General features: G+C 39.2%; 1 pseudogene across 1 annotated transcript; it reads right to left on the minus strand.

Moving 5' to 3' along the window:
- Positions 1 to 2010: 2010 nt before the first annotated feature.
- Positions 2011 to 22611, minus strand: LOC148871642 (microtubule-associated protein 70-1-like; annotated as a pseudogene). The gene is made up of 11 exons (XR_016106721.1): positions 22260 to 22611; positions 16707 to 16792; positions 11513 to 11578; positions 11225 to 11395; positions 10825 to 10995; positions 10539 to 10694; positions 10322 to 10468; positions 9741 to 9812; positions 9119 to 9655; positions 8842 to 9023; positions 2011 to 2411 (listed from the first exon to the last, which is right to left on the minus strand). The product of XR_016106721.1 is annotated as a microtubule-associated protein 70-1-like (transcript).
- Positions 22612 to 72089: the final 49478 nt, after the last annotated feature.

The following is a 72089-nucleotide window of genomic DNA, read 5'->3' on the forward strand; positions in this document are numbered from 1 at the left end:
GATTTGAATTCAATCCATCTATACTTGATCTAATATATATGAATCCCTATCAGATGCAATTTGAATATATATGATCACATATACTTAAAATTTAGTTCATCTTTCTAATAATATATAATATTTTGATCATTTATACTTAATTTATTAATACCATTCAATATCTGATGCAATCTTATTCAATAAGAGAATCATATATAGATACAATAGATAACATTCGATTTCAATTCCAATATAAACGAAGCAAATTTACTCTAATGGTTGAACCGACAAACCGGCAACCCGGATAGCAGGTGACAGTTTGGATATCAAATGAGTTTTTGCATTACCAATTTTTGGTTTAATATTTTAAAAACGGCCATCATGTCCCGAGCTCCCCCCTTAAGCCTGACCCCTTTTTCTTTTAAAATTTTTGTTTCATTTAGGGTTTCAAGTTTTCAAAAGAAAAACCGAACGAGGAACAAGAGTAAAATGCTTAATGCGCTTGAGATTTATTTTGAAAATGACCATCCAGTGATTAATGCTGACAACTATAATTTTTCACATCCATCAGCAGCTCTGAGCAGTATTGGGTGATTCAAACACTCCGTATTTTTTCATTTTACTTCTTGAGTTTTCTTTTTAATCTATAACTGTATATAAATCAAAATATCAAACGATGTAGACATCTGAAAACTCTAATTATAAAACATCCATTTTTCTTTCGATTTTTTGGGTAAGTTTTTCTAGAACAATCATTCAGGAATTCATTCTAAATTTCTAATATAATTTCTAATTTTTTAAATGGCTACAAGTTGTCAACCCTTTTGAAAAGGTAATCTTTTATTCTTATTTTAATCTAATTCTCTTATTCCTGTTATGAACATTATGATTATTGATCATTTTTATTTTTATAATGATATTTTTTGTTTTCATTAAACCTGAATCTCTTAAATCATAACATATGAAATATATTTCTGTTTTGATTAGTTGATGTTATGATTTTTCTTTGCACTTTTATGTATTTTTGGCTACTTATACAGGTGTTTATATATGTCATTTTATTTCTAATTATTTCAATTATGATGTCATGGGTTGACCCATTCGACCAAGATGATTGAACCGGTGACCCATGACCCAGGGGCAAAAATGGTTCAACCTTTGGGTTGGTTCTTAAAACATTGGGTGTGCCAATAAGTAGAAGTGTCAATTGAACGAATTTGGTCCAACCCGATCCAGTCCAACATGAATCCACTTATAAATGGATTGGACCTAATCCAGTCCAAATCCAATCCAATCCATTAAAATGTAAATGGATTGGATTGGATCCAATCCAAACCGAATGAAATATCAAAAATTATATAAAATCACTTTTAGCATTGAAAAAACAATTTTGTGAAAGTACTTTAATAAAAATATTTTCATAAAAGTGCTTTTACAAAAGCACTTTATTGAAAGTACTTCAGAAAAGAATTTTTATAAAAAGCACTTTTTAAAAAGTACTTCCAGACTTTTATAAAAGTACTTTTGTAGAAGTGCTTTTACAAAAATACTTTCATAGAATTTTTATAAAAGAGATTTCATAAAAGTACTTTTGTAAAAGTCCTCTTGTAAAAGTTTTTTCGTAAAAGTTCATAAAAGTGATTTTCTAAAAGTGTTTCCATAAAAGTGCTTTCATAAAAATACTTTCATAAAAGTGATTCTGTTGTTTTCAGTTTTGATTGATTTCAAATTGAACAAGGGTTTGGCCTCATGATCGGTTTATTGGAATGGTTTAGGTCTAATTCAAACCAATAAGAATACAGACCAAATTATTTTGGTTTGGCCCAATCTAATGACTATAATGGACCGCCCAAATCCGATTTGATAAAGTTTGAATCGGATTGGATCCAAACCAAAACAGATCAATTGACACCCCTACCATAGGCATAGGTTTGACAAAGATTTGCCTCAACCCAGTCCGAATTTGAACTGGTCATCAGCTAACGCATTCAATCACTTAATCCTGTTTGTTAGACAACATCCTATTTGTAATACTATGCACAAATTGGGATGATTCAATCTTATTCCTACAAAAATATACAACAGGGCAATGCCACCCTGAAACCCAAAGACGGTTCTTTACAGACTGGCTTAGCCGAGGCACGGGGAAAACGAGAAAAAAAAAAGAAGGGAAAAGGGAAAAAAACAACCATTCATCTCTGACACAGCCACATCAACCTCAGAAAGCACCCAATGATACCGAATAGCCTCTAATCACTCCCTTTTGAAATGTAGGAGCAACAGCAGGCCAGATAAATATATAAAATTAGAGGGGGAAAAAGGCAAAACATAATAAAACAATACAAACCTATGACCGGAGAACTGAATGCAAAAATCATCCCGTTCCAGTCATTGCCTTGCAGCCGAATATGCATTATGAGTGCCGTAAGTTCCTGTAGAACAAAAATAATCTACACTCCATAAGCTTCAGTACTTGAGCTGTATTATAACAAAATACTAAGCAATTAGAGAAGCTAATAGGTACCAAGTGCAACACAATACCAAATCAAAAGTACAACAAAATCTTAAGTATGATATTTACAGCCAAACCCACCTAAAGCCAAAATTGTAGTGAGAACTGTAATTGATGGTTTAGTTTCTTGCATTAAATTAAATGGTAATTTGCACCATAATCAAGGTTCAAAGTATCACAACATATCGGCTTATTACACATATTGGTTTTCAGGATCACCAATACATTCAATACTTTAAATTGGTTCTAATTAATAATGTTAAAATGAATGTAATTATGTTATGAACAAGACTGAATTGTTGGACCCAAAAAAAATGCAACTGTCGATACTTTGAACCTTGATCATAATCCAGAAAGCTTTTTGTAATCTGAAATGTTCTCTTGGGAGGGTTAAGAGTTTTTACCCCTCCCTTTGTATTTTTCTATATTAATATCTCTTAATAAAAATATTTGTTACTTATCCAAAAAAAAAAAAAAAGGAAAATGTAACTTGGAATCATGAGCCTATCTCAATCCTCTCATGCTCAAGGGCATTTATACTGCTACCCCTCCTCTTTTGACAATCTTTCATTTAGCTTCCTATATAAATTGTGTGGTCGCATTGGTGCATATACAACCACTCCCTTGGGCTTGTCTTTTCTAGCTAGTAACACCATTTCTTATTTGAGAAGGTAAAATTCTAAATCCACTACGGCTGCCAAGCAGGTCTGGCCAAGATATTTTCAACTTCAAGATTAAGAATATCAGATGGAGAAGATTGATATAATTCGGTTCTGCCTTAGAGTTCTGTCTGTCTGAGATCAGTTATGTAGAAGGAGAAAGGTGGAAGAAAGAGAGAAAGAGAGAAAGAGAGAAAGAGAGGAGAGAAATTCTGGTTCGAATTGGAAGACTCAACTTACCATCTCCCAGTCGGCCAGGCAGTATTTATATTATTAAAAATAACTGAAAATACCTATGTGCCCTTACTTAAGTTAGGAGCACTGGTTCCAACACAACATTACAGATCAGCAACATTAATCTAGGTATAAGGACAGAAATACCCCTACGCTAACACTCCCCATCAAGCTGGTGAGTATATATCATATACTCCCAGCTTGTTACATATGTAGTCCACACTTCCCCGACTCAAGCCTTTTGTAAATAAGTCTGCCCACCGATTTCCTGTATTAACATGTATAGTGTCTAGCTCTCTATTCAGCATCTTCTCCCTCACAAAATGACAGTCAACCTCAATGTGCTTGGTTCTTTCATGAAACATTGGATTAGAGGAGATATGAACTGCAATCTGATTATCACAATAGAGCTTCATTGGAGTGTTAATGTTGTACCCTACTTCCTGTGAAAGGTTCCTTAGCCACACTAATTCACAAGCGGTGTGCGCCATAGCCCTATATCCTGCTTCTGCACTGCTTCTTGCCACAACCATCTGCTTCTTACTTTTCCATGTCACCAGGTTACTTCTCAGAAACGTGCAATAGCCTGTAGTAAACCGCCTATCAGACATAGAACCGGCCCAGTCAGCATCAGAATACCCTTCTATTTCAAGTTTTCCGCCACTCTTGTATATCAGACCACGACCCGGAGCCCCTTTTAGATACTTCACAATTCTCAGAACTGCATTCCAATGAGGAATCAGAGGTTTTTGCATGAACTGGCTTACCACACTAACCGCAAATGAGATGCCTGGTCTAGTAATGGTTAGGTAGTTCAGTTTGCCACAAGTCATCGGTATCTGCCAGGGTCTTCAAACACTTCACCCATATCACTGCTTAGCTTGGTATTTGTGTCCATAGGTGTTTCAGCTGGTTTGGCACCCAACAAGCATGTTTCTTCCAGCAAATCAAGCACATACTTTCTCTGGCACAGGTTAATACCATACTTGGATCTTGCTACCTCTATCCCCAAGAAGTATTTCAACTTACCCAGATCCTTTGTCTGAAAGTGATCCTGCAGATAAGTCTTCAACCTGTCAATGCCAATGTTATCATTCCCAATAATAACAATATCATCTACATACACCACCAACAGTATTTTTCCTCCCAGAGAGTCATGACTAAATACAGAATGGTCAACTTTGCACTGTTTCATACCAAACTTCTTTACCACCTCACTGAACCTACCAAACCATGCTCGAGGAGACTGTTTAAGCCCATATATAGCATTCCTTAGTCTGCACACTTTACCATCCTCCCCCTGAGCAACAAACCCTGGAGGTTGCTCCAATATAGACCTCCTCGAGTAAGTCACCATGCAAAAAGGCATTCTTGATATCAAGCTGATATAGTAGCCACTCATACATGGCTGCAAGAGAGATCACAACACGAACTGACCCTATCTTAGCAACCATTGAGAAGGTCTCTGTGTAGTCAATACCATAGGTTTGGGAGTACCCTTTTGCAACCAATCGCGCTTTTAGGCGTTCAACACTACCATCAGGCAGATACTTAACCGTATAAACCCATTTACAACCAACAGCTTGCTTCCTAGGAGGAAGAGCAGTGAGGTCCCAAGTATGACTATGATGAAGGGCTGAGAGTTCTTGTTCCATGGCTCGGCACCACCCTGGAGAGGCAAGGGCTTCCTGGACATTTTTAGGGACAACAACTGATGATAACAGGGTGACAAACTGGCGATGGGAAGCGAAAAGGCGAGTAAGAGAAACATAATTAGAAATGGGATGAAGGGTGCAAGTACGTTTACCTTTCCGCAAAGCAATGGGTAGATCAAGCTTAGATGCTAAGTGCGGGTTTGGTGCTAGATTCATCGACGGAGATGTAGCCGGAGGAGTAGTAGCTGGTGCGCGTGGGCGATGTGTATACACATGACGAATAGGTGGGCGTTCAACAGGTGGTGGCACCGGAGGCAAGGGTTTGGTCACGGCTAGAACAAAGGAAGGAGGGTCAACAACGGGAAGTGGAAGAGGAGGAGGAGGAAGAAGAATCACCGGACCCCAAAAAGAACGGAGTAAACTCAAAGAAGCTGACATCAGTACACACAAAGGACCGTCAAGAACCCGGATGGTAACATCTATACCCTTTCTGGGTCCGAGAATAGCCAAGGAAGATGCACTTGAGAGAACGGGCATTGAACTTGTCATTCCCGGGACCCAGATTATGGACGAAGCAGACACACCCAAAAACTCTCGGCGTAAGAGGAAACAGAGACAAAGTGGGAAACAAGACCTGAAACGAAGAATGACCATCAAGGATGAACATGGGCATCTGATTAATCAGAAAGCAAGAGGTAAGCACTGCATCACTCCAAAAAGGTTTGGGAACATGCATGAGGGATCTTGTTGTTTCAAGGAGATGGTGATTCTTTCTCTCAGCCACCCCGTTTTGTTGTGGGGTGTAGGTACACGAGGTCTGATGTATAATGCCGTGTTGGTCCAGGTATTCCTAAAATGATGAGGATAGATATTCGCGACCATTATCAGAACGAAAAACTTTGATATGGGTACCAAATTGGTTACGAATCTTAGCATAAAATTTCTGAAAAATGGTAAACAATTCACTTCTTTCTTTCATTAAATAGAGCCACATCATCCTTGAAAAATCATCCACAAAAATGACAAAATATATGTATCCATTATATGACATCACTTTATAAGAACCCCAAACATCTGAATGAACTAAAGAAAAATGACTCGACACATGGTTATCAACCCTAGAACTAAAGGGAACACGATGGTGTTTCTCAAACTGACACGACTCACAATCCAAAACAGAAAGCTGACTCAAGGACGGAACCAAGGACTTCAAGACTTTTAGCGACGGATGACCAAATCGGCAGTGCCACTAAAAAGGAGAAAGAGATGACTAGAGAGCTGTTGAAGTTCTACCGCCACCACCGTCAAGATAATACAGTCCACCTGCTTCATGCCCTCCACCAATCTTCATCCCCGTCTTGAGATCATGAAAAACACACATAGAATGATAGAAGGTAATGGAGCAATTAAGAGATTTGGTCAGCTTACTAACAGACATAAGGTTAAAAGGCAATTTATGAACATACAGAACTGAAGAGAGGGATATAGGATCTAGGTCAACATTACCAACACCACAAATTGAGGATGTGGAACCATTAGCAAGGGTGACAGATTGTGATGTTAAGCAACGAGATAAGGAGGAAAACACACCTGGATTCCAGTCATGTGATCAGAGGCTCCAGAGTCAATGATCCAGGGAAGACAAGCCATACCTGAGTGAGCGAAAGTCGTCGTGTTCTGCTGTGATTGGATAAACCTCTCATATTCATCAAGGGGAACACTCACCATCTCCTTCACGGGACCATCTGTGGATGTAGGAGGCATCTGATCAAATGAATGATTCTCCTAACTAAAGTTGGAACTTGAGTCACCGGTCACGGCATGATTGGCCCAGGTTGAGGGAGGACCATGTAGATCATAACAATAGTTGATGGTATGTCCATCCATACCACAATGAGTGCACTTCCTCGGGCCTGAGCCACGTCTTCTACCACCGGATCCCCCTGAATCTCTACCCCCAGTACGACCACCACCACGATTATGAGTAGACCCACCATTGCCACTTCGGCCATACGCAGAACCACTACCACCACCACAGCCAGACTAAGCTCCCCTAGCTCCACCTCTAACACCACAGCCTCTCGTTACAGCAAAGGCAGATCTATCTGAGATATTAGAATTCTCAATAGATCCGATAGAAATCCTCCGGAGTCGAGCAAATACCTCTTCTAAGGAGGGAAGAGCTGATCCTCCTAATATCTGAGCCCATACTGGTTCATATTCAGACTTTAGTCCCACCAAAAATCTGGTCACATCAAGCTGCTCTCTCTGTTGTTGCTGAATCTTGACATCAGAAGTGAGAGGATGATAGACATTCAACCCATTACGTATGTTTCTCATGTTGGCATAGTACTCCTCAAGACTCTGATTGCCCTGTTGCAGGTTAAAGTACTCTTGATATAGCTGATAAACTTTGGTTGTATTGTCCTACCCCGAATACAATTTCTTCGCATGGTCCCACACATCTTTGGTAGTATCAAGAAACATGAAGTTCACACTAATCCTAGGTTTCATACTGTTCCACAACCATGTGATGATCTGAGCATCCTCTTGCTCCCAGTCTTCATACTCGTGAAAGTCAGAGAAAGGTTTCTCCTCTCTGATGTGTTTTACCTTCTTCTTTGCCTTCAGAAAGACTTCGACGGATTTAGCCCAAGGCACATAATTCTCCCCATTTAATTTAATGGATGTCATCTGAACATTCAGGTAGTCTGTAGGCACCATCACACTAGGTTTATAATCGCTATTATCTCCCACTAGGTCACACCTGTCACACTGATTGCAGCACTTATTGTTGTTGGAATGTGTGCTCTTTACACCACAAACCCTAGATCACACCTGTCACACTGATTTCAGCACTTGTTGTTGCTGAAAAGTGTGCTTTACACCACAAACCCTACTCCTACAATTACCTGAAATCTCACCACTATATAATCATATCTCTTCCTTCGAAATGCATAAAGAAACCAGCATAAACCCTAGCACATTACTGTCTGAAACCCTAGCACATGGTCTGAAACACACTTCCTATTTAATCCATAACAGATACCATGCACTAAGATCTCTTACCTTATCACTGAAGTAACAACCATACGGGCAGGAAATCAGTCCACACACGACAGCTACTGCACACACAACAGCCACTGCACACACAATTCGGCCCTCTATTATTCCTCCACTAGGAGAGGGCGATCTCAGAAATCACAGCCACTGACCACATACAACCTGACTGGAGGCATAGAAACCTCCAAGGGAAGAGGGCGATCACTCCTTTTCAGCCCTTTCCCTTATCTCCAATCGAATGCAGAAAAAAGAGGAAAAACCCTAGATAGGGTGCACAGAGAATAGAAACCTAGGCAAGCAGAAATCTAGGCAGATTCAAGTTGCTCTGATACCATGATATAATTCGATTCTGCCTTAGAGTTCTGTCTGTCTGAGGTCAGTTATGTAGAAGGAGAAAGGTGGAAGAAAGACAGAAAGAGAGAAAGAGAGGAGAGAAATTCTAGTTCGAATTGGAAGACTCAACTTACCATCTCCTAGTCGGCCAGGCAGTATTTATATTATTAAAAATAACTAAAAATACCTATGTGCCCTTACTTAAGTTAGGAGCACTGGTTCCAACACAACATTACAGATCAGCAACACTAATCTAGGTATAAAGACAGAAATACCCCTATGCTAACAAAGATAAAGTGTATTCTTACTGGAAAAATTCACTTACATTTTAAAAGAGGTTAGATATGACTCTGCAAATGATCCCAGTTTACAGTAAATAGAGAAATATAGAAATTAAAAACACTACCTTGCAAAAAGCAACTGAGAACTATTAACAGCCCCCATGGGAGCACTGAGGCGCCGTCCCCTTGGATCATTGTTAGCACGCATTGCTGCAACTTCCTTTTCCATTGAAGCTACTTCTCTTCGCACCTTTTTGGCCTCAACTTCCATTGCTTTATTCAAGGTATCAACCTTCTTTGCCAGCATCTGGTAAAACAATATGATTTAAATACTAACAGTTTAAGGAAACAAAAGAAAAGAAAAATCCCAAGATGATATAGAGATAATAGTAATGTTGAAACCTCAATTGCATCATCCTTGTCCTTAAGGCTCTGATCCTTCTCATGACATGCTTTTCTCAAATTAATAACCTCTTTTTGTAACATATCATACAAAAGTCCAGACACATAATCTTCATGATCTGTTTTCATGTTCTCATTCGGTTTCCCATTTGAAGTCTCTTTACATGTACTAGCTGTCTCATTACTTTGTATGCCATCATTGGTTTGGTTGTCAGTAGTATCTTTCCCATCTCTGTCTGATGTAACCTTGCTTCTGTCAATTGATCTGCTACCACCATCAAATGACCTTGATGAACATTTCACATTTTTTACCAATGCACTTGCACTGTTGGAAGACACAGTTGCAAGCCGTAAATTTGAAGACCTCCTTGATGAAAAGCCATTGGCATAATTTCTGGAGAAGCTTTCCACTCCACCAAGGGACTGCCTTCTTGAAGGCCCATTGCTTATGCTTCTTTCTGAAGTAGTGCGACCATTGACACTGGGAGAATGTCTCAAACCTTCTTCAAGAACTTTTAGTCGCAATTGGTATCTTTCCTAAGAACCCAGCTCAAACAATGGCAAAACTTATTTAGATGATGCTAAGTTATCAAGTCCTCTATAATTACTGAAACTTCCCTACCTTCAATTGAACTGCTGACCTTGCAGCACGCTCTGCTACTGCCAGTTTATCTCGAAGTTGTTGCATTTCTCCCTGTATTAGTATAATAAGCTAATATAGTTCAGTACTTCAGTCACCAAACATGAAAAGCATAAAAAAAAATTACTTTCTGTACAATACACCCTCATGACCTGAAGTATCATTCTAGTTAGAAATAATGCAGAAATCCATAATCTAACTAGAAAATGTCAAATATCTGAAGCTTCAATGTTTCCCTCTAATTTTCCCAAGAGTTACAAAATAGCCCCAGAAAGAAAAGATTAATCTAGAGTCGTTATAGTTGTGATCCTTGCCAAAGTGGTCTTTAATGAAGGCACCTCTTGCATTTCTTTCTTCTGCCAATATTTTGTTTTTAATTCATTAACCAAAGTAGAACTTCACCAAAATCTCCCAAGAATTTATAGAAAAAAATAAATAAATATCCGCAAGAACAAGTGGCATTCTTGTCATTTCCATAATAAGAACTCACAATCCAAATCAATATAAGAAAAAGGAATTAAGAGGAAAAGGAAATAATGCAATAAGGGTAAACTATAACGTGCCTGAAAAAATCTTCTCTCTTCGAGTCATTGCTTTACAGGCATTACTTTGTCATTGGCATCTTTCCATTCATTTGCAACTACAACTGCAACACGGTTTGCAGTAACCTTTGCACGAGCTAGTTCCCGGTCAAGAATTTTCCTCTCCTCCTAAGATCTTGAGATTTTAGGATAGGTATCTTATTTGAAAGACTAATTGAAAAGAAAAAAGGAAACTCACATTCATTTCCTGCACTTTTCTTTGGTAATCGCGCACAGCATTGGCAGCAGCCCCACCAGCAAGAACAGCCTCCTCTAGCTCATGGACGGTTTGACTTAGCTTTTCTACCTCTGCAACCTTTTGCCTATGCATTTTGTCCAAGATCTTGTTCTCTTCCTGATAAAGAAGCAATAGATCTTACATCCACCCATGTAATGCATCTCATGGATGGCCACCACCATGCCAATAGCACCATACATGCACCTTAACCTAAAGTAGGTAGTCAAATATCAAACAGATGAAAAACCTGGCATATTTCAATCTGCTTCATTAGCTCCTGGTTCTTGTTTTGCAGATTTTCAACTAATGATGCCTTTGCCAAGGCAATTTGAACAATCCTCTCAGCCTCAAGCAGAGCAGCTTCCTTTGATTTAGTAAGTCAGTCAAGTGCTCTATTATCATCCTGTATCTTTGCAACCTGATAATCCAAAACCCAATTTTCAAATACACACAGAAAACTCATCCTTATTATGAATGGTTTTTGACAAATTATCCCAACAGACAAGATTAAACACCCCACACTATTTCACAAGCAGACTACCAAAAACCAAATGCATGTATAATATGAATAACTGTCTATATGCATAATAGAAATAATACTGGCAGTAACTGCAAACAACAAAATATTGGAGTACAGCTTTACATACCTCCAGCCTAGCAAGTTTTAGCTCCGCCTCAAGTGGAGTGATGATGGCCTCAATAGGAAGCATATCATCATCCTTTTGAGCAGCATGGACTCTTCTAAGTGTAGCTTCTGCTGCAAATTGTGCAGCAAGAGCTGCTTTTTTCTCATCATTTATCTTCTCGGTCTCAAGATTCTATAGAAAAAGATGATACAGGTGAAGTCAGAATATACTCATCAAATGTGAAAATAACTTTCAAGAAATTGATAAAGAAAAGTTGAAGCAGGCAAGAGCAAAAACTATACACTATACCTTGTTCTCCAAAAGAATTTCAGTAGCCTTTAGCTTTCCTTCCACTTTTTTCAGCTCATCGGTTAGCTGTTGGCATCAACCAGAAACAAAATAAGATGAAAGTAAAAACAACAGAAACTTCAATCCATAATGGCATGCATAATATGCAAAATGAATTAAAATTCTACTTTTGCTAAAGATAGTTTTCTAACAAAACGGCAGAATCCCCAAATTCAATAAACCAGTTAATTTTATCAAAAGACAATCTTCCAAAAAAAAAATAACAAAAGAAAATCAACACATAAGGTCCTCTTTGATGCAGAATACAGCCTGCAAAGTTTCAAAAAGAGAAGAAAAGCAACTTCGAAATCAGCACCATCAAGAAAATCAACTCCATTCAGCAAACTAGTAATGTATACTTAAAATCTTGAGCTTCTGTTAAGCATGCAAGGTATCCTACTTGAAAATTTTTAAATTGTAAGGTACAAGGAAAAACACAAGCCTGAGGCACAAGGCATGACGTGAGGCTCACACCTTTCTGAAGCAAGGAACAAAATTTTGAAAAAAAAAAAGAAAAATAAAATTATTATTAATTCAAAAAATGCAGACCAAAATATTAGAAAAAACTAAATTCTTTAAAAACACCCATTGGCTCAAAAAACATAAACATAATGTAAGTACATGTAGATCACCACCGCAGAACTTGCGATGAGGATCATAATGACACAAAGGCAACCACCATAGTACCTGTGATGAAGTCTATGTCCACGCCAAAAGGTAGTACAACCACATTGTCAGCAATTGAAATCGTAAGGCCTCATGACCCAACTAACCATATAAGACCTGCGATGACACCTGCAATGAGCTCACTAATCTCCTTACTAACAAAGATATCATTCAAAATAAGAAATTGTGGAGATACACACTGCGATGATAAACACAAGTGGCATAACCAATGATCAATGTGCTATCACATTCACCAGCGCTCTCAACTCAACCTGAAATCGCAGGGTGCCTCTAAGGCAGTAGCTATGTCAGTCTGCTTGCAATATCACATAATTATTGTGTCAGCCATGTATGGCAGGGGTATTTTGGTGTTTTCCATTCTTTTATGATTTGTACCGTCGCCCTAATATAAAAATATAGAGTAGCAAGTGCCATCAGCATGCTTTTTGTCTCAGACAATTTTTTTTCTCTTCTTCTCCTCTCTTCTTTCTTGGAAAATATGGTATCAGAGCAGGACATTGCTCTCTGAATCCCCTCCTTTCTGACCATAGCCTTTTTTCTTTCCTCCCTAGACTGAGAATGGAAGAAGCAGACTCACCCCAGTTCTGAGAGCATTTCTGATGCTATCAAAGAAATACAAAAAAGTGGATGGTCAATTGAAGCTTTCCCTAGAGGTCAATTGAACATTTCTGGGTTTAAATCTTCAAAAAATCTGCTCAGACTGAACAGAATCAAGAATTAGTTTGTTTGTAGCCTCTGTTCTTGGCAATAAGTCCAAGAACAGGTTGTGTTTTACATTGACCAAATGGTGCAAGGGAGTGTTTGACCTTTGTAGGTCATGAGTGACCTGGTTCGACTGGCAGGGGACTGCAGCATTTTTTTGTTGATGTTTGGGACCTGTATTGTCCTTTGGAAAGGTTGGTTGTCATCTGTGTCCTGTACATGTGTGTGACAGCAGTTGCTGTTTGTGAATGTGTTTGTTACATGCATAAAAATCTATAAGGAGTGGGGATGGTTTTCATCTGTGTGTGTGGACAGAGACAATAGGTCATTTGTTCACTCTAAAGTTATTATATACGGTGGTAGTGGCAAGGTGCCAACCAGCTGGTTGTTAAGGTCTCCTGCTGGTCATAGTGGAGACTTGGGTAGCCCTTCAGAAATATAAAAAAAAAAAAAGTAAAGTTATTATATATGGATACCATAAGTTTCTGCAACATCTAGAACCACATCTAATTTGGGTGGACTGAATGGTGGTCAGGATACTTTAAATTTTCCTATGACTATCACTCCCTTGGATGGTAGGAACTACTTGGCTTGGTCCAAAGAGATGCAGCTGTATATTACAACCAAGGGAAAGGCGGGGTAATATCCATGGGAAGGTAAAAGGAACCTAGATTTCTGAATATGACAAGTGGGACCAAGAAAACTGTATGATTATGTCATGGCTTCTGACATCCACGTTACCTTCAGTTAAACAGAATTTCATGTGAGCTGAAACAGCTAAAGAAATATGGGAACAAGCAAAAGCAACATATTCAGAGCAAAGGCATTGTGCCAAGATTTACTAATTACAAGTTGAATCTTCAACATGTAAGGAGAGGAGTTTCTCTGGCTACTATTCAGCCCTAACTTCAGTTTGGAAAGAGCCAGATTACTACCAAAGCATTGAGTAGGAAAGTGAAAAAGATACCAAAGCTTATAAACATCGTGTCTCGGCAGCGTTTGTTTGCTTTCCTGTTGGGCCTCAATCCTATGTATGAGCCCATTAGAGTGCAAATTTTGGGCGGTAAGGACCTTCCATCTATTCAAGAAGTCTATGCCCTAGTTCAGTCAAAGGAAAGCAGTAAATCAGCTATGAATGCTCCTGAGGGGAAGACTGTTACCTTAGCAATAAGGAGAAACATAAACTCATGAAAGAAATCCAGGCACACCCGTGAAACTTGTTGGGAGTTGAATGGGAAGCCAAAGTGGGCACAAGAGTTGAGAAAGAAGTCAGCACCAAATCAGAAGAAGTATACCTCAGCCAACTTAGCAGCTCATGATTCATAGCATGGAAATTCAGCAGTGACTTCATCTCAAGATCCCCCCCCCTCTCCCGGTTCTAATCTCAAGGAGGATAATATTAACTCCTTCCATGACCATTTTGAGAAATACAGTAGGGCTCTTAGACATTCAGATACTAGGCCTACTCCTTGAACTTCTTTTGCATTCTCCTCAGGTAACTCAGCCTCTGCCTTCCATGTAGCCTCTAAGACTCTGAAACCCCCATGGACTATTGAATTCCAGAGCCTCAAACCATATGATTGGTAAGTCAACCCATTCCATTCATATACCCTCCTCTCAAGCAGAGATCAAGTGAGGTTAGATCAATGAGGTTAGTAGATGGATCTTTCTCCTCCATTGCTAGCCAGGGATCTATATCTTTGCCATTTGGTCTTCCACTATCATATTTCTTGCATGTTCTAAGTTTACCTATTAGTTTTTTGTTTGTTATTAGTATTACACATGCTTTGTTGTTCAGTAGTCTTTCGCCCACATTCTTGTGTTTTTTAGGATTTAGCCTCCGAGAAGGCAATTGGTAGGAGAACATGGTTGATGGCTTCCATATGTTGGAGAACAAAGTTGGTCTTGTAGTTGTCATTGAGTCAATCAAGTATGAGTCTTGTTGTGGCACCACCGTTTGGGTCATATGTCTTTTGAGTCTTTGAAGCATTTATTTCCAGAACTGTTTAAGTCTGTGTCAGATAATCATTTTCAGTGTCAAGTGTGTCAGTTGAATAAGCATTATCGAACTTCATTTCTTTTACGTAATAAAAAGTCAGATCTTTTTTATCTTGTGTATTCTAATGTGTGGGGCCTATTAATATTCCAAGTAAAAATGGCTATAAATACTTCATATCATTTATTGATGATTTTTCTCAATACACTTAGGTTTATCCTATGCACTATCGAGAAGAAGATCCTAAACTGGTGAAAGACTTTCAACGGATGATATGTACTCATTTTCAAACTAAGATCCGAGTTTTCCAATCAGACAATGCGAAGGAGTATTTCCAAGCCTAGGTTGACTTGTGCTTCCTTTTTTAAAGCCTGAACTCAACCTATTCATCACCTTGGTTTGTCTTTCCCTGTTAACGAAGCTTGGTCTAATCCTATTCAACCTAGGCTTGGTGCTTTTTGTCGGGAAGCATTCCTGGAAAAAAATCAACACTTGTGACTTATTGCAGAGAAAGAGGCCAAAAATTTGTTTATCTCCTCATTGGTGTTTTATGTGCAAAGCTGAACGAGAGAATGGTTATCACTTACTGATCTCTTGTCACTTTGCTAAATGTATTTGGGAATGGCTCTTTTCATTTTTTTTAGGTGTAGGTAGACTCTCCCGTTGAATGTGCAAAGTCTATTTGCCCCTACGTTTTTCAAATGGTCGTTAAAAAGAGGGAGAATCATGTAGAGAAGTGTAAGGGCAGCAGTTTGTTGGACCTTATGGGAAAGGAACTTAAGAATCTTTTCAGATAAGGGGTTTCAAGGTATTTTGGAGGTGATTAACATCAGAGCGGTGCACTGGCTTAAGTCTTTGGAATTGTTTAATGACTTCTCGTCTGATAATTTGCTAAGGAATTGGAAAGAGGTTGCAAGTTCAGCTCCGGTGGTAGTGACTTCTTTACATGCTTGGGCTACTAAGGAAAGAGGAAGGAAAAATAATTGCTCTTTTCTCATATCCAATAGAAGTGGGTGACTCTCTTCGGGCTGAGATCATGGCAGCCTTGGAAAGAGTACAAAGAGCCAAGGACTTGAGCATTACTAAATTGATAATAGGACACTCCAAGTTGGTGGTGGGATGGCTAAAGAAAGAGATGACTGTATTTTGGAACTAGAAAAATGAACAGAGGAATTTGTGATTCTTATTTTAATAAAATTTCCTTTTCTGTTATTATCAAAAAAAGAGGAAATCCAAGTGGTTAGCAAAGGATATTGAAATTAAGCTGAATTGGATTAAAAGAAGTGCTAACTCTTTTTCTAATGGGTTAGCTAAGCAAGGGATGAATAGGGTTGCTTTGTTTTGGGCTAACATGTAAAATGGTTTTTGTTTCTTTAGATTGGGGAGTTAACAGAATTTATCTCCCCCTCTCCTCTAGTGAGTTGTCTTTTAATTCTTTGGCATTTTTTTATTTTTTTAGCATTTTTTGCATTTCTGTGCCTTGCTTTGAAAAGGTACACACCTCGCCTTGCCCCTTGCACCTCAGGAGCAAAATACCCCTTGTGCTTTTTTGTGCCTTGTGCTTCTAAAACACTAGATTTACCTTTAACATATAACAACTCACTAGAGGTCATCAACAATATGAAAGATCAAAATGAAATGTTCAGATGCATTTTTTGACTTCAGAGTTGAAAAAAATTATAGAATCTCATATTCTTTCTCAGTTCTCATTAAGGTTTCTAAACATTTATGCACAACTGGCTATTAACATTTTGGTATTTCAGTAGTTACCTCTTCAACAGCCTTTTCTTTGAGACGTTCCGAGTACTTCAGCACCTTAATCTCTGCTTGTGCTTCTCCCAGTTCCCTCTCCTTATCTGCAAATATAGGATAAAGACCATAAAGTAATCAGAGGTTGAACATGTACACCTGACCTGTAAAAGCTATACTTTTCTCGGAGATTGAATAATTAGATGTCCATAGGCTTTTTTTGTTTTTTTTTTTTTTTTGAAAGATGAAAATGAAAATTTTATTAAGATGGAAAGTAAAAGCTAAGGGAGAGATTCCCTTAATACAACAGCACCAAGAATAACGACACAAACAGCACTCTGAGACAACAGATAAACAAGTCAAAACACAGTTTTTATCCCAAATGATTCAATTCCAGCGGCTGTAGAAGTGATTAAAGTTAAAGCCTCAGAAAAAACTGTAGATGGTAGCCCATTTCACCAGAAACCTCTCCACGTTTCCACAAATCCTCTCAACTGGCAGAGCTTGATTAAGAAAAGCCCTGCCATTTCTTTCCTTCCAAACCACCCAGCAGACTGCTCCAGGCACTATGCCCCAAAGGATCTTTCCCCTCTTTGATAAGCCTTCCAAACTCCAGGATGAGATCAGTGATTCCAGATCTGAGGTACAGCCCAAGAAACACCAAACATGTTGAAACAATGGGACCAAACTTTGGCAGATAACTTGCAGTGGATGAGAATGTAGGTACATGTTGATCACTACAACCGCAATAGTGTAGAAGGTGCTAAACCAATGGCACAGAGACACTCAACAATTCGGCACAAATCTGCGATGAGCTCCGAGCCTGCACAGACTAGCAATGAGCTCAAAGCCTATACAAGCTTGTGATGAGCTCAAGGCCACCACAGGCCTACAATAGACTCAAGGCTGTGATAACGAGGATAAACCCAAAGTCGCCAAGGATCTACGATGAGCACAAAGCCATCACAAGCCTACAATGAGCTCACAGCCATCACAGATCAGCAACGAACAAAGAAACATGATGACTGACCAATGTCACTCGTGAAAGGACACCCAATAGGAATAAGAGAGACGTGTAAGTTTAGGAGACTCAAAAAAGGAAATAGCATATGTGTATTATGAGAATCCTCAAATGAAAGGAAACATTGTCCTAGAGAGATCTCATAAGACACGTGGCGAAAACTTAGCAATGTCCCCCTGACAACTTACATCGAATCAAAGATTCCCTCTCCAAGTGGGAATCAAACTCTTTTGACTCCTTCCTTTCAGGAGCTCAGGATCTCTCCCTATAAAGGGAGACGTAAATAATAACGAATACAACATTCTGTCAACTAGAGCCCTTAGCCTACCCTTTGCCCTCAGCCTTCCTTTGTCTTTCAAGGAGACCTCCATACGTAGCCTTACCACACCACTCACAAAGAGTATGATTCACATTCCAGCCCCAAGCCACACGCTGGTTAGAGGAGCCAACCAAATTTTTAAACAATAATTTTACTGTAAAACAGTCTGAATTCTCACTTAACCACACTAACTTGTGTTCAAGAGTGGGTTGGGGTCCTACACCTTCTAGAGTATCAACATGTTTAAGAGGTCCTCCAAATCCCAATCATTTACTTCTCTGTGCAAACAAGGGATTCAAACCTACTGGCCACCTAAAGTTTCATGTTTGAGATGCCCATAAGCATCATTACAAGCAAGGTAGAACAAGCAGGGTAAAATCCCTCCACCCATCACATAAGTAATGGTGCAAATTGTTGTGCCAAGAAAGAACTTCCAAACACAAAATATATATCATCATCATCATAATCCAAGCCTTACCCCAACTATAATGGGTCAGCCACATGAATCCTGGTTTGCCATTTTGTTCTATTTAAAGCCATATCCATTGTTAAATTAGTAGCACTTAAATCATTTTTCACCACTTCTACCCAAGCCCTCTTTAATCTACCCCTAGCCCTTTTAGCCCCTTCAACCTACAACAAATCATTTCTTCTTGTTGTTAGACAGTGTGTATGCCCTCAACTCCAACTGATGTATTGTATATAATTTTGTTATGAATAAAAGAAATATTCAGTTCATGTGTCATCCGGTTGTTTTGCTAAATACACTTAGTTCATATAAGTATTATGTATGAGACCACATGATTGTTATAATATGTACTTAAACTTCACAACCAGTGGATACACTTGGGGAAGTCTACCCTGCCAAGGTTATCATTCTCACATTGCCAAAGGTAGTAGAGCAGTGGCAAAGTGCCAACCAACTGGCTGGTAAGGTCACTTGCTAGTCGTAGCAAAGACTTGGGATCAAATCCCGCCTGCACCTGGGTTGGGGGGTCATGGATTGGGGGACCTAAGGTGTTGCCCTCCAAAATGAAATAAAAAAAAAAAAGAGGTAGTGGAACAGTAAGACTCAGTTGCTCAGGTTGTGACCTAAGGTGTGAGGATGAGTGTTTGCAAAAAACAATGAATTGGACCAAACCTAGCTTGTTTCTGGGCTTTATGACAAGTGGAACAACTGGATGTTGCTTTCAATCCCTAGACTTGATATTGATATTAGATTGAGTATCAAACTTGTCTACCTTTAATATACCAAGCAATGAGATCCTTCTAGGGTCAAATATCTAGGTATGTTGGGGCATCCAAGGACAGTATGTCCACCGAAGATCAATGTGATAGGATCTACTCCTATGTCAAGGCATAGAGAACACTTTGTACAACTTCCTACTCAGAGTCCTGAATCTATCGGCAAGCGGCAATAGGATTATCTGAATACTCAATAAAAGATCCAATGGTGTTGGAAGTCAAACACCATGTCATAAGGCAAAGAGGGAAAAAGTCCTTCCCTTAATGTGGTGTCAAGTCTTTATAGCAAAGGGATTGATTGCAAGTGATTAATTAGGTTGCATTGACTTGATCATCACATAATGGGTTGAAGCAATAGAATTGGGCCTTTAGGACAGTAAAGTTCCAAGTGGTTTTAAGAGTTCAGACACTTAATGGGCTTGATCACTTAAGCCCATAACGGCTATGGTCGAATTAGCCTATAATGGCTAATTAAAACTTAAGTGGCCAACCCTACTAGCTTGCATTAAGCATGTGATATGTTGACACTCCCATTAAGTTGTGGGTCCCACACCATATAAGTTGTAATCTCCTAATTGGATAAACATTTTCCAAAAATAATAGAGTTCGAATGGATAGTTAAGAGTCTTACATTAGAGTCCTAGTCAAACTATGTGCTAGATAAGTCTAGTAAGACTAGGATTTGACTAGTTTGACCAGTTGAAGGATTCAAATATAATGACTGATTTAATAGAGCTGGACTCTCTCCAATCTTATCCTAATAAAGGTGTCATTTGCCAAGTCTTTCTTGAAAGATCTTCTTGCAGATCTGACAGCCAAAAGACGACGTGAGCTTTTGCATTAAGATCTTAGCAGCCTGAAGACCATTTGGTTAAGGCATGTCTTCCCGCACATCTTTCTACGCAAAGACGTGATGAAAAATGTGGAAAAGCCCCATTTGGAGCTTCCCAAAAATAGCCCAAAATGGGCTTCGCACATCTTTTTGAGGCAACATCTTTTGGCAGCTAGATCTTTTCCCAACCAAACGGAAAAAGACAAAAACGTGGGTTGTCGGCCTTCTAAACAGCCGACAGCCCACACAGAAAGATGCGCCAAACGAGGCCAAAATTAAGAGTTGTAAATTAGGAGAGGGCTCTTGCAGCCCTCCCAAGTCTATGAATAGAGACGAATGAGAGGGGATCGAACCATGCTTTTTTTCTCCCTACTAGCTGAATTCAATCCCCTCATAGTGAGACATTTCAACTAGGGTTTTGAACAACATTCAACCAGAGCTAATATCCATTGGTTCAAGCACAATTCCAGCCTTCACTTGGGTCATGAAAATTACCCAAAAACATGAAAAAGGTTGGACCTTTGTTACTGTACTTTCTAGAGAAGAAATCTAATACTGCAAAGATAGAGTTGCGTCATCTTCAACTTGTTGCAATGTTACTGGGAAGATTCAAGCTTGAGTGTGAACAACACTTAAAATTCTGCATTTGTGGACTTCAATATCAGGCAATGCATTCAATGTTTATCCAAAAAGATATGATCTTTCATGGTCCAAGAACCCAATCGGTCCTATGAGGAAAAACCGGTTTTCTGATATGTGCGATTTCAGCACTACGGTTTTGCGAATTTTTGAAATTCCACCTCTCTTGTTGTTGGGATTTTGTGCACAATATGATCATTGGATGATCATCTTTCACTTAAAAGTGTTGTTGATTGTCTTCTATGCATGTGACCAAACCATCTAAGTCTATTCTCTCTCATTTTATCACCTATTGATGCTACTCCTTTCTAGCTTTTTCACTCATCCATTTCAGCATATGCATTTTTGACATACTCATTTTTTTGACATGTTGCTTCTTGACTACCAACACTCTGCTCCGTACAACATAACCAGCCTTACAACTATTTTATAGAATTTTCCTTTCAATCTAAGTAGCATTCTCATATCGCATAAAACACCAGATGCAACCCTTCGATTTTTCCATCTTGGTCTAATTCTATGGGCAATTTCCTCCTCAATCTCTCTCTGATTATGAATTACCAAACCAAGATACCAAAAAAAGGTCACATTGAGTTATCTCTAGGTCTCCAACCCTAGGTGTACTCTGATTTGCACTCCTATTATTATTAAATTTGCATATCATATATTTCACTTTAAAACTTCTTGTTTCTAAGACATTTGTCCATAAGTTTAGTTTTTGCATTAGGCTTATAAATATAAAAACAAATATAAAATTTGCACGATGACAAAATAAAGAACAGTTATAACAGCTCCCTTTCCAACCTTTGTATCCAAGGAAAAGAAGTTAATGAAAAGATGTCAAGCTTTTGAGTTAAGTTGCGTTTTGAGGTTAGTGAAGATCCAATTGAAATTAAAATGGTGAAAATGCATTATGAGTTCTAAAATTTTGAAATTTTAAACTTTCTAACAGGTATTTAGCGTTCTAAAATAGAGGTATTGTTTGCGTTAATTAATGAACAACCCCTACGCTCAAAGCAACATATATTTAAGTAAAATTGAATTAAGAGAATGAAAATCCAAGCAAACACCAATCAGGAATTTGAGGAAATAAAACAAAAACGAACAAATGCAAAAAAAAATAAAAAGAAAAGAAACGCCAGATATTAGGAGCACCACTAACATTGCAGAGATCGATAGAAACATTTTCTTCTTTTCGTATTTATTTGTTTCTTAACGGCTCAACCGGAACTCCGAATAAAAACAAAAAGGTATTGTTAAAACCCTTTCAAAGTGCATTATCTGAACATGAAGTGACAATGTAATCGTTTCTTTTGAGTTTATGTGCATTCAACTAGAAATATCAAGATTTAACAACCAAAATGAGTATTACACCAAAAAAACTAATAAACAACAGTGATGAGAAAGGGAAATAAAAGAGATATCATTTCTCCTCATAATTAAGTAAACTCTCGTAGAGAAAAAAAAAAAGTTGAGAAATTTGATCAACAAATGAAAGAAAATTTCGAAATCCTTCACCTCTAACTTCATTTTCGAGACGATTGAGCTCGACTTTGACTGGATCGGAACCGTGCAAAAGGTTGATGAAGTCGTCGATCTCAGAACCGGCCCGAGAAATCGAGCTCTTCTTCCTGGACTTGAACGAAGCCATTGTGGCTACATTCGTGGGTTTAGCAAAATCCGAGCTTGGTGTTACTTCTCCATTTCCAATGTGCGCATATGCCATTAGAGATCTGCTTGTGGTTCAGGCATCAAAAAACTGAAAACCTAGAAATACACTGTGTGCCTTGGAAGGAGAGGGAGAGATCTCTGGGTCTTATTTTCCTGCAAAACCGAGAGTGAGAGAGAGAAACTTTTACTTTTAATTAAGCAGTGGTTTAGGCGGGGTTTAATATCTGAATGAGAGAAACATTAAAACAGTGTGTTTATTCAATAATATCGTGTATCTTAGGTATGTAGCGGACCCACAGGTCCCACACGCATAGGTGAATGAGAATTGAGAAGAAACGATATGGGACCCAGAAGTTGATGCAAAGCGGTTTTGCCATTTAAAAAATAAAATAAAAAAGCGGTTTTGCCATTTTGAATGACCGAGAGGTTAATTATTATTTTATGTATGGCAGAAGTTTATGGATTGGAGGACTATTATTGTCGTAATGTTACGGTCATAAAAACATACTCCATTACCTTGAGATGGGTAGGTCTTGTGGTTGCGGTAAAATAGCATAAATAGGGGTATAAATAGATCTAATTCGAATCGAATCAAATTATCTCAATTCGATTAGATTATATTAAATCTTAAATTTGAAATTGGATTTTTAAATATCGTTTATATCCTTAAGTATAAGTTGATTTAATTTTCTCGATATAGTTCAATGCTTTTTTGGGTTTATGCTGTTGTGTTTTGTGAGACTTGGGGTAACTCTATGATAGGTGAGAATGGTCTTATAGCGAGTTTGCATCTCTGCCCCACCGCCTGTCGCCCCACAAACGCCCCACACAACATGTGATTACCACATGTCCAGTTACCTGCGGTGGGGCATTCCCGCTAGACCTATTTATGGGCCAAGCCGGTTCGAGCTCGGGCCAGGCTTTCACTCTATATTAATAGATTTTTTTAAGACCCAAGCTCGGCCCTCATAAAAATCCCAAAGCCCAGGCCTGGGCCCAAGCCGGAAGTCTATCTCATGCCACTGTTATTGTTGAAGTGGTTGAATAGAGAGAGAGAAAGAGATAAATTATAAAGAAAAATAAATAAAAATATACATATACATTCTAATAAATATTATGTATTTTATATAAATATATAAAATGCATATTATATATTTATAAAATATATAATGTTGAGTCAGGTCGGGCCAGGCTCGGGCCTGGCTTTTTTGACAAATCCCGAGCCTGGCCCGAAACACAATCGAGCTTACTATATTGGGCCTAAGGTCAGGCCCACGGGCCTAATTACATGTCCAAGCCAGTGCGGGGGGTGGGTCGGGATGTGCCGTCGAGCTACCCGGACCATGAATAGGTATAATTCCCACGTGTGGGGCTAATGGGACGGTCGTTAGCTTGTCCCGTTTGCCCTAAAATGAGCCCAAACTTCCTTTCTCCCATACAACGTTTTAAAAAACAACTTAGAAACAGAACCCTTTGGCCACCGGTTTCCAGGTCAATGGTCCGACCATTCGGTTCAAATGAATGGCCCATTCTAAGAAATAAATTAAAAAATAAAAAATGGTCAAAAATCGTTGAATGGGTCAACGGTTTGACTGCTCGAGTCAATGGGTTGTTGACTTTTTCAACAGTTTTTGGCCAAATACCGAGTTTGGGGTAAAACGGAACCCATTGACCCGGGCGTACCTGGTAACAGTGAACTGGCCAAAGCGATCGACATTGTCGGAAATGGAGTTGGATCCAAGCTCGGGTAGAGGGGAGTAAAACGGGGGTCAGATACAATTTGGGCCCGGGAACCGTCTAGGCAATTGGTTCCGTTGTCCTAGGTCGTCAACCCGTTCAACGGTTTTTGTCCGTTTTGATTTTTAATTATTTTTTTATTTTTTTAATTTATTTGTCAAAATAGCCTATTCATCCCGTTTGCCCCAAAGCAAGCCCAAACCTCCTTTCTCCCATATTCCCACCCCCTCAATCACAAATCAACATTTTAAAAAATGACCAGGAAACGGAATTGTTTTCCGGGTCAATGATCCGATAATCCGGTTTGAACATATAGGTCATTCTAACAAATAAATTTAAAAAGTAAAAATAATGAAAAATAAAAATGGTCAAAACCGTTGAATGGGTTGACAGGTCAATAGTTTGATTGCCTAGGTCGACAGAACCGGTTGCCTAGACAGTTCTCGGGCCGAACGATCCAACCGTGTCAATGGAACCAATTACCTAGATGGTTCTTGGGCCGAACGGTCTAATTGTCCGGGTCAACGACAGTTCGAAAACCTTGCTTCAAATCGCATTTGTCTCCCGTTCTACTCCCCTCTATCCGAGCTCGGATCCAACTCCATTTCTAGTAAGGGCGATCGCTCTGGCCAGTTCATTGTTACTAGGTACGCCTAGGTCAACGGGTTTCGTTTTACCCCAAACTTGGTATTTGGCCAAAAACCGTTGAAAAAGTCAATAACCCGTTGACCTGGGCGGTCAAATCATTGACCTATTCAACTATTTTTAACCGTTTTTTATTTTAAATTATTTTTTATTTTTTAACTTATTTGTCAGAATGGGCCATCCATTCAAATCAGATGATCGGACCGTTGACCTAGAAACGGGTGGCTAAAACGATTCCGTTTCTGAGTTGTTTTTTAAAATGTTTTATGGGAGAAAGAAAGTTTGGACTCATTTTGGGGCTAACTGGACGAGCTAATGGCCACCCCATTAGCCCCATACGTGGGAAGGCCCCATTGCGTGCGACTGGACATGTGGTAGTTGCATGTTTTGTGGGGCGTTAGTGGGGCGACAAGCGGCGGGGCGGAGATGCAAACTCATGTTTAGCTAGGTAGAATTAATTCAGTTATGTTGGGATATGTTTGGTTCTATGGTGGGTTGGGAGGGTCTAGGTTTAGTTTTGCGTCAATAGGTTGGGTTATTGTCTATTTGTGGTTAGGTTTTGTTTACTCGATCTAGCTATAGTCAAATTTTAAATTTTCGGCAGATTAGCTAGGGTGTGGGTGAAGGGATGGGAGATCCATCATATGGATGGCCGAACCCTACAAGAAGGTGGCAAAATTTCAAAAATTTCTTTCTCTCCCATCTGGGAATCGTATTCCCTAATTTAGAAAAGTGCATTTTCAAGGTTCGTTCTTGAATCAAAACCAGACCAGATCTGAAACCAAAAGGGAAGAGAGGGATATACCTAATACAAAGTAACAGTAACTCCCAATGTAGGTGTTCATGCCCAAGGAAAAGACCAAAACCTGCCTCCACTGAAGATGACACAGTGTATGGTGAAGCAAGATGAACAAGATAGTTCTTCAACAAGAACTTGAACTCTTCACCAAGAATCGAACAAGGGCTAGTGAGCACGACTTCAGATTGTTTTTTTTAGAAATAAACAATATCAATAACCTTTCTTGATCAGTTCCACAGGTGGAAATCGAACTAGGTAGGGGTGGTAAGAATAGGGAGAATTCTACAGGTTGCCAAGTGTGTTTAAACTGAAGAATCTACCCCCTATTTATATGCTTCTTTGGATTAGCCTCTTAATCCAGTTAGGAAAAAGTTTCTTGATCCAAATTTGATATTTGGATCTGGACTATTATAAGACTTATCTTATCCTTCAGCTAATCCTAATTAGATTATAAACCAAATTTCTCCCACTTTTAATTAATTGACTTAAGCCCAGTTCGAAATGGTCTTTAGGCCCATTAAGTCGCGTAGCTCACTTACCCTTTAATCTGCTAGCTAACTTGGCTCTCTTTGTATGGCGTGGGATTCTAACATCGATCTACACATCAGCTACATGGGTTCAACCCAGCCTTTGTTACAAGGCCTGGCCGAATACATTGTAGGATATAGTGAACCCCTGAGTCCTTCACCATGGGCTCTTAATGAGCCCAACATTTACACTAAATGGTTCTTGGATCCAACCACTTTATAAAAATCCAAGGACTGTTGGCAGATGCAAGATTATCCCATCAGGTATTACTCTCAATGGTCATACACTTAACCTCTCAGCCCTTAATGATCATACACTGCCCGACAAGGGCAGACCTCTCCCTCGGTTACAAGGTACAATGTTGCACTCTCTAATCACATGGATCTTGAGAATTAAAACATTTTTGCAAACAATTTGAAACTATAATATATAAGTAGATCTCTATATAAATATATTTTGCAAAACCAAATTTCAAACACATTTGAAATCCACTGCCAGCAGTTTAGGTTTTCATCAGAGAGAGTGCATTCCCCAATCATTCACTTTGTCCGACAAAGGGGCAGATCCTATCACTATGATCACCCACTCAGATGAATTCTCGGATTACCCCAACATACCTAGGTTTTGACCCCCTCTAAGGATATCACTGATTAGCATATCAAAGACAGCACAATCCAACACTTAGTGAAGTACTGTAATCGAGTATAGGGGTCAAGTGTAACATTCCAGTTTTGCCCATCATAGTTCTTGTTAAGTTGGTTAACATTTTAGGATTATGCTTTAACTTGGTTTTGTTGAATTTGTGTGATGTTCAAGCTTCAGGCAAGTCTATATTCGAACTAGGCTCTACAATGTAAAGTTGGAATGGAAAAGGTTTTAGGTTCATCTTAGTATTTCATTTTTCACTCAACTGTGTTTTAAAGGGCAATGGTAGATTTGGTCAAAAGGTTCAGTTCATTGGCCTAAGCTATTTAGGTAAGGATGAATTACCTAGCTTTGGCTTGGTTTAGTTATGTTGAATTTGTTAGAGTTAGTTTTGTTAATCTAAAGTAGATTATTTTGGTTATAGCTAGGTTCAAATAATTGGGGTGGATTCAACTATATCTTGATAGGATTGGATCGTTGGGACAAGCCTCGGATATGGGTTCTATCTAAGATCTATTTTGTCAAGTTTGATTTCTCTGTCTTGATTCAGGTTTTGTTAATTTTGTGTAGGTTGGATTGATTCTAACTAGGTTTAGCTTTGTTGGGCTTGATTTGTATATGTCTTGATGGCTTGGGTTTAACAAAATCTAATTTCACTAGGTGTTTGGCTGTTGGTTCTTTGCTAGTAGCGAGGTGAAACGTTCTTTAGTCATGTCTCAAATGTAGACAATTGGGATGGTTAGGTATGTTATATTTTCTTTTTTTCTTTTCTTTCTTAGTCCATGTGAATATGGTTTCATCGAAAGTGGTTTCAATTATATGAAATATGACGATTAGTTACCTCTAGAGTGAAAGAACAATTGTTTTGACGATGTTCTAGTTTGTACTAGGCTTTGACATGATTGAATGATGATGCTCCAAGATCTGAAATCAAGAAAAATTCAGAGGCTCGAGGAGTTATCCTTGGGAAGATACTCTGATACTCAAGTTAGTAGAAAACAGTGGGTGGCCGGGCCGAGCAGTTAGAAAACGGTGTTGGTCTGAGCAGAGTAACAGTAGGGGAGTCAAAAGTTGGATCTTTTACCTTGAACGGGAGGTACATTTTTATAGCCAAAGATTTGTGTCTTAATCGGATGAGGCTTTTGGGGTTATCGGGATGAGGTTAGCCACCGAGGTCTTCGGGACAAGATCTAATCCCTAGCGGAGTTGTCCCCATTCATACGATGGCCTCTTGTCTTGGTCGCGCTTATCCACATGACGTGGTGTCAATGTGGCTAAAGGGATAAGGCAGGGCCGTAGAGGCAACATGGTGTTGACGTGGATGAGGAGATAAGGTAGGCTGCGGAGGTGATGCAGTGTTGACATGGCCGAGGAAATAGGGTGGCCACGGGGGCGAAATGTGGCATCTAGGGATAGCTCAACCATAATCAGAACACCACTCCCCCAGTTCCAAAGTCGAGGAGTGAAGTGCTCGGCCGCAGTGTGGCGTGGAAGAGTTCTTTGGTCCTCGGATGAGGAACTTAAAGTTGAAGTTTGGTTGAGAGTGCAGGCTAGACCGAGTGGCTTGAAGTTGGGCCAGTCTCTCTAGACGAACCAGGCAGTTCAACGCTGGTCCCGCCCTCAAAACGGTTGTTAGAGCCATCATTTTACTTCTTGAGACTTTACGTGTGCGAAGAGCGGTAGCACTGATTGGCCCTCCCAAGCTTGTTAAAGCGGCACTTGATCCATGCCGTCGATCCTATTTTGATTTGGACCATTGGGGATCCTATAAATAGGGAGAAGAGCATCTCCCCTTCATCATTTGCGAAAGAAGTCATTTGTAGAGCTCGGCGAGGAGTAGTCTTCGGTGCTCAGTGTTTGCTTCAGTTCCATGGCCTTTAACCTACAAGACTAGGTAAGATGTCTTCCTTCTCCTTTTGTTCTTCTTCCTCTTCTTCTGATTTTGCTAGGTCTTCTTACTTTGAGTCCAAGCCGGGGTCTTTCATCGAGGCTGTTGCGCTCAATGTTCCCAAGGCTGAGGGCCGTGGGGCCAAGGCCAAGGACTTTGAGGGAGTAGACTCTGAGAGGGTTGCTGAGGCCGAACAGGCTGAAGTGGGGCTGTCAACCGTGGAGGTCGAGCTTCCTGCATGGGTTAGCCACCGATTTGGGACCACCCTGTGCTGTCTTACTCCCGAGTATATGGCTTGGATCCGAGCTCTGTACTGCTTCCCCGGGGAATTTGAGCTTAGATGTCTGAGGGTAGTAAGAGGCCCACAAATGCTCGGTCGGGCGAGATCTGTGTATATGAAAAGAGTCTGGAGTTCGGGCTGAGGTTCCCATTGCACAAAGGGTTCTGGGGTGTTTGAGTGGTATTGGGTACTACCAATGCAGCTGATGCCGAATTCATTTAGATTACTGATCAATCTCATGTCCTACTGCTTTGTCTACGCTATCAAGCTTACCCTGGGGATGGTAACATATTTTCTTCAACTAAAGCATCACCAGCGGATTGATGTACTTATTGTCATTTATTGTAAATGAATGAAGTGCATAATTGATTCATGTTATTTTGGTGTATTTCTGTGTAATACCCTTAAACTGGACACTTATGAGATTCGTGTTAGTTTAGAATCTTCACAGTTGTTGGATAGATCTAGGGAGATGTATCCAGTCTTGATGTGCCGCCAAGTTGGTTGGGGTGGCTTGTCTCAGCTGCCAGGGTGAGACTTGAGTTACATGTAGTGTGGGTTGGGTTGTCTTGAAACCCTGAATCAGACCAAATTCCAGTATTTTCCTAGACCTTGGAGATAGATGGGCAAAACTAGAATGTTACACCTGACCCCTAGACTTGATTATGGTACTGCACTAGGTGTTGCATTGGGCTGGCTTCGATATGCATTCAGTGAGATACTTAGAGGGGGTCAAAACCTAGGTATGTTGGGACAGTCCGAGAATTCACTTGAGTGGGTGATCATAGTGACAGGATTATCCCCTTTGTCAGACAAAGTGAATGATCAGGGAATGCACTCTCTCTGATGGAAACCTAAACTGCCAACAGTTGATTTCAAACTTGTTGAATTTTGTTTTGCAAAATATATTTATATAGAGATATATATTATGGTATCACAAATTGTTTGCAAAAGGTTTTAATTCCCCAGATCCATATGAACAGAGTGTGCAACACTATACTTTGCAGCCGAGGGAGAAGTCCTCTCTTGTCGGGCAGTGTTTGATCATTATGGGCTGAGAGGTTAAGTGTAAAACCATTAAGGGTAATACCTGATGGGATAATCTTGCATCTGCCCACAGTCCTTGGGCCTTCATAAGGTGGCTGGACCCAAGGACCATTTAGTGTAAATGTTGGGCCCATTAAGAGCCCATACTGATGGACTTAGGGGTTCACTATGTTTTACAGTGAATTTGGCCAGGCCTTCTAACAAAAGGTAGGCTGAACCCATATAGCTGATGTGTAGATCAATGCTAGGGTCCCACGCCATACGAAGAGAGCCAAACTAGCCAACATTTAAAGGGAAAGTGAGCTATGTGACTTAATGGGCCTAAAGCCCATTTCATATTGGGCTTAAGTAAGTTAATTAAAAAGGGGCGAATTCTGACTTATAACCTAATCAGGATTAGGTAAAGGATAAGATAAGTCTTATCCATTTAAGAGTCTAAATCCAAATATCGTATTTGGATCAAGAAACTCTCTCCTAATTGGTTTAGGAGGCTGATCCAAAGAAGGCTCTAAATAAGGGGCAAGTTCATCAGTTTTAGACACATTTAGAAATCTGCAGAATTCTTCCCCAGCTCTTGCTGCCTCTACCCAGTTTGATATCCATTCTTGGATCTGATCAAGAATAGTTCTTGATAGAAAGAAACAATTTAAAGTCATGTTCACCAGCCCCTTGCCTGATTCTTGCTAAAGAATTAGGGTTCTTGGTAAAGAGCTATCATACTGATCTTGCCTCACCATAAGGTATGTCATCTTCAGTGGATGTGGGTTTTGGTCAACTCCTTGGGCGTGAACACGTACATTAGGAGTTACTATTATTCCGTATCGAGTATTTCCCTACTTGCTTAATTTTGATTTCAGATCTGGTCTGGTTTGATTTAAGAACATGTTAGAAAGTGTATGCCCTTAGCTCCAATCAGCGTGATGTACATTATGATATTTATTGTAAATGAATAAGGTACATATTTGATTCATGTTATTGTGGTGTGTTTCTATGTAATTCCCTTAAATTGGACACAAATGAGACTTGTGTTATTTTAGAATCTTCACATCCATTGGATAGATTTGGGGAGATTTATCCTACAAAGGCTGACACTGATGTATTGTTGCTAAGTTGATTGGGGTGGCTTGTCTTAGCTACTAGGGTGAGGCTTGAGGTACATGCAGTGTGGGTTTTTTTAAAACCCTGAACCAGACCAAATTCTAGTGTTGCCTTAGACCATGGAGACAGATGGGGAAAATTGGAATGTTACATTTGACCCCTAGACTCATTTATGGTACTGTAGTAGGTGTTTGATTGGGCTGTCTTTGATGTGCCAATCAATGAGATCCTTAGGGGATCAAAACCTGTGTATGTTGGGGCAGTTTGAGAATTCATATAAGTGGGTGATCATAGTGACAAGATCATCTCCTTTGTCTAACAAAGTGAATGATTGGGGAAATGCACTCTCTCTGATGGAAACCTAAACTGTTGACAGTGGATTTCAAATGTGTTTGGAATTTGGTTTTGCAAAATATATTTATATAGAGATGTACTTATATATTTTGTTTTCAAATTGTTTGCAAAATGTTTTAATTCTCGGGATCCATGTGAATAGAGAGTGCAACACTGTACCTTGCAGCCGAGGGAGAGGTCCTCTCTTGTCGAGCAGTGTTTGATCATTTAGGGCTAGGAGGTTAAGTGTAAGACCATTAAGGGTATAACTGATGGGCAAATCTTGCATCTGTCCACAGTCTTTGGGCCTTCATAAGATGGCTGGACCCAAGGAACATTTAGTGTAAATGTTGGGCCCATTAAGAGCCCATGGTGATGGGCTCAAAGGTTCACTGTACTCAGCAGTGAATTCGGCTAGGCCTTGTAATAGAGGTTAGGCTGAACCCATGTAGCTGATGTGTAAATCAATGATAGGGTCCCACACCATAAAAAGAGAGACATGGTAGCCAACATTAAAAGGAAGTAAGCCTGAATACTTAATGGGCCTAAAGACCATTTCGAACTGGGTTAATTAGATTAATTAAATAGAGGCGAATCTGGGTATAGATCAGCAGATAAGAATAAGAAGATAACTCTTATCCACTTAAAGAGTCCAGATCCATATAGAGATTTGGATTATGGAACTCCTAATTTGATTAGGAATAACTGATCTTGATCTGCAGATAAGATAATGGATTATCTTTATCACTTAAAGAGTTAAGATCCAAATAACGATTTGGATCAAGAAACTCATAATCAGATTTGGAGATTATCTCTTTAAGGCTATATATAAAGAGCAGGGCAGATCTGAAAAGATATACAGTAGACAACACAGTTTGACTGTTTCTACCTTCAATTCTTTCTCTCCCTGCTTTTGCCCCCCTACCTTGTTCAATCTTCGTTTCTTGGAACTGATCAAGATTAGATCTTGATATTGTTTCTTGCTAGAATAAACAATTATAAAGCTGTGCTCACTGCCCCATTCGATTCTTGCTGAAGAATCAGAAGTTCTTGGTGAAGAACTACTTGTTGATCCTGCCTCATCCTAAGTTGTGTCATCTTTAGTGGATGGAGGATTTGGTACACTCTTTGGGCATGAACACCTGCGTTGGGAGGAGCATTTTTGGGTGGATTTTGTATCAGGTATACCTCTCACTATTCTTGGTTTCATGTTTGATCTGTTTTGGTTACAAGAATGAACATTGAAAATGCAATTTTCTAAATTGGGGATACAATTCCTAGATGAGAGATCTTTTTTTTGAAATTTTGCCCAACCTTCTTGTAGGGTTCGGCCATCCATATGATGGATATCCCATCTCCTTTAGTGGTACCAATGCCAGGTTTAAGTTTTGAATCAAATTAGATTAGATTTGGATCTGTGTAAATGGGTAGAAGGCGTTCTACCTGATTTGTGCAGTTAGCATTTTTTTTTTCTAGGAATTGGTTCCCAAACTATGGGTGAATGATTTGGAAAATAAATGTTTTTTATTCTGTTATATTTATGAAATTGTTCTATGAATGTTTCTTAAATTATTGGTTTGCACGTGTGATGGAGATCAAATCTTTCTAATACCAAGATTTGCGCACCCTGCTATTTCTTTTCTATTCGATTTGGTCTGTAAATATTTTTTTTATATTTTTAGATAAATTGAATAGGAATTCAATGTGTTGTAATAATAGAACAATTAGGTTTTTCTATTTTATTTTCATCTAGAGATTTTGCAATGCGCAACAAAGGAGAAGAAGATTTTGCAGAAAGAAGTTCTGTGATATGCGATTTGTAGATTTCGATTCTGCAATCCGTGATTAATTTTCTTTGCAGGTTTGAAGGATGTCCAAGATAATCATAGTGCAACCCTTTGATTTCGTTTTCTTGATAATTTTGATTATCTGAATTTAATTTATTTTGCAGATCATTATTCTTGAATTAAATCTTGAACTAGACACCAAAACTTGGGCTGAACTGCTCTTTGCAATTCAGCCCATATACCTAGATAATGTTATTTGATGATGTTATGGGCTTTGTTGGGCTGATACTAATTTAACCTAATTAATCTAAGGTTTTACAGATATTTAAATTGATAGGATCAATTGTGTTAATTTTTCCTGCATGTAATGTATGGATGTGTGATCTGCTACGTACATGGGTCATAAGCACTTGACCCATGTTAATTAGATAGTGGCTCTTTTGCACATCATGGCTGAATGCACATCATTTCCATGGTGTCCGTAAGTTCATTGGATGATTTCCCTTCTTGATGGGCCCCACATTAGCTTCCTCCCCAAGAGGAACCATGCATAACCCTATCCGTTTAGGGCCCATTTAAATCTGGCTCTAAGAAAGCCAGTGGGAGCCACTTTGTTTTAACCTAAATCAGAATTAGGGTGTAATTATTCATTCCCTCCAACAAAATATAAGTGCATGTGATAGGGAGGTTCATATGACAAACTCTCTAAAGGCCTTCCATTATTAGAATGAAAATGGGTCCTTCAGTAATGAGGAGTTGCACCATAAAATTGAGTTATCCATTTGCTACTAGATTTGTTGGATTATTTCATAAGATGATAAGGGCGTCATAGACCGATGTGGGAGGGGCCTGTCCTAAAATGGAAGACTCTTTCATGGTTCCTTGGTATTCACGAATATGATGGGTAAGCACTTACTAGGCAGAAAGGTTTAACCTAAAAAGGCAATGAACCTTATCTAATAGAGGCCAAAAGGAAAGCTCATAAGATGAGTGGATAAGATCATTCACAAAAGGTGGTGGGGTTATGTAGCTAAAATAGTTGGCCCTATGCACTATATGTGTTTTCCCACATTTCCAAAGACATATTTCGTAGTCTCCGTCACTGAGATAGGAGGGAAATCTCAGAGATGAACAAATGAAAATGGAACATAGATTAAAATCCATTTCTATGTAAATAATATGAACCAAATTAGGTTGTGGACTAATATTTGCTTTGCCTTTTATCAGAAATGGCAAACAGACAATTTGCCAAACTGTTGGACGATAATAAGCTTAAGGGCCCAAATTACGCTAACTGGTTCCGTAACCTTATGCTAGTTCTGACGTCCGAAAAATTGGACAAGGTTGCTAAGAACCCTGCTCTGGATCATCCGGGTGATAGGGCTTCTGAAGCATGTAGGAGGGAATATCAAGAATGGGAAGAGAAAAACTCTCTTGCCTAGTGCTACATCATAGCCTCCTTAGATAACCGGATACAACGACAATTCGATCAGATCGAAGTGTCCAAAGATATCTTGGATAGTCTAAGGACCATGTACAAAGAGCAGAATCATTCTACTTGTCAAAAGGTATTAAAGCAGCTTATGACCACTCAAATGTCCAAGAACCAACTAGTTCATGACCATTGTCTTAAGATGATGGGATACATTAATGAACTGGAGGCTCTTGGATCTAGGCTAGATCATGTCACCAACGTTGATGCCATCCTGAACTCTTTGCCTCATTCTTTCAATCAGTTAATTATGAACTATAATATGAACAAGCTAAATGTAAGCCTTCAGGAACTTAGCAATATATTGTAGAGAGCCAAAGAACTGATAACGAAGGATGAGCCCATTGTTGAAGGTGGCAAATTGGGCAAAAAAAAGATGAAGACAAAGAAGAAACCTCATAAGAAGGTTAGTAAGCCTAAAAAGGTAGAAGAAGGACAATGCATCAAATGCTTGTCACTTTTACAAGCAGATCGGCCACTGGAAGAGGAATTGTCCTCAATACTTGGAGGCCAAGAAACAAGGTAATTTTGAATCCTTTGTCAAAGAGACCAATATGTTGGTCACTTCTGCTTCCTAGTGTATTGATTCTGGGGATTCTACTCATGCATGTAATACATTGTAGGGGTTTAGGACAAGTAGAAGACTGAGTGACGGAGAAGTGATTTTTTACTTGGGGACTTCTACAAATGTTGCAGCTATAGCCATAGGAATTGTAGAATTGTATTTTAGAGAAAGAATTATTACATTAAAAGATTGTCTTCATGTACCTAACTTGAGAAGAAATTTGATTTCTATTTCAAAACTATGTGTGGATGATTATTCTGTTCTTTTTAGTAATGTGATTACTATCAAAAGGAATAACAAATTTCTCACATATGGAGAACATATGTTCTCCATCATTCTCTGTAAACAAACATAACTGGAACTACATTGGATAAAATCCTACAAAAAAAGAACTCGTGATACAGTTAATCCCACGTGCTTGTGGCATTATAGACTTGGCCATTCACTGGTAAGCCTGAAAGATCAATAGGCACACTTGACCTTATATATATTGATGTATGTGGTCCTATGAATGATAGGACACATAACCAACATGTTTATTTTATAACTTTTACTAATGATCATTCACGGTATGGTTATGTGTACCTAATGAGACACAAGTCTGAATTCTTTGAAAAGTTCAAAGAGTTCAGACAAGAGGTCGAAAAACAATTAGGGAGACACATTAAGGCCCTTTGATCAGATCAATGAGATGAATATCTCTCTGACGAATTCAGATACTACTTAAAGGAAAATGGGATAGTATCACAATTAGCTCCTCCTACTACACCACAGTTAAATGTGTGTCAGAGAGGAGGAACCGGGCTTTATTGGATATGGTCCGATCACTTCTCATCCACTCGGAATTACCTACATCCTTTTGGGGATATGCATTAGAAACTGCGATATACGTGCTGAACCGGGTTCCAACCAAATCCATTTTGAAGACTCCCTATGAGCTTTGAACCGGTAAGAAAACAAGTGTGAGACACTTGAAGATTTGGGGTTGTCCAGTACATGTTAAAAGAATAAGTGCTAACAAATTGGAATCCAGGACCAACCGTTACCTATTTGTAGGTTACCCCAAAGGCTTTGTAGGGTATTTATTCTATGACTCAAAAGAGCAAAAAGTGTTCTGTAATCGAAATGCCCATTTCTTGGAGGAAGATTACATCCCAAACAATCACTAATAGGAAGTTGTTTTTGATGAGGAGAGGTAAGGGGTAGTGAGAGATGTCCCACAAGCTCAAGTTAATAACCAACCTAGGAGATCTACCCGGATATCCAGGCCTCCAGTTCGTTACAACTATGACCAAGAAAGTTACTTGATGGAAGACATGACTAGTGAGGAGGATCTCGTGACTTATACGAAAGCTATGTTGAACATAGATTCATTGAAGTGGGTAGATGCCATGAGAGATGAGATGGACTCAATGGAGACCAGTGGAGTCTGAACTCTAGTAGATCCCCCCCCCTGGGGTAAAAGCAATTGGTTGTGAATGGATCTGTAAAAGGAAGAAGGGCCTTGATGGAAAGGTTGAGACCTATAAGGCTTGCCTTGTGGTGAAAGGGTACACTCAGAAAGAAGGAATCAACTATGAGGAAACCTTTTCGCCTGTGACCATGCTTAAATCCATTATGATCCTACTAATTGTAGCAGCATACCATAACTATGAGATTTGGCAAATGGATGTCAAAACCACATTTCTGAATGGAGATCTTACTAAAGATATATATATATATATAGCAAACGTAAGATTTTATAACTGCAGGTCAGGAACACATGGTATGAAAACTTAATCGATCCATATATGGACTTAAGCATGCTTCTAAGAGCTAGAACATCCAGTTTGAGTCTACCGTCAAACAACTTTACTTTAAGCAGAACCCAGATGAACCCTGTGTTCACGAGAAGACCAGTGGGGATAAGGTTATGTTCTTGGTTCTATATGTAGATGACATTCTACTCATTGGGAATGATGTAGGAATGTTAACTATGGTGAAAGTGTGGCTTTCGTAGCAATTCTCCATGAAAGATCTTGGAGAAGCCTCTTACATCTTGGGATTTCGACTCTATAAAGATAGATCGAATAGGATAATAGGATTATCCCAGCCTACTTACATTGACAAGATTGTCAAAAGATATAGTATGGGGAACTCCAAGAAAGGAAATGTTCCTTTCAGGCACGGAGTCTCTCTCTCCAAGGGTATGTCTCCCAAGACTCTCGAAGAGATTGAGGGCATGAAAGAGATTCCCTATGCCTTAGCAGTAGGGAGCATCATGTATGTCATGTTGTGCACTCATCTTGACATTGCTCTGGCAGTGAGTGTGGTAAGTAGATACCAATCTAACCCAGGTCAGGGGCACTAAACTGCTATGAAAACATACTGAGAGACATTCGAAAGTTAAAAGGAGTTTTGTATGGTATTTCAAGGTAGTTCACTACATATCATTAGGTATACTGATACTGACTGTCAGTCCGGTCCAGATGGTAGAATGTCTACATCTGGTTAAATCTTCACGATGGGGTCCTGATTAGTAAAAATAGCAGATTGCACAACCTAAGCCGAGCACATTGTCATAAGTGAGGCTGCCTAATGAATGAAGGTGTTCATTCTAGAATTTTGAATTCAGCACATCACCCATTCCACTATTCTGTGACAACATTGGATTTTCGAGAGATTGATGTTAAAAGGTAGCATTAGTGGAGAATGTGGCAGACCCAATGACTAAGCCACTGACTCAAAAAGTGTTTGAGAAACACGTGAAAAGTATGGGACTCCGACATATACCCGATTGAACCTAAGTGCAAGTGAGAGTTGTTAGACAGTATATGCCCTTAGCTCCAATCAGCATGATGTACATTATGACATTTATTGTAAATGAATAAAGTACATATTTGATTCATGTTATTGTGGTGTGTTTATGTGTAATTCCCTTAAATTGGACAGTAATGAGACTCATGTTAGTTTAGAATCTTCACAGCCATTAGATAGACTTGGGGAGATTTATCTTGCCAAGGCTAACACTGATGTAAAGCCAAGTTGGTTGGAGTGGCTTGTCTTAGCTGCTAGGGTGAGACCTGAAGACCTGAGGTACATGTAGTGTGGGTTTTCTTGAAACCCTGAACCGGACCAAATTCCAGTGTTGCCTTATACTATGGAGATAGATGGTTAAAATTGGAATGTTACACCTGACCCCTAGACTCAATTATGGTACTACACTAGGTGTCAAATTGGGATGTCTTTGATGTGACAATCAGTGAGATCCTTAGAGGGGGTCAAAACTTGGGTATGTTGGGACAGTTTGAGATTTCACCTGAGTGGGTGATCATAGTGACAGGATCAGCCCCTTTGTCGAACAAAGTGAATGATCGAGGAAATGCACTCTCTCTAATGGAAACCTAAACTACTGATAGTGGATTTCAAATGCGTTTGAAATTTGGTTTTGCAAAATATATTTATATAGAGATATACTTATATATTATGTTTTCAAATTTTTTGCAAAAGTTTTTAATTCCCAGGATCCAAGTGAGTAGAGAGTGCAGCACTGTACCTTGTAACCGAGGGAGAGGCCCTCTCTTGTCGGGTAGTGTTTGATTATTAAGGGCTGAGAGGTTTAGTGTATAACCATTGAGGGTTATAACTGATGGGATAATTTTGTTTTTGCCCCCAGTCCTTGGGCCTTCATAAGATGCTTGGACCCAAGGAACATTTAGTGTAAATGTTTGGCCCATTAAGAGACCATGGTGATGGATTCAGGGGTTCATTGTCTTCTACAGTGAATTCAGCCAAGCCTTGTAACAAAGGCTAGGCTGAACCCATGTGGCTGATGTGTAGATCAATGATAGCGTCCCATGCCATACAAAGAGAGCCAATCTAGTCAGCATTAAAAGGAAGTGAGCCTGATAGCTTAATGGGCCTAAATCCCATTTCGATTTGGGTTAATTGGATTAATTAAATAGGGGCAAGTCTGGGTATGGATCAATAGATAAGGATAAGAGGATAACTTTTATTAACTTAAAGAGTCTAATCCAAATATAGATTTGGATCAGAGAACTCCTAATTTGATTAGGAATAGCTGATCATGAGCTGCAAATAATTTAAGGGATTATCCTTATCACTTAAAGAATTCAGATCCAAATAAAGATTTGGATAAAGAAACTCCTAATCTGATTAGGAGATTATCTCTTTAAGGCTATATATAAAGAGCATGGTGGATCTGAAAAGATATACAGTAGACAACACAATTTGACTGTTTCTACCTTCAGTTCTTTCTCTCCCAGATCTACCGCCCAACTTGTTTGATCTCCATTCTTGAAACTAATCAAGATTACATCTTGATATTGTTTCTTGGTAGAATAAACAATTCTAAAGCTGTGCTCACTACCCCATTCGATTCTTACTGAAGAATCAGAAGTTCTTGGTGAACAACTACCCACTGATCTGTTTCATCCTAAGCTATGTCATTCTCAATGGATGGAAGATTTGGTACACTCTTTGGGCGTGAACACCTGTGTTGGAAGGAGCATTTTTGCATGGATTCCATATCAGGTATACCTCTCCCTAATCTTGGTTTCAGATTTGGTATGGTTTGGTTACAAACGAACCTTGAAAATGCAATTTTCTAAATTGGGGATACGATTCCCAGATGGGAGAAAAGAAAATTTTTGAAAATTCTCCCAACCTTCTAGTATGGTTCAGCCATCCATATGATGGATATCCCATCCCCTTCAGAATGGACCTTGAAAAATGTCGTTTTTCTAAATCATGGAATATGATTCTCGGAAGGGAGAAATAAAATTTTTGAAAATTTGCCCAACCTCCATACAAGGTTCAGCCATCCATATGATGGATCTCCCTTATCTTCAATGGTATCAGAACCAAGGTTTAATTCTTGAACCAAATCAAACCTGATTTGAACCTACGCAACTGGGCAGAATCGATTCTACCCGATTTGCACAAATTGATGTTTTTTTTTTGAGAATTTGGTTCTTAGTAATGGGGCGTATGATCTAAAAATTAATTTTTTATTACTTTGATTTAATTATGGAATGGTTCTGCGATTATTTCATGGATGTGTGGGTTGTATGTGTGATGGAGATCGAAATCTTTAATGGTGCCAAGATTTGTGCACCCTAGATTTTTCTATTATATTATTTTGCTTTGTAAATATTTTTTTTATATTTTTAGACAAAATGTATGTGATTTGATATAATGTAATTAATAGAAAATTAGGGTTTTCTATATTTTATTGCATTGGAAGAAGTGCTGGTTCGCATGGAGGAGAAGACATTTCATAGATACAAGATCTCCAATTTGCGGTTTGCAGATTCTGAATTTGTTACCTGCGATTAAACTTTGTTTTGCAAGTTTGTAGATTGTCCAAGAACATCACACTACAGCCCCATGATTTATTTTCTTTCTGATCTTGATTGTCTTTTTCGACTGTAATTTGTTTTCAGATCATGTTCTTGAAATTGCATATTGTTTTGGACACCAGACCATAGGCCGAATTTAACCTAGGTTTGGCCCAATTTGATTGGACTGAACCCATGGTTTGATGGGGTTAGTTTTTTGACCCAAATTCGGTTATGGGCCAGGGGTTTGATGGCCCATCACAAGATGCAATTCGGCCCACCCCTGTAAAATCCAGTTTTATTGAATTAAAACTGCTTTAGATAATTTTTAGCATAATTGCTATATGGGCCGAACTACCTTTTGCAATTCTGCCGGCAATGTCTTGGTATCTTTGTTTGGATTGATTACTGAATGATAGATTGGGTTGACATTTTGTGGGTGTGTAGGTTCGAATTTGGATTGACCATGTTTGGTTTCGTTTGGTATCTCTTGTAATTGATACGTTTGGCAGTATTCTTTTAAGATTTTGTGAGTCATGATGGTTTATAGGTCGCAACTAATAATGCAGAATCCTTTGATTTTGGATACCCTTAGGTTTGAGTGATTCTAAGTGGTTTGAATAATTATGGATTTGAATGATGAAAACCTCTTTCTATGGTTGTTAGAAGAGAAGGAAAGTTCATTTGGTATACAAACATTTATGTGGCCAGTAAGGATTAGTTTGAATATGTTTGTATGGGTTTTTATGGCACTTATAGGTCTAAGTGAGTGGATTTTGTTTATCTAGATATAGTTGGTTCATTTAAGTTAGGGTAGAAAGTTTAGACTTGTAATATGCTTTGTTCTTATTGGTTGAAAAAACTATATAAAGTTTTTGCTTTGATTTGTTTATGTTGTTTAACGGTATTCTTTAAATTAATCATAATTTATTTGCTTTTATTTTTCATTTTAATAGGTATGTTTTAATCTTCTAAAGGAGTTGAGTTCATTTCCTAGTTTCTCTAAATATGCTGGGTTTGTTTAATTTAATGAGTTTAAGGAAAATTAATAAGTTTGGTTCTTGTTGGTTAAAGTGATTATGTTTTATTTTTGCTTTGATTTGTTTTAGGTTATTTAGGCAGAATTGTTTGGAATGATCCAGGTTTGTTGGTTTTATTTTACTTTCACTTGGTCTAGTTTCATTTTTTAAAGAAGTTGAGTTGATTTCCTTATTTATCTGGGCATACTAGTTTCATTTAAATTAGAATAAAGGGTTTTGTGTGTTATTCAACTTGGTTAGTGGATGGATTTGATTGGTGGTCGATCGGATGCTAGGGCTTCAATAGATTTGGATATGGTGTAGATGGTTCTACCTAAGTTTGGCTAGACTCAATATCATGGGATATGAAAGAATGCTTTTAATAAACCATAACTATATCAGACGTGTACGAGATTGATTAATCTATGCTGAGTTGGATTTATTTGTATCTAGAGAGCTTTCGTAGAAAATGAGTACTCTAAAATTGTTAGCATCTACTTATAGTATTGCTAGATTTGATTTTTCCTTTTCTTTATAGGTATGTCGGTTTGGATAATCTTAGGTTGTTTGGGTTGATCTCAACTTTGTTTGGCATCGATGGTTTTGATTTGGCAATGTCTCGGTATCTTTGATTGGACTGGTTAAATAATGTGGATTACTTCTTGCTAGGCTTATCTTGTGTCGATTCCTGAATGACAGATTGGGCAAACATTTTTGGATGTGTAGGTTCTAATTTGGATTGGCCATGTTTGGTTTTGTTTGGGCTCTCTTGTAATTGATACGTTTGGCAGTGTTCTTTTAAGATTTTGGGAGTCATGGTGGTTTATGTGTTGCAGTTAGTAATGTGAAATCCTTTGGTTTTGGATAAACCTTAGGTTTTAGTGATTCTAAGTGGTTTCAATAATTATGAATTTGAGTGATGAAAACTTCTTTTTATGGTCGTTAGAAGACAAGGAGAGTTTGTTTGGTATAAGGATGTTTATGCGGCTAATGGGGATTAGTTGGAATCTGTTTGTGTGGGTTTTTATGGAACTTATAATTCTATGCGAGTGGATTTAGTTTATCTAGATATAATGGGTTCGTTTAAGTTAGGATAGTAAGTTTAGACTTGTAATATGCTTCATTCTTATTGGTTGAATAAATTATGTAAAGTTTTTGCTTTGATTTGTTTATGTTGTTGAATGGGATTATTTGGATTGATCCTAGTTTATTTGCTTTTGTTTTTTTTTTTATTTTAATGTCTGTTTTAATCTTCTAAAGGAGTTGAGTTCATTTCCTAGTTACTCTAAATATGTTGGGTTTGTTTATGTTAGTGAGTTTAGAGTAGTAATAACCTCTGTTCTTGTTGGTAAAAGTGATTATGTCTTTTCTTTTTTTTTTTTGCTTTGATTTGTTTTAGGTTATTTAGGCAAGACTGTTTGGAATGATCCAGTTTCATTTTTTAGGTTATTTAACCAATTTGTTGGCTTTATTTTACTTTCAGCAGGTCTAGTTTCATTTTTTAAAGGAGTTGAATTGATTTCCTAGTTTATCTAGGCATGCTAGTTTCGTTTAAATTAGAATAAAGGGTTTAGTGTTCTATTAAGCTTGGTTAGCGGATATGGATTTGATTGGTGGTCGATTGGATGCTAGAGCTTCATTAGTTTTGGATATGGTGTAGATGGTTCTACCTAAGTTTGGCAAAACTCAATTTCACAAGATTTGAAAGAATGCTTTTAATAAATCATAACTATATTGGACGTGTACCAGATTGGTTAATCTATGCTGAATTGGATTCATTTGTATCCGTAGAGGTTTCGTTCAAAATGAGTACTCTATAATTGTTAGCATCTAGTTACATATTTGCTGATTTTGATTTATCTTTGTCTTGATAGCTAGGTCGGTTTGGACAATCTTAGGTTGTTTGGGTTGATCTCAACATTGTTTGGCAACAATGGTTTTGATTTGGCAATATCTCTATATCTTTGATTGGATTGGTTAATTAATGTGGATTACTTATTGCTAGGCTTCTCTTGCGTCGATTCCAGAATGACAGATTGAGCAGACATTTTTGGCTATGTAGGTTCTAATTTGTATGGGCCATGTTTGGTTTCATTTGGGCTCTGTTGTAATGGATTCAGTTTGAAGTGTTGTTTCGAGCTTTTGGGAGTCAGGACGATTTATAGGATGTAGCTAATAATGTGATATCCCTTGGTTTTGGATAACCCTTCCATTTGAGTGAATCTAAGTGGTTGGAATAATTATGGTTTTGAATGACAAAAACCTCTTTATTTGGTTTCAGAAGAGTAGGAGAGTTTGTTTGTTCTAAGGACGTTCATGCGGCTCGTGGGGATTAATTTGTATCTGTTTGTATGGGTTATCTTGGCACTTATAAGTTTGAGTGAGTGGATTTAATTTATCTAGATATAGTGGGTTCCCTTAAGTTAGAATAATAAGTTTAGGGTTGTAAAACACTTATTTCTTATTGGTTGAAAAAACTATGTAAAATTTTTGCTTTGATTTGTTTAAGTTGTTTAGTGGGTTTGTTTGCATTTTTCCTAGTTTATTTGTTTTTATTTTTTATTATAATAGGACTGTTTTAATCTTCTAAAGGAGTTGAGTTCATTTCCTAGTTTCTCTAAATATGCTAGGTTTGTTTATATTAGTGAGTTTAGAGTAGTAATAAGCTTGGTTCTTGTTGGTTAAATTGATTATGTCTTGTTTTTTCTTTGATTTGTTTTATGTTATTTGGCATGATTGTTTGGAATGGTGCAGCTTTGTTGGATTTATTTTACTTTCAGTAGGTCTAGTTTCATTTTTTAAAGGAGTTGAGTTGATTTCCTAATTTATCTAATCGTTTAATTCAGAATAAAGGGTTTAGTGTTCTTTTAAGATTGGTTAGTGGATATGGATTTGATTGGTTGTCGATTGGATCCAGGGCTTTGTTAGTTTTGATTACGATGTTGATGGTTCTACCTAAGTTTGTCTAGGCTCAGTTTCACGGGATTTGAAATAATGCATTGAATTAACCATAGCTATATCAAATGTGTAACAAATTGGTTAATCTATGATGAGTTGGATTCATTTGTATCTAGAGAGGTTTGTTTGAAAATGTGTACTCTAAGATTGTTAGCATCTAATTACAATTTTGTTGAATTTGATTTATCTTTGTCTTGATAGGTAGGTCGGTTTGGATATTCTTAGGTTGTTTGGTTTGATCTCAACTTTGCTTGGCATCAATGGTTTTGATTGGGAAATGTCCCGATATCTTTGATTGGATTGGCTAAATAATTTGGATCACTTCTTGATAGGCTTCTCTTGTGTCAATTCCTGAATGGCAGATTGGGCAGACATTTTTTGCAGTGTAGGTTATAATTTGGATCGGCCATATTTGGATTCATTTGGGTTATGTTGTAATGGATTCGGTATGAAGTGTTCTTTCAAGATTTTGGGAGTCAGAATGGTTTATTGGATGCAGTTAATAATGTGATATCCCTTGGTTTTGGATAACCCTCAAGTTTGAGTGAATCTAAGAGCTTGGAATAATTATGGTTTTGAATGACGAAAACATCTTTATATGGTTTTTAGAAGAGTAGGAGAGCTCGTTTGGTATAAGGACGTTCATGCAGCTAGTGGAGATTAATTTGAATCTGTTTGTATGGATCATTTTAGCACTTAAAAGTATGAGTGAGTGGATTTAATTTATATAGATATAATGGGTTCCCTTATGTTAGAATAGTAAGTTTAGACTTATAAAATGCTTTGTTCTGATTGGTTGAAAGAACTATGTAAATTTTTTTCATTGTTTTGTTTAAGTTGTTTAGCGGGTCTATTTGCATTTTTCCTAGTTTATTTGTTTTTTATTTTTTTATTTTAATAGGTCTATTTTAATCTTCTAAAGGAGTTGAGTTCATTTCCTAGTTTCTATAAATATCCTAGTTCATTTCCTAGTAATAAGTTCAGTTCTTGTTGGTTAGAGTGATTATGTCTTATTTTTGCTTTGATTTGTTTTAGGTTATTAAGGTAGGATTGTTTGGAATGATCCAAGTTTGTTGGTTTTGTTTAACTTTCAGTAGGTCTAGTTTCATTTTTGAAAGGAGTTGAGTTGATTTCCTAATTTATCTAGGCATGCTAGTTTCGTTTAAATTAGAGTAAAGGGTTTTGTGTTCTATTAAGCTTGGTGGTCAAATCGATGCCAGGGCTTTGTTAGTTTTGGATATGGTGTAGACGGTTCTAACGAGGTTTGGCTAGACTTAGTTTCACGAGATTTAAAAGAATGCTTTTAATTAACTGTAGCTATATTGGATGTGTACCGGATTGGTTAATCTATGCTGAGTTGGATTCATTTGTATCTGGAGAGGTTTCGTTTAAAGTGAATACTCTATGTTATTTAAATAATTATGGATTTTATTGACGAAAACCTCTTTATATGGTTGTTAGAAGGCATGGAGAGTTCGTTTAGTATAAGGACGTTTATGTGGCCAATGGGGATTAATTTGAATCTGTTTGTTTGGGTTTTATGGCACTAATAAGTCCGAGTGAGTGGATTTAGTTTATCTAGATATTAAGGCGGGATTGTTTGGAATGATATAGGTTTGTTGGTTTTATTTTACTTTCAGTAGGTCTATTTTCATTTTTAATGGAGTTGGGTTGATTTTCTAGTTTATCTAGGCATGCTAGTTTCGCTTAAGTTAGAATAGAGTGTTTACTATTCTATTAAAGTTGGTTAGTGGTTATGGATTTGATTGGTGGTTGGCTGGATGGCCAAGGCTTGGTTAGTTTTAGATATGGTATAATTAGTTCTACCTAGGTTTAGTTAGACTCAGTTACATGCGATTTGAAAGAATGCCTTTAATTAACCGTAAATATATCGGACGTGTACAAGATTGGTTACGCTATGCTGAGTTGGATTCGTTTGTATTTGGAAAGGCTTTGTTTATAGTGAATACTCTGAAATTATTAGCATCTAGTTATAGTTTTGTTGAGCTTGATTTACCTTTGTCTTGATAGGTAGGTTGGTTTGGATAAACTTAGTTTGTTTGGATTGATTTCGGCTATGTTTTGCTTCAATGGCTTTGATTTGGCAATGTCTTGGTATCTTCGATTGGTTTGGTAATTGAATGACAGATTGGGCCGACATTGTGTGGTTGTGTATGTTCTATTTTGGATTGGCCATGTTTGGTTTATAGGTTGCATCTACTAATGTGAAAACCTTTGGTTTTGGATAACCCTTTGGTTTGAGTGATTTTAAGTTGTTTGAATAATTATGAATTTGAATGACAAAAACCTTTTTATATGGTTGTTAGAAGACATGGAGAGTTCGTTTGGTGTAAGGGCGTTTATGCGGCCAATGGGGATTAATTTAGATCTGTTTGTATGTGTTTTTATGGCACTTATAAATTTGAGTGAGTGGATTTTGTTTATCTAGATATAACGGGTTCATTAAGTTAGGACAATAAGTTTAGACTTTTAATATGCTTTGTTCTTATCGGTTGAAAAAACTATGTAAAGTTTTTGGTTTGATTTGTTTGTGTTGTTTAACGGGATTATTTGGATTGATCCTTGTTTATTTGCTTTTGTTTTTTCTTTTAATAGGTCTGTTTTAATCTTCTAAATGAGTTGAGATCATTTCCTAGTTTCTCTAAAAATGTTGGGTTTGTTTAAGTTAGTGAGATTAGAGTAGTAATAATCTTGGTTCTTGTTGGTTAAAGTGACTATGTCTTGTTTTTTCTTTGATTTGTTTTAGGTTATACAGTCAGTATTGTTTGGAATGATAGATGTTTGTTGGTCTTATTTTATTTTCAGTAGGTATAATTTCATTTTTTAATGAAATTGAGTTGATTTCCTAATTTATCTAGGCATGCTAGTTTCATTTAAATTAGAATAAAGGGTTTAGTGTTCTATTATGCTTGCTTAGTGGATATGGATTTGATTTGTGGTCGATTGGATGCCAGGGATTGGTTAGTTTTGGATTTTGTGTAGATGGGTTCTACCTAAGTTTGGCTAGACTCAGCTTCAGGGGATTTGAAAGAATGCTTTTAATTAACCGTAGCTGATGGAGCGCAATCCGGCCGGTCTTAGCTGTCAACGATTTCGCCTCTGACTAGAGCAACGGGGAGCCTGAAATGGAGAAGATGAGGGAACTTCGGGGGGAACCCGATGAGATAACTCTGAAGCTCAAGTTAGTATTTCTCTCAAAGGCAAAGTAAAGACCAGATGGTGCAAAGTTCACATACCTTGTTGTTGGGGGTAGGGGGCCTTTTATAACCACTTTGTGCACTTACTCCGAGGCCTCTGTCAGGTCGGGTATGATTACCTCTGTTTCTGCCAATTCGGGTGTCATCCTTTCTGTCGGGACAAAACCGCCACTGCTCCTTGTCGGAGCCATCTTTGTAACTGGAGATGGCGGTGTCAGGTGGCGGTGGCAGGTGGCCGTTTGAAGTGCGACCGTCAAGCGTCAGATCCCAAGTTAGTCAGGTGCGCCGCCCCCAGGTACGAACTTCCTCGGTGTCAGGCATGGTACGGTTTGTTCAGTTTGGCATCCTGGAGGTGAAGTGCTGGAGTGGTGAGCGAGGTGAAGTCTTGAGTTCGGAGGTATGTCCTGTATTGCCATAGTGCAGGCCAATTCGGTGAGGTGACTCCCGAACTGCTATAAGGTAGGTCAGTTCGGCGAGATGTGTCCCGAACTGCTATAAGGCAGGCCAGTTCGGCGAGGTGTGTCTCGAACTGCTATAAGGCAGGCCAGTTCGGGTTATTGTCCTTTGAGTGGCTTGGGGCTTAAGGGAGAGTTCGAGCTCCTAGTAGGGAGTTCGAACTGCTGGTAGGGGAGTTTGGTCCGCTGGTTCCTCCCCTTGGTGCTCGCACCTTAGGCGTACTTTTGTGCCGAGCTGTTGCCTTTGCCACGTGTTGCATAACTATGAGGTCGGGCCAAATCTTCCTTCATCAGTAGCTATATCGGACATGTACCAGATTTGTTTATCTATGCCGAGTTGGAGTCATTTATATCTGGAGAGGTTTCGTTGAAAATGAGCATTCTAAAATTCTTTGCATCTAGTTACATTTTTGCTGAGTTTGATTTGTCTTTGTTTTGATAGGTAGGTCAATGTGGATAATCTTAGGTTGTTTGGATTGATTTCAACTTTGTTTTGCTTTGATGGTTTTGATTTGGCATTGTCTCAGTATCTTTCATTGGATTGGTTATATAATGTGGATTACTTCTTGCTAGGCTTCTCTTGTATCAATTTCTGACTGACAGATTGGGCAAACATTTTTGGTTTTATGGGTTCTAATTTGGATTAGTGAAGTTTGGTTTTGTTTGGGCTCTGTTGTAGTTGATTCGGTTGGGAGTGTACTTTCAAGATTTTGGGAGTCTGGAAGGTTTATAAGATGCAACTAATAATGTGATATCCATTGGTTTTGGATAACCCTTCTATTTGAGTGAATCCAAGTGGTTGGAATAATTTTTGTTTTGAATGACGAAAAACACTTTATATGGATTTTAGAAGAGTAGGAGAATTTGTTTGGTATAAGGACATTCATGCGGCCGGTGGACATTAATTTGAATATGCTGGCATGGGTTTCTTTTGGCACTCATAAGTCTGAGTTAGTGGATTTAGTTTATCTAAATATAATGGGTCCACTTAAGTTAGGATAGTAAGTTTAGACATGTAATATGCTTCGTTCTTATTGGTTGAAAAAATTATGTAAAGTTTTTGCTTTACAAAGGTTATTAAGGCAAGATTGTTTGGAATGATCCTGATTTGTTGGTTTTATTTTACTTTCAGTAGGTCCGTTTTCATTTTTTAATGGACTTGGGCTGATTTCCTAGTTTATCTAGGCATGCTAGTTTCGACTAAGTCAGAATTGAGGGTTTAGTGTTCTATTAAGTTTGGTTAGTGGTTATGGATTTGATTAGGGGTTGACTGGATGGCCCGGGCTTGGTTTGTTTTGGATATGGTATAATTAGTTCTTCCTAGGTTTGGTTAGACTCAGTTACAAACGATTTGAAAGAATGCCTTTAATTTACCGTAGATATATCAGACGTATACCAGATTGGTTATGCTATGCTGAGTTGGATTCATTTTTATCTGGAGAGGTTTTGTTTAAAGTGAATACTCTAAAATTGTTATCATCTAATTACAGTTTTATTGAGTTTGATTTATCCTTGTCTTGATAGGTAGGTTGGTTTCGATAAACTTGGTTTGTTTGGATTGATTTCAGTTATGTTTTGCTTCGATGGTTTTGATGTGGCAATTTCTCGATATCTCTGATTGGATTGGTTACTGAATGAGATTGGGCCGACATTCTATGGTTGTGTAGGTTCTAATTTGGATTGGCCTTGTTTGGTTTCGTTTGGGCTCTCTTGTAACGGATTCATTTGGAAGTGTTCTTTTAAGATTCTGGGTGTCACGATGGTTTATAGGTTGCAGATAATATTGTGAAATCCTTTGGTTTGAGTGATTCTATGTGGATTGAATAAATATGGATTTGAATGATGAAAACTTCTTTATATGGTTGTTAGAAGACATGGAGAGTTCGTTTGTTGTAAAGACGTTTATGGGGCCAATGGGGATAAATTTGAATATGCTTGTATGGATGTTTATGGCACTTATAAGTCCGAGTGAGTGGATTTAGTTTATCAAGATATAATGGGTTCATTCAGTTAGGATAATAAGTTTAGACTTTTAATATGCTTTGTTCTTATCGGTTGAAAGAATTTTGTGATTTTTTGGTTTGATTTGTTTATGTTGTTTAACGGGATTATTTGGATAGATCCTAGTTTATTTGCTTTTATTTTTTGTTTTAATAGGTCTGCTTTAATCTTCTAAATTAGCTGAGATTATTTCCTAGTTTCTCTAAAAATGCTGGGTTTGTTTGAGTTAGTGAGTTTAGAGTAGTAATAACCTTGGTTCTTGTTGGTTAAAGTGATTATGTCTTGTTTTTTCTTTGATTTGTTTTAGGTTATACAGTCAGTATTGTTTGGAATGATAGAGGTTTGTTGGTTTTATTTTTCTTTCAGTAGGTCTAGTTTCATTTTTTAATGGAGTTGAGTTGATTTCCTAAATTATCTAGGCATGCTTGTTTCATTTAACTTAGAATAAAGGGTTTAGAGTTCTGTTATGCTTGGTTAGTGGATATGGATTTGATTTGTGGTCGATTGGATGCAAGGGCTTGATTAGTTTTGGATTTGGTGCAGATGGTTCTACCTCAGTTTGGCTAGACTCAGTTTTAGGGGATTTGAAAGAATGCTTTTAATACCGTAGCTATACCGGACTTGTACCAGATTGGTTTATGTATGCTAAGTTGGATTCATTTATATCAGGAGTGGTTTCATTGAAAATGAGCAATCTAAAATAGTTTGCATCTAATTACAGTTTTGATGATTTTGATTTGTCTTTGTCCTGATAGGTAGATCAGTTTGGATGATGTTAGGTTGTTTGGATTGATTTCAACTTTGTTTTGCTTTGATGGTTTTGAATTGGCATTGTCTCGGTATTTTTGATTGGATTGGTTAAAAATTGTGGATTACTTCTTGCTAGGCTTCTCTTGTGTCGATTCCTGACTAACAAATTGGGCAGACATTTTTGGTTGTATAGGTTCTAATTAGGATTAGCCAAGTTTGGATTTGTTAGGGCTCTGTTGCAATGGATTTGGTTGGGAGTGTTCTTTCAAGATTTGGGAGTCTGGAAGGTTTATAAGGTGCAGCTAATAATGTGATATCCCTTGGTTTTGGATAACCCATCGGTTTGAGTGAATCTAAGTGCTTGAAATAATTATGGTTTTGAATGACGAAGACCACTTTATATGGATTTTAAAAGATTAGGGGAGTTTGTTTGGGATAAGGACGTTCATGCGGCTGGTGGACATTAATTTGAATCTGTTAGTATGGGTTTCTTTTGGTACTCATAAGTCTGACTTAGTGGATTTAGTTTATCTAGATATAATGGGTTCACTTAAGTTAGGACAGTAAGTTTAGGCTTGTAATATGCTTCGTTCTTACTAGTTGAAAGAACTATGTTATGTTTTTGCCTTGCAAAGGTTATTAAGGTAGGATTGTTTAGAATGATCTAGGTTTGATGGTTTTATTTTACTTTCAGTAGGTGTGTTTTCATTTTTTAATGGGGTTTGGTTGATTTCCTAGTTTATTTAGGCATACTAGCTTCACTTAAGTTAGAATAGAGGGCTTAGTGTTCTATTAAGGTTGGTTAGTGGTTATGGATTTGATTGGGGGTTGACTGGATGGCCAGGGCTTGGTTAGTTTTAGATATGGTATAATTAGTTCAACCTAGGTTTGGATAGACTCAATTACATGCAATTTGAAAGAATGCCTTTAAATAACTGTAGATATATCGGACGTGGTGTACCAGATAGGGTAAGCTATGCTGAGTTGGATTCATTTGTATTTGGAGAGGTTTTGTTTAAAGTGAACTCTCTAAAATTGTTAGCATCTAGTTACAATGTTTTTGAGTTTGATTTACCTTTGTCTTGATAGGTAGGTCAGTTTGGACAAACTTGGTCTGTTTGGATTGATTTCAGCTATGTTTTGCTTTGATGGTTTTGATTTGGCAATTTCAACTCTGTTTCACATCAACTCTACAAATATAAAGAAAGTTTTAATTAAGCATCAATGTTAATGCAAAAGAAAAAGAAAAAAAAAGATGAAAATGTACTTTGACTATTATTATTAAGATCAGAAATACTAAAGATAATGAAACTAGTACTTCAACACAAAACAAGGTAGAGCTTCTACTCTTTCCCTTAATGTTGCAACTTGCAAGTGGTCCCAATTTGGTACCTTCGTCGCAATCGCAATTATGGTGAATATCATGTACTTACAATTAGCCCCCTTCTTATTTTTAAGGGTAAGCTTATCAATAAGCATTTGCGACATTGGTGCATTTTAAAAGGCAACGATGAGGTGAGGATTTTGTTTTGAATTCGGGGGGCATTTGATAGGAAGCAATTGTGGGTTTGGGTTTTTAGCATTGATGCAATTGGTCTATTTTCGCTTTGAGGTCTGATTTGGCTCTTGTGTTATTAGCCCCCCTGTTTCTTGGCCGGAAGGCTTCTCTCGAAAGTCAATGGTATTGTTACTTCTGGTTTTGCAGCCCCCATGACTTTCGACAGAGGGCTTCCTACCAAGAAACACATATTTACTTGGGTGGGCTGTGGGAGTGTTCCATTTTTTGAAAAATGGTGTATTGTGGTGATATACTTTGATTGGCGAGGCGACAACCCCCTAGTATTTTGGTAGTGGGATGTCCTGTGTCAATGTTATTCTTAATGCAATATCGGGTAGTGTGAGCGATTTCCCATGTCTTGTTTACACTGTGTTTATGTAACTATTTTTGTCGTGCATAGTGTAGAACTATACTGTTAGTCTGTATTCTAAGATTTGAACGTTGATTGGCTGGTGGGGTGCATTGGATGATGTAGTGTGTAGCCCATAGTTGTCAAGGCATCACCTAGGCGACTAGGCGCCCTTGGCTGGGAGCCTCACACAAACGCCCTAACTTTTAGAAACTAGGTGCCCTTCTAGGTGACTAGGCGTCCGCCTAGGTGACAAAAATGACAAGGCGGATGCCTTTTATAATATCATTTATATTGTTGTATCTTATTAATGTATGTGTTAGTACATTTTATTATATGCTATATATATGTATGTGTATATATATATATGTATCAATTATATTTTGTTTTAATGTTTTACTATTGAACTTTAAAAGATCAAAGGGTTTTGAGAAGAGAAAAAGAAAGAAAGAAAGAAAAGAAAAGAAAAAAAGGGGAAAGTAACAACAGAATAATAAAGTTGTTTTTTTTTCTATGCTCACTCTAATTAAATAAAACTGAAATTCAATCCTTGTTTTTTTTTTCTATTTTACTTTCTATCTTAAATATTTATCACATAAAGTTAATAACCTTTTTTAGCTGCTATTTAATATAAATTTGCTCTATTAAATACTTATTATAGTAGTATTATTTTTAAAAATAATGAAATTAATATATGTAAAAGATTTTTATCTTTTAGATGTGATGATTTGCCACATTATTAGAGGAAATTTAATATTCTTAATAAACAAAATTGTTAATTTTCAATTACCATACATGCTGAATGGTATTAAAACTAGAAAACTAGCAAAAAAAAATCGGTTTTTTATATTATAAAATTTTTATTGCCTTGGCGAGTGTTGCCAGAATCGCTTAGACACGTTGAAATCTATGGTGTAGCCACATTTAGCCTATGGGTACAAACATTCGGCGGTTACATTTGAATCCTAGCGATTTTAAGTCGCTTCCTTTTCGTTTGGGACACTGACATAACAAGTACATCGTGACGGATAACCTGGCCATCACTTTTTTGCGGCGTCGTTTCAATTGCCAGGATGGTTTCCAAATTATCTTTAAAAGCGGAGTGAGGGGTGGTCTATTCACATTCGTTTTCATCTTGATGTGTGGTGCTGTCGTTGTTGCGATTACTCTGTGACTCCATTCGCCTTCTGCTTGCAGTTTTTTCCATTTAGGGTTGTTGCCTTTTGCATACGATGGTACCACGCAAACAATCTAAGGGTTTCTCGCAAAGGTGGGAAGTCCCGTGCACGAGAAGAGGTGACTAAGAAAGTTTGTCCGTTCCTGGATTTGTCCGGTACGTAAATACAGTGGAATTGCTCTCCGACTACAAGTTTGAAGGGTGGCTGACTCAGGAAGGGGATTTTGGCCTCTAGTGCCTGTGGTGATGGGCACGGGAAACACCTTCGTTATTGTTCAAGGCAAGGAGCTTCTCTACCTATATGAGCGCAACAGGCCTGCAAAGTTGTCTACCGTTGCACAGAGCCTAGGATCGTGGGCTCTGAAGGCTTCACCAGCTACACTTCATGGGCATCATTTATCCTAGAGAACCCTATGTACTGCAGGCTACTGCATAATGCATATTTGTTGATGTTTGCTGAATGCTTCATGGGTTTTGAGGGGGTAATGGTGTGGATTTTGTGGAACCATTAGTGGCACATTGGCGTTGCCATACCCACCTTTATTGGTGCATTCGGTGAGTTTGGTGTTACGACAGGGGATGTCATAGCTTTACTGGCGCTGCCATTGGTACTTAATCATCACGTCATCTCCAGCACCCGAAAAGTATCCCTGGGGAATTGGTTCCTGTATATGAAGAATTGGTGGCTGAAATAGACCACTTTAAGTTTAAGATGAACTCTAATTCTACTCAGGGCAAGATGACACTTGATGGGTGGATGAAGAAATGGCTCGAGTACAATGGCGGCAGTAACTCCATGGTGCGGAAGATGAACAGTCAGTGTCACCTGGCTGCTTTTGTTCTTTACGCGGCTTCTTTACCTAGCTTGTGACATTGGCTGTTTTGGTTGCCGGGGGACATCAACTGCTGTTGGCGTCGATGTTTCTCGGTTATTTGAATGAGTAGATGGACGACACAGTCCATCAGATTATGGATCTTGGATGTGCACGTCAATCTTCATATGTGTTTTGCCCATTCTTGTTTATGTTTGTGTTTCTCTGTGAGCACTTTGATTTGGACGTCGCGCCTCGCGAGCTATCCCCCTTTCAGTGTGCATGTGGCAACGCTGGATGTAGCAGAGTCTCAGCAAGTCTCGTTTGACGTCTGTCGGGGTAAGCAGTGGTTGAACGCGAAGAGGGTAGGGGTTTTGGTTTTAATAGGATAGAAGCCCGGTTTGCCAGTTTGGATAGCTTTGAAGCCCGCCAATATGTTCAGTACATGCCCCATTCCATGCCATTCTGTGTAGGAATGAACGCTGCCGAAGGGGGAGATCAGCAGTGCGTTATCGGTGCCAATAATCTTATAGTCAAGGCCACTCGTCTAGTGCTATGGGCTGGGGTTCACTGTTATTTGGACAGGTCAAGGGAGGAAACCGCCTCCTGCAACAATTTGGGTACGACAACTTGGGTTCACAGTTTCTTATTCATGGAAGTGGGGACGCTTTTTGGCAGACATAAATGACCTCACATTTGCCGTGTTTATTTTTTTCCACTAATCGGATATAAGTACACTGAGGTTTGTTCCTCATTATGCGTGGCTATCTTTCCCCATTACTCAACGGCTTCCAACTATTCATGGTGATGGAGCCTCGTCCAAGGCATGTAATGGCTCCCCCACCAGGTCATGCTGTGGAACACGGTGGGGCAGGTTTGTCTGGTGTGTAGGTTCCATTGCACTCATCTGCTTCATTTGCCCCGCATGACATGAAAGTTTGATTGCACAAAGGGAAGCGGGTTGTGGTCGAGGAAGGGGAGAGTAGACTGCCATCCATCACCAAGAAGCTTCGTTCAGTCAGGCAAACTTGTCCTACTTTGCTATCGAGGGCGATAGATGTTAACGTTCCAGTGGCAGGCCCTCGACTTGAGGAACAAGGCTCTATTCCTGTAGCCAGCACGGCGAGTGTTCCGGTCCAAGCTCCGGTTGACGCACCTCACAAGGATGACGTTCAGCCCCAGGTTGAAGTGGGGTCTAGTCAATCAATAAGCGATTCTTTGCCACCTGTTATGGGTGTAGCAGTCCGGGTTACGGGTGGCCATGTGAAGAAGATAGCCCCTTGTGTCCGTGAGAAGGGAGCGAGGTCATCTGCATTGGTAAGTGTTGTTGGGGAAGATGGGGTCACTGTAACTTAGGAGGAGAAGCTCTGAGGTGCGTCTGAATACACTGTCTTTAAACATTATTTGCCCCCACTCAGTTTTACTGAGTTTGCTGTTGAGTTACATGCAAATTCGTTCCTAGGATACAACAGAGCCTTGGGCGAAAATCTACAACCAGCAAAGTTGAAGAGTCTCCAAAGAAACCTTCTGTGAGGCTGTAGCAAACCGGACTGATAGAGAGAGATAATGAATTTCGAAATTGTGTTTTTGGAGTTTGATTCATGCTTTTTAAATAACTTGTGAAGAGGTATAAGGAAAATGTAGGTGCTGGTTTAGAGAAGGCACCTTGAACAATCACAATTTCAACCATTGTGACTGTTTAAAAAGTTGTTAACAGTTGGTGACTGTTAACTTTGAATTGTGCCTCTTGATCACACCCGATCGAATCGCGACCGTGCCGCCCATCGCGAGCCACGCGGGTGCGAGCAAAGTGTGCCTCTAAAGCACCTCATTGCGCCACAACACATGCGCGCGCGTTGCGCGGTATCGAATCTCCATACTCTCCTCTACTAATTCTAAGGAGTGTAAATCAGCTCATATTGAAATACTGAAAACAATCATTGTAATTATCCAATGTAGGACAAGTTCAAAACTTGGTTTTTTTTTTTTTTGTAAGAGAAAAACTGATTTTTCAACCAAGTGTGCAGGTGCAATTTCTCATGTAATTGACCAATCAAACCCATTGGATTTAATCTTTTATGAGATTAAAATCCAACAATCCCCCACATTGATTGATCAATTACATAGTTCTCTCTCAATCCAAACTACTATGACACAATTATGCATACAAAAGGTGTTTATCAACTTAAACCTCTTGTTAGTATAGTTATCTCAAAGCCTTGTCAAAGTTATTGGTGGTGAGACGTTAAACCAACTACTCTCAAGACAGACTAGAGGCACCTATACACATAAAAATGTTCAGTCTCTACAAGAGTTTCAAATTTTGCTCAACACTGTTATGGCCATGTGCTTCTTTCCTGGTTTCATGAACAATCCCAAAAGCAAACCCAAACCCTCATGAGAAGCGGCACCGCTTCTATGTTCACATAGGTGAAATTCCACTATGTGCTCCGTTATTTGACACATTTCAGAACTTCATTAAGATTTATCTCAACCCCATCATAACGGGCAACATTGTTTATGTTGTGATGGAAAATTTCTTAATGTCAGTGCTAACAGTCACATTGTTGTAACTTGTTGTTACCCATTAAACCCAATACTGATGGCTTTTTAGTTCAGGTTGGGTTACCATTACAGGTGACTAAGTAAAGGGTTTTAATCCCATCTCTTTGGTTGTCATTCTTACCAATTCTCTGGCTAAACCCTTGGTAAGAGGATCAACCAAGTTTTTACTTGACCTCACATAGGTTATAGTGATGATTCAATCTTGAATCAGTTGCCTAACAAATTTATGTCTCAGACTTATATGTCTGGACTTACCATTGTAAATACCACTGTAGGCCCTTGACAGAGTTGCCTCACAATCATAGTAAATGGAAATTGGAAGCATAGGACTAGGCCAAAGTTTTATATCCAATAATAAATTCCTAATCCATTCAGCCTCTTTTCCAGCAGCCGCTAAGGCTATGAATTCGGATTCCATGGTCGAGTGAGATATACAAGTTTGTCTCTTGGATGCCCAAGAGATCGCACCCCCACCAAGGACAAAAATCCATCCAGATGTGGACTTGTTATCTCCATTACCGGTAATCCAACTTGCATCAGTGTACCCTTCTAGTACAGCTGGACAATCACAATAAAACAAGCCAAGTTCCAATGTTCTCTTGAGATATCCAAGAACTCTCTCAACTGTCTTCCAGTGCTCTGCACCGGGATTACTTGTAAACCGATTGAGTTTACTTACTGCAAATGCAATATCAGGTCTTGTACAGAGCATAGCATACATCAAGCTCCCTACTGCACTAGCATACTTAAGTTGTACAGTTGCTCTACCAGTATTTTCTACTAGCTTTATACTAGAATCATATGGCATGCTATATTCTTTCACCCCTAAATGCTTAAATTTCTCAAGTACTTTCTCAATATAATGTGATTGGCTTAATGCATAGCCCCTACTATGCTTTTTAACTTATATTCCCAAGATGGTATCTACTTCTCCTAAATCTTTCATCTTGAAAACAGAGGATAAATAGTTTTTAGTTTCATTTATGCCAACCATATTTGTACCCACAATAAGCATATCATCCACATAAAGACACACAATTACTCCATAATTTTCAGTGAATTTTGAGTAGATGCATCTATCAGCACTATTATGTTTAAAACCAAAAGGTAAAATGCAAGAATCAAATTTCTCATGCCACTGTTTAGGTGCTTGTTTTAATCCATATAGTGATTTAACCAGTTTACAGACTTTCTTCTCGTTTCCAGGAAGAATAAATCATTCTGATTGTTCCATGTAAACATCTTCATTTAAATTACCATTTAAGAAAGCAATTTTAATAAAAGTTGTTCTAGCCACTGGTGCATAGGTGTCAAAGTAATCAATCCCTTCCTTTTGACTAAATCCTTTGGCTACCAATCTAGCCTTAAAAGTTTGCACAGTTCCATCAGTGTTGTATTTTCTTCTAAACACCCATTTACATTTTATTGGTTTTGATCCTGGATGCAGGTCTACTAGCACCCATGTGTTATTTGACATTCATCTTTACTTGTAATGCAGGGTTAGTCTTCTTCGATCCATTTTTCACAAAATTTACCTTAGAGTTCAGCATACCAGTCAGGGTCTTATCCCTACTGTCTCTAATTCGAGACTCTTCTTCAATACGAAGGTGTTGCTGAATTTGCTCCAAGGTAAGTTCTTCAGCCTTGTGCAGAAGCTTCTTCCTGTAATCATTCCAAGTGGGTGGAAGTTTGGCAATGATTGCTCCCACTTGGAAAGATTCAAGAAGGATGATGTTAAGGGATCGAATTTTATTGACTATCATCTGTAGTTCATGAACTTGCTCTAGTATGGGTTTATGGTCGTTCATGGTGAAGTCAAAGTATTCTACAATAAGATACTTATTCGTACCTGCTTCTTGCACTTTGTATTTGAATTTCAGGGCCTTCCAAATTTCTTTTGGAGATGTAAGTTCCTTGTAGAAGTTGTAGAGCCGGTCTGATAAAGCATTCAGTATGTGCCCTCGGCACAGAAGTGAGTCTTCTTCTCGGTTTGCTCTTCCCTTCTTTAGTTTCTCTGAGTCTTTGTCAGTGGGTTCAGGAAGTGATTGCAGATTCGAGTCTAGCAGATAGTATAGATTCAGTGTGGTCAGAAAAAAGATCATCTTGCCTTGCCATTGGCTGAAATTTGCTCCATCAAACTAGTATAGTCGAACAAGATCTCGGTTCATCATCTTGATTGAAGTCATGCTTGCTTCTGCCTCCATTGAGAATAACGTTCTAAAAATTTTGGGGAAGATAGGGTCACTGTAACTTAGGAGGAGAAGCTCTGAGGCGCGTCTGAAGATACTGTCTTTAGAACATTATTTGCCCCCACTCAGTTTTACTGAGTTTGTTGTTGGGTTAAAGGAAAATTCGTTCCCAGGATACAACAGAGCCTTGGGTGAGAATCTACAACCAGCAAAGTTGAAGAGTTTCCAAAGAAACCTTCTGTGAGACTGTAGCAGACCGGACTGAGAGAGAGATAGTGAATTTCGAAATTGTGTTTTTGGAGTCTGATTCATGCTCCTTAAATAACTTGTGAAGAGGTGTTTAAGAAGTTGTTAACAGTTGGTGACTGTTAACTTTGAATTGTGCCTCTTGATCACACCCGATCGAATCGTGACCATTGATCTCATCAACGGTGATCAACAGTGATCAATGCACAAAAACCAGAGCCGCCCATTGCGAGCAACGCGGGTGTGAACAAAGTGCACCTCTAAAGCGCCTCATTGCGCCACACACATGCGCGCACACATGTGCGCGCGCGTCGCGTGGTATCAAATCCCCATACTCTCCTCTACTAATTCTAAGGATTGTAAATCAACTCCTATTGAAATACAGAAAACAATCCTTGTAATTATCCAATGTGGGACAAGTTCAAAACTGAGTTTTTTTTTTTTTTTTTTGTAAGAGAAAACTGATTTTTCAACCAAGTGTGTAGGTGCAATTTCTCATTTAATTGACCAATCAAACCCATTAGATTTAATCTCTTATGAGATTAAAATCCAACAAGTGTACTCATCAATTGGCTCAATTTGCTATTGAAATTTTATTTTCTTTCCTGATAGTCATTTGTTTTGAAACAAGTAGGGGTAAGAGAAGGTTGCCCCGAGCCTGTCACCACGTGAGCGCCGACTGACGGTGTTGTGAATGAAGGTATGGATAGCTGTATTGAGTGGTCAATCTTTTCTTATAGTATTGGTTTGTTTGTGTTCGTGATGCCACATTCAATTTTTTTTTTTGGCCAGAGGGAGTGTCCTGTGCATCCTAGCTAGTGTGTCTGTGAAACCTATCATCAAGCGTTTAATGGAAGATTTAAATTCTCTTCGCCCGATGGTCAGAAAGGAGTCACCAAGGGAGTAGGCCAGTAATGTGGGTGTTCGGGTCGTTACTTCGAATGTTCGTCAGGGGAGTAATGCTCATGATGGAGATGGCATGCCTGTTGACGCTGATGTAATCACTAAAGCTCCTGTTACAGCATCAGTGTCACGGGGGTAAATCTACAGCGGAAGAAACTCGTGCGGCGTCCTGGCCAAGGCAGGCCAAGACAAGCCTTTGTGCGCTTAGAGGCTAGGAGTTGCCCGATGGGATGGCTCCACCAACGTCAGTAGCACTGGATCATGACCTCAAGTCCAATGGCCGGGGCACTCTCCTGGCTCAGACCGGTCCATGGGAGGCGCCGCTTACGTGCTAAAGGGGGACAACCATAATGGAAGGCAACCATGCGCCGATGAGGTGACTTTGGCACCGATGTGTAGGGTCTCCTGTATGCCGATGATGACAGGCACCTGTGTGCCATGATGATAGGCAACCGCTTGGGCCGGAACACACCCGTGCGCTAGGGGCAACGGGATAGCTCAATCAGCTTGGGCAAGGGGCTGCCGAGGTGAAGGGACATGCTTGAGCCAAGCCCGCGTGCCAAGCCTCCCTTGAGAATCGGTAGCGCAGTGCCAGTCCAACACTGTCCCCATGAGCAAGTGTGCGCCCATGAGGAACCCTGGTAGCCATGCTAGCCGTTAACCAGGGCCGCCCCGCAAGGGGATGAGGGTCTAGGAGTGCCAAGGTTAGGCACCCAAGTAGGTCGACCACCCCTCCTCAAAGAGTACGTTAAGCTTTTGGTGGTCTGCCTGAAGATGACATAAGATCTCCCAGAAATCTTACAGGCAAAAATGACGGGCATGTCCCTAACGTAAGCCTACCAAGCGTAGGCAAGGCTAAGCCTGCTTTGAACCGTAACAGGCTCCCCCACTCAATTCATTGTCATCCTCGACAATGACTCCTTCCGTGAATGGGCGTTTGAGTCCCGCGCCATCCACTCTTCAGCCAGTTCGGGGCTCGCCTGGCCAACCCGGGCCTTGCCTATATTGGTGTCCATTTATGGGGACGGAACCATTTCACTATGCCGGCCTGCCTGGACTTCACCCCCAGTGGCGAGGTTACTGAAACCGCGCAATGGCTATGCCGTTGAATGTGAAAGAAGGGCCCTCGAAGAAATGTGTGTGGTGCTTCGCGGAGGTCCGCCCCATGTATCATCTTACCTCAAGGCTCAACCGTCTTCTTGGTAGCTTTTCAGTGATGCTACCGAACACGTTGATAGGTCTACTCCTCATGTTGGCGATGACCTGGGTACCCTTACACCATGCTGGCCTGCAGACTTCACCTCGCCCTGTGCGGGTTACTCAAACCTAGCCATGGCTTATGCTTTCCTGGCCCTTGAAACTACGCTTCGCCTCGCCGACTTGGGCTACATCTTCACTCCGAGGGGGCCCCACTGTTGCTGCCTCAAGGAGACTTGACCGCTTCGAACGCGAGTGTGGCAACTTTTACCCATGAGTTGCCGAACATGCACTCGCCTTGTGATAAGCTTCTGCTACTGCAAGTGTTCAACCTGAAAACTAAGCATGTCCACCTGATACTTTGCCGGTGTAGGGCCGCCATGCTCCAACGGCTAGCGTAACCACACTCCTAACAAGGCCCACGCATCTGCCCCCGCATGAGAACAACAACCAATGCGTCTGCACCCGCAAGGGAAGCTGTTTTAGGGTCATTGGAATGGGAACGCGAACATTGAATGGCCTCTTGATAGGCCTGATAAACAAACTGCTCGGGCAGTGTACCCACATTCCTATCAAGGCTCACGCGTCTGCCACCGCATGAGGACAGCAACCAAAGCGTCTGCAACCGCAAGGGAAGCTGATTTAGTGTCATTGGAATGGGGACACGAACTATGAAATGGCCTCTTGCCAGGCCTGATCTAAAATCTGCTCGATCCTGGGTGGAGGTGACTAGGGACCGCACCCCACAAAATGCTGCTTGTCGAAATGACCGCTTCAACTGGTTCTGGGCTAATCTGCTGAAAACCAACTGCGGCTGCAACTGGCCAACTTGCTCTGATACCAACTGTCACGGGGGTAAATCTACAGCGGAAGAAACCCGTGCGGCGTCCTGGCCAAGGTAGGCCAAGACAAGCCTTTGTGCGCTTAGAGGCTAGGAGTTGCCCGATGGGATGGCTCCACCAACGTCAGTAGCACTGGATCATGACCTCAAGTCCAATGGCCGGGGCACTCTCCTGGCTCAGATCGGTCCATGGGAGGCGCCGCTTACGTGCTAAAGGGGGACAACCATAATGGAAGGCGACCATGCGCCGATGAGGTGACTTGGCACCGATGTGTAGGGTCTCCTATATGTCGATGATGACAGGCACCTGTGTGCCATGATGATAGGCAACTGCTTGGGCCGGAACACACCCATGCGCTAGGGGCAACGGGATAGCTCAATTAGCTTGGGCAAGGGGCTGGCGAGGTGAAGGGACATGCTTGAGCCAAGCCCGCGTGCCAAGCCTCCCTTGAGAATCGGTAGCGTAGTGCCGGTTATATTTGTGGTAAGAGAAGGTTTTATTTTCTTTCCTGATAGTCATTTGTTTTGAAACAAGTAGGGGTAAGAGAAGGTTGCCCCGAGCCTGTCACCACGTGAGCGCCGACTGACGGTGTTGAGAATGAAGGTATGGATAGCTGTATTGAGTGGTCAATCTTTTCTTATAGTATTGGTTTGTTTGTGTTCGTGATGCCACGTTCAATTTTTTTTTGGCCAGAGGGAGTGTCCTGTGCATCCTAGCTAGTGTGTCTGTGAAACCTATCATCAAGCGTTTAATGGAAGATTTAAATTCTCTTCGTCCGGTGGTCAGAAAGGAGTCACCAAGGGAGTAGGCCAGTAATGTGGGTGTTCGGGTCGTTACTTCGAATGTTCGTTAGGGGAGTAATGCTCATGATGGAGATGGCGTGCCTGTTGACGCTGATGTAATCACTAAGGCTCCTGTTACAGCATCAGGGCAGCTTCCCACGGGTCTTGTGGCAGGTGAGAGCATGGATGCACCCGTTGTAGGTGACTCGAGGCATGAGCGAGAGCCTTCTCCCGCTGAGCATGTGCCACCTGCCATCAACGAGGATATCTCAGGTGTTCAGCTCTCATCATCGGACATTCAAGTAAAGTGCCCTAACATCCTGAAGTTATAGCCGAACCAGAACGAGTAGAGGTTGATGAGTTGGATTCGTAAGCTGGCGACTTGGACCTTACAGCTAAGCTTGAGATAGTGCACTAAGAGTGGAAAGATTGTTATGAGAGAGAAGAGATAGTGCACATTGGATTCACAATGTCCGACGCCGTCGTTGTTCAAGGAGTTCGCATATGAGAGCAATTTGTCGTGTCTCGCAGTGTTGCCGATACAGTGTCGTTGGTTATTCAAAAAGGGTGGTTGCGTTCTGTTGGATTTTAATCTCATAAGAGATTAAATTCAATGTATTTGATTGGCCAATTACATGAGAAATTGGATTTGCACACTTGGTTGAAAAATCAGTTTTTCTCTTAAAAAAAAAAAACAGTTTTGAACTTGTCCCACATTGGATAAATACAAGTTTGTTTTCAGTATTTCAATAGGAGCTGATTTACACTCCTTAGAATTAGTAGAGGAGAGTATGGGGATTCGATACCGTGCAACGCGCGCGCACGCGTGTGTGTGGCGCAATGAGGCGCACACCCACGTGGTTCGCGATGGGCGACTCTGGTTTTGGTGCGTTGATCACCGTTGATGAGATCAACGGTCACAATTTGATCGGGTGTGATCAAGAGGCACAATTCAAAATTAATAGTCACCAACTGTTAACAACTTTTTAAACAGTCACAATGTTTGAAATTGTGACTGTTCAAGATGCATTCTCAAAACCGGCACCTACCTTTTCCTCATATTTTTTCACAAATTATTTAAGGAGCATGAATCAGACTCCAAAACACACGATTTCGACATTCACTATCTCTCTCTCTCTTAGTCCGGTCTGCTATAGTCTCACAGAAGGTTTCTTTGGAGACTCTTCAACTTTGCTGGTTGCATATTCTCGCCCAAGGCTCTGTTGTATCCTGGGAACGAATTTTCCTGTAATACAACAGCAAACTCAGTAAAACTGAGTGGGGGCAAATAACGTTCTAAAGACAGTGTCTTCAGACGCGCCTCAGAACTTCTCCTCCAAAGTTACAATGACCCCATCTTCCCCAACAATTTTAGAACGTTATTCTGCAATCGAGGCGGAAGCAAGCATGACTTCGATCAAGATGATGAAGCAAGATCTTGTTTGACTAGACCTAGTTCGATGGAGCAAATTTCAGCCGATGGCAAGACAAGATGATCTTCTTTCTGACCACACTGAAGTTATACTATTTGTTGGACCCGAATCTGCAATCACTTCCTAAACCCATTGACAAAGACTTTGAGAAATTAAAGAAGGAAAGAGCAAAACGGGAAGATGACTCACTTCTGTGCAAAGGACACATATTGAATGCCTTATTAGACCAACTCTACAACTTCTACAAGTAACTTACATCTCCAAAAGAAATCTGGAAGGCTCTGGAATTCAAATACAAGGTGCAAGAAGCAGGTAAGAATAAGTATTTTATTGCAGAATACTTTGACTTCAACATGAATGACCATAAACCTATACTGGAGCAAGTTCATGAACTACAAGTGATAGTCAATAAAATTCGATCCCTTAACATCATCATTCCTGAATCTTTCCAAGTGGGAGCAATCATTGCCAAACTTCCACCCTCTTGGAAGGATTACAGGAAGAAGATTCTGCACAAGGCTGAAGAACTTGCCTTGGAGTAAATTCAGCAACAGCTTCGTATTGAAGAAGAGTCTCGAATTAGAGACAGTAGGGATAAGACTTTGGCCAGTATGCTGAATTTTAAGGTAAATTTTTTGGAAAACGGATCGAAGAAGAATAACCCTGCATTACAAGTAAAGAAGAAGGATGTGAACTTCAAAAAGAGCAACAATAAGAAATGATCCTGTTATGTTTGTGGAAAGAAGGGGCATTATGCCCGAGTCTGCCGACATCGGAAAGGCGGAACCAAGTCAGCAAATATGGTAGAAGACAATCTCGTGGCCATGATTACTGAAGTCAACATGGCAGAATCGTCTTCTGGATGGTAATTTGATTCAGACACCACAGTCCATATTTGTAAGGACAAGTCCTTATTCAAGACATATGAAGAAGTGACCGTTGGTCAAGAGGTACAGATGGGAAACCAAACATGTGCCAAAGTTGTTGGAAGAGGTAGTGTAGAGTTGAAATTCACCTTTGGAAAGACACTGACTCTCTTGAATGTTCTCCATGTTCCTGACATTAGAAAGAACTTGGTCTCAGTAAATCTTGTTTCTAAGAGGGGATTCAAAGTTGTTTTTGAATCCGACAAACTAATCATATCCAAGAATGTGATGTTTGTTGGAAAGGGATATGGTTGTAATGGTATGTTCAAATTAAGTATTAATGAAGGAGAAATTTCTGCTTATGTTGTTGATTCTTTCTCTTTATGGCATGATAGATTAGCACACTTGAATTTTAAATCCATAAAGAACATGAGCAAACTAGGTATAATTGCTTACAGTAATGAATCAACTGAAAAATGTGAAATATGTGTAAAATCTAAAATGGCTAAGAAACATTTTCCTAGTGTTGAGAGAAACTCTCAACTTCTAGAACTAATCCATTCTGACATTTGTGAACTCATTGGTGTATTAACTAGAGGAGGCAATAGATATTTCATAACATTTATAGATGACTTTTCTAGGTACGCCTATGTCTACCTTATGAGAACTAAGGATGAAGCATTTGACATATTTAAACTATATAAGACTGAAGTTGAAAATCAACTAGAAAAGAAAATTAAAATCCTTAGAAGTGATAAGGGTGCTGAATATTTTAAAAATGAATTTAATTCTTTCTGTGAAGAATTTGGAATAATACATCAGTGTTCTGCTCCCTATACCCCTCAATATGGCCTGGCTGAAAGAAAAAATAGAACACTTACAGAAATGATAATCTGCATGTTGTTAAAAGCTAATGCACCCTTAAACCTGTGGGGGAAGCACTCCTAACAGCCTGCCATTTACATAACAAAATTATTTCTAGAGTTAATAACAAATGTCCATATGAATTATGAACAGGAAGAAAACCTAATTTAGCATATTTAAAAGTGTGGGGGTGCTTAGCATATTATAGAGTTCTAGATCTTAAAAGAACCAAATTAGGACTCAGAGCTAAGAAAAGTATGTTTGTTGGATCTGCAGAACATAGCAAGGCCTATAGGCTTCTAGACTTAGAGTCCAACATAATAATTGAAACTAGAGATGTTGAATTCTTTAAAAATAAACTGTGTTATGAACCTGTAGAAAATGAATCCATAGAAAATGACAGAGAAACTCATATCTCAATACTTGTTGATAATAATGAGACTGAAAAAAGAAATGACACAACTATAACACCTACAATAGGACTTAGAAGAAGTCAAAGACAAAGAACAGAGAAACACTTAGGTTCAGATTTTATCTTTACTCAGTCAATTGTATTTTTTGTTGAGGTTGATAGAGAGAAGATTTTAAATAAAATACCCATTGTCCTAAACATTGAAAATGATCCAAAAACCTATAGTGAGGCCATGACCTCTAGAGATACTGCTTTTTGGAAGGAAGCTATAAATGATGAAATGGATTCAATAATGTCAAATAACACATGGGTACTAGTAGATTTGCCTCTAGGATCAAAACCAATAAAATGTAAATGGGTGTTTAGAAGAAAATACAACACTGATGGAACTGTGCAAACTTTTAAGGCTAGATTGGTAGCCAAAGGATTTAGTCAAAAGGAAGGGATTGATTACTTTGACACCTATGCACCAGTGGCTAGAACAACTTCTATTAGAACACTTATAGCACTAACATCCATTAATCACTTATCTGTTCACCATATGGATGTTAAAACCGTTTTCTTAAATGGTGATTTAAATGAAGAGGTTTACATGGAACAACCAGAAGGATTTGTTTTTCATGGAAATGAGAAGAAAGTCTGTAAAGTGGTTAAATCACTATATGGATTAAAACAAGCACCTAAATAGTGGCATGAAAAATTTGATTCTTGCATTCTAGCTTTTGGTTTTAAACATAATAGTGCTGATAGATGCATCTACTCAAAATTCACTGAAAATTATGGAGTAATTATGTGTCTTTATGTGGATGATATGGTTATTGTGGGTACAAATATGGTTGGCATAAATGAAACTAAAAACTACTTATCCTCTGTTTTCAAGATGAAAGATTTAGGAGAAGTAGATACCATCTTAGGAATAAAAATTAAAAAGCATAGTAGGGGCTATGCATTAAGCCAATCACATTATATTGAGAAAGTACTTGAGAAATTTAAGCATTTAGGGTTTAAAGAATATAGCACGCCATATGATTCTAGTATAAAGCTAGTAGAAAACACTGGTAGAGCAATTGCACAACTTGAGTATGCTAGTGTAGTAGGGAGCTTGATGTATGCTATGCTTTGTACCATACCTGATATTGCATTTGCAGTAAGTAAACTCAGTCGGTTTACAAGTAATCCCGGTGTAGAGCACTGGAAGGCAGTTGGGAGAATTCTTGGGTATCTCAAGAGAACTTTGGAACTTGGGAGAGTTCTTGGGTTTACAACTTCAAGGTGCCTTCTCTAAACCAGCACCTACCTTTTCCTCATACCTCTTCACAAATTATTTAAGGAGCATGAATCTGACTCCAAAACACACAATTTCAAAATTCACTATCTCTCTCTCTCAGTCCAGTCTGCTACAGTCTCACAGAAGGTTTCTTTGGAGACTCTTCAACTTTGCTGGTTGCAGATTCTCGCCCAAGGCTCTGTTGTATCCTGGGAATGAATTTTCTTGTAACCCAACAGCAAACTCAATAAAACTGACCAGGGGCAAATAACATTCTAAAGATAGTGTCTTCAGACGCGCCTTAAAGCTTCTTCTCCAAAGTTACAGTGACCCCATATTCTCCAACACCTTCTGTTGAGTTTCCCATGGTTATGAGTTCCTCCTTGAACACCGTGGCAGGTTTAATGGACTCCATTATGTCACAGTCGATGGACGAACTATCATGGTCTCTATTTGCCCAGTGGTTGAAGACGTGCGTCGTGTTTGCTGCGATGGGCTTTAAGATGGAGCAAATCAAAGAGTGAGTGCTTCGTATGGCTCATGTGTTTTGGAAGACTGGCTATAAAGAATCAAACCCAATTTCTTCTAAGGGCCTGGATGAACTTTTCAAGCAATTGAAGGTTGTGGACACTCGAAGACAGAGGAGAAGAAAATGACTCTTCTCAACGAAGCCACTCGCCTACAAAAGGTGCTATTTCAGTTACGATAAGAGCATGAAGAGATGTCACCATTCAAGAACAGAGGTTAAGTTTAAAGAAGATCATCGAAATGCGAAATTTGTGGTTTAGTGAAAAAGAATTTTGTGTTTAGTTTACTGTTGTTTTGTAAATATCCAACTGTGGATATGGTTCAATGAAAACGACTTTTTCTTATGAGCATTGTTATTTCATTTTTGTCATTGTGTCATATCCATGCCCATTAGCTGGGTTTATCTTGTCATGATCCCGAGGTGATATCAATACATTTGGGTGATGTTTTAATGAGTGAAAGAGTGATCTTAATCCTGGGCTATGACTTAGCCCCCTATTGGTCGGGCCGCTATGTGATATCATTGCCCACATTTGATTATTTGTTTGCGATATAGACAAGGTGGCTTACTAGTGTCTAGAACTTATTACATAGGCTTCGCATTGGGCTTTCCTAGGGAAGCCATGGAATATGAGGTTGCACCTGGAGCTGCCAAGGTCTTCCTAGGGTTTTCAGGGAACATGTAATTGCGCCTATGGTTGCCAAGGATTATGGGGTTGCACTTGGGGTTGTTAGGGAACATGTAATCACACCTGGAGCTTCCAAGGAACATGTAATCGCACATGGGATTGCCAGGGAACATGTAATCGTCCTTGGGGTTGCTAGGGAATGTGTAATCACGCCTGGGGTTTCCAGGGCCTTCCTGGGGTTGCCATGGAATGTGTATCATGCCTGGGGTTACTGGGGAACATATAATCACGCTTGGGGTTGGTAGGGGATATGTAATCGCGCTTAGATTTGCTAGGGCCTCCTGGGGTTGCTAGGGAATATGTAGTCGTGCCTAGGATTGCCAAGGAATGTGTAATCGTGCCTAGGGTTGCTAGGGAACATATAATAATGCCTAAGGTTGTCAAGGCCTTCCTAAATTGCCAAGGGATATGTAATCATGCCCAGGGTTGCCAGGGAACATGTGATTGGATTGTTGGTTCAATCGTAAAGCACAGTCAGTAAATCATAATAATCCATATTGAAATCGTGTAAGTAGCAGGCAAGAATTAAATAATTGCTAAAGGAAACACAACATGCACATGTTTTTGAAACTAAGTGGGAATCTTGTTAACATATACATATTAAATACAAATATCATTGTCATTCATTGTACAATTTCAACCAGTGTTCATTAAGTGTCTCGTCTTGTTCGTTTGTGTTTATATCCCACAACACATAATATCCAGTCGAGTGTGCTTCTTTGACAATGTATTGTCTGACCCAATTAGGAGCAAATTTGCTAGTTGATTTCCCTTGTCGCACATGTAGCGCTATCTTTAGCACCTTATCCCCCATCTTTGAATTTGCGTGGCTTCACCAATTTGTTGAAGTTAGAGGCCATGAGTTGTTTGTATTTTATTTGTTTTTGCAGTGATTTCTCCCTAGCTTCTTCTATACATTCTAGTATGTCCCTTGTTCTAGATTCCCTTCTCAATCAAGAGCCAGAGGCCCATGATCAGGAAGCCACGATGAGGATACAAGGGCAGAAGGAAGGGGAGGAAGTAGTGGGAATAACATGTAGGGATAAAAGGATCTAGGGAATCATTGAGAGAAAAATGGGTGAAATGGAGAGGAATGAATTGCAAAGGGAGGTTACAAATGGGGCAAAAAGGGCTCTTAGTGGAGAGAATGAGGGAAGGAATGAGGAGAGGAATAGGAGTGGAGAGCTTGGAACACTAGAAAAAGGGGAACTTTTAGGGAAGATTCAATAGCAGAATTTGTGGGAAAGCTGGGTTGTAAACTAAAGAACCCAAATGATATAATAGCCTTTCTACAAAAAAAAAGGAGGATAGTAAGATTAAGAAAAGAAAATTGAGTGAAGTTGAAAGATTAAAAAGAGATATTAAAGGGGATAAGAAGTTTGGGGTGAGAGGGGACAAAAGGAAAGGGCTTAAATGGTGCTAGGGTTGTTTTTACAAAGTTGAAATGAGAATCCTAAGTTAGAATGTGAGGGGGTTGGGTAGTGCTAGGAAGAGAGCAATAATTAAAGACGTGATTAAGAAGTTTAATCCAGATGTGGGCGACTGCTCCTTCGTGGGGGTCCTTAGGTGGGATTGTAACATTGTGGAAAGAAGATGTGCTAATAGGAGTGAAGGAGTTAATAGGTGATTGTGTTCTTTCCTGAGAGAGAGAGAGAGAGAGAGAGAGAGAGAGAGAGAGAGAGAGAGAGAGAGAGAGAGAGAGAGGAGAAGAGAAGGGAGAGAGAGATTCAATTGGAAATCAAAAAACTGTAGCTGGTGGCGCCCAACTTGTTATTTATATTCATTTAATATCAAAAGATCAGAAGTTACAAGTATGCCCCTAGCAACACTTCCTAATAATAAACAAATAAGAAAGAAAGAATAGAAACAAGCTGACAACATCTAGGCTAGCCAGGCCGACAGCATACTAACAACAATTGCAGAGAATAAATAAATAAGTGCTTCACAACACTCCCCCTCAAGTTGGGTTGTACATGTCTATCATGCCCAACTTGTCACACAACTCATTGTGCCCCGAGTATGGAAGTCCCTTTGTGAGGACATCAGCAAGTTGTTCCTTGGAATTGACATATGGGATGCAAATTTATCTTTATTCCAAATTTTCCTGTATGAAGTGTTTGTCCACTTCAATGTGCTTGGTCCTCTCATATAGGACAGGATTGCTGGCAATGTTTATGGCTGCCTTGTTGTTACAATAAAGAGACTAGATTATGAATAGAAACTCCAAGCTCCCCTAGAAGGTTTTTTAGCCAAAGAACTTTAGCCACCCCATGTGCCATAGTTCTGTACTTCGCTTCAACACTTGACCTTGCTACCACACTTTGTTTCTTGCTTTTCTAGGACACTAGGTTTCCTCCCACAAATGTGCAATACCCACTTGTGGACTTTCTGTAATCCACAACACCTACCCAATT

The sequence above is a fragment of the Nelumbo lutea genome, chromosome 2 (assembly GCF_056320005.1).
Source record: "Nelumbo lutea isolate HS-2025 chromosome 2, American lotus-T2T, whole genome shotgun sequence".
NCBI classification, from domain to species: Eukaryota; Viridiplantae; Streptophyta; class Magnoliopsida; order Proteales; family Nelumbonaceae; genus Nelumbo; species Nelumbo lutea.